Source organism: Pristis pectinata, chromosome 18 (assembly GCF_009764475.1).
Source record: "Pristis pectinata isolate sPriPec2 chromosome 18, sPriPec2.1.pri, whole genome shotgun sequence".
Classification (NCBI taxonomy): Eukaryota; Metazoa; Chordata; class Chondrichthyes; order Rhinopristiformes; family Pristidae; genus Pristis; species Pristis pectinata.
The window spans coordinates 13228269-13300357 of record NC_067422.1 but is presented as its reverse complement, the minus strand read 5'-3'; the positions used below and the strand labels follow the sequence as shown (position 1 = coordinate 13300357).

The 72089-nt window shown below is 40.0% G+C and overlaps 1 protein-coding gene and 1 long non-coding RNA gene across 3 annotated transcripts; one reads left to right on the top strand and one right to left on the bottom strand.

Moving 5' to 3' along the window:
• Positions 1–36577: 36577 nt before the first annotated feature.
• sox9a (SRY-box transcription factor 9a) lies at positions 36578–41031 on the bottom strand. Its single transcript, XM_052032717.1, has 3 exons — positions 40435–41031; positions 39211–39464; positions 36578–39015 (listed from the first exon to the last, which is right to left on the bottom strand). Exons 1-3 carry the CDS (start codon positions 40869–40871, stop codon positions 38282–38284), a joined length of 1425 nt encoding a protein of 474 aa, XP_051888677.1. The 5' UTR covers positions 40872–41031; the 3' UTR covers positions 36578–38281.
• A 2596-nt stretch (positions 41032–43627) lies between these two features.
• Positions 43628–49678, top strand: LOC127579970 (uncharacterized). Of its 2 annotated transcripts, none has more exons than XR_007957751.1 (4): positions 43628–43759; positions 44292–44427; positions 47320–47505; positions 48182–49678. It is a non-coding gene; the product is annotated as an uncharacterized LOC127579970 (long non-coding RNA). The 2 variants fall into 2 exon arrangements; XR_007957750.1 differs by having other exon boundaries at positions 44292–44437.
• Positions 49679–72089: the final 22411 nt, after the last annotated feature.

Genomic DNA, 72089 nt, shown 5'->3' with positions numbered 1-72089 from the left:
TTTTTCACTGTACCCCGGTACATGTGACAACAATAAACAAATTTACCAATTTACGGTATGTATCTGTATTCACATCAGAAGTCACTAAAAGCATTGCAACAATAGGAGAAGATCTAGGAGTGAACAGCAGGGTTGGAATCTGAAACAATCGTTATCATTGTGCAAAAGGTGCTGGGACTGAAGACTGACAAGTACCTTGGACTGGATGACTGAGATCCTCGGATCTTAACAAAAGTGGCTGTGGAGAGAATGGTTGGAGAGGTCCCAAAGCATTGGATAACCACAAGCATGACACCCCTATTCCAGAAAGGAGGAAGATCGAAAGATGGAGACTATCAGCTAGTTAGCCTAACACCTCTCCTTAGGAAAGTACTGTCATTCATTATTGAGAAAGTAACAGCAACATTTTTAGACAATTCAGTGGAGTCAACATGGTTTTATGAAAGGAAAATTATGTGATGAATTTATTAGAGCCCTTTAAAGATTGGCACCTGCAGAGCGGATGAAGTGAATCTGTAGAGATAAGTGGATTTGGATTTGCAAAATGTACCCAATAAGGTGTCACATAACAGGTCACTGTACAAGTTAAGAGTTCATGGAGGTGGGGGCAATATATCTGTATTGACAGAAGATTGACGAACTGGCAGAAAACAGAGAGTTAGGATAAATGGGTCATTTTCAGTTTGACAAACTGAAACCAGTGGGGTGCCAGAGATCAGGGCTGGGAGCTCAGCTATTTACAATCTACAATAATGACTTAGATGAAGGGAACAAATGTATTGTAATCAAATTTGCTGATGACACAAAGATGGGTGGGAAAGCAAATTGAGAGGAGGACATAAAATGCCAGCAAAGGGGTAACAGATGGGTTACCAGGCTGCGGAAAGCAATGACAGATGGACTATAATGTGGGGAAATGTGAGGTTATCAATTTGGTCAGAAGATTAGCAAAACTGAATGTTGTTTAAATGGAGACAGACTGCAGAATATTGCTGCTGAAACACAGATGATTAGCTTGCTGGTACATAAGGTTTAAATGGGCACCTTGGTTGGCAAGGACAAGTTGTGCCAATGGTCCTGTTTCTGTGCTGAATTAGTCTATGATTCTATGACTCTCAGGTGGCAAGTGGAACATTGGCCTTTATTGCAAAGGAGTGGAATATAAAAGTAGGAAACATTATCAGACGTTGGTGAGACCACGATGAACAATTCTGGTCCCTTTCAAGGAGGAACATACACATATTGAAGATAATTCAGGAAAGGTTTACTCAGTTGTTCCCTGGCACAAAGAAGATGCCTCCAGGAGAATGATTGAGCAGATTGGGCCAGGACTTATTAACATTTAGCAGAATAAGAATTAAAACGTATAACATTCTGAAGGGGCTCGCTGGAGTAAATACTGAGGGGATGTTTCCTCATGTAGAATTAGTGGGCATAGTTTCAAAATAATAGGCCATTTAAGACAGAGATGTGGAAGAATTTCTTCTCTTACAAGGTCAAAGGTCTCCGGAACTCCCCCAAGAGCTATGGAGGCCAAGGCACTGAATATATTCAAGGATTGTGAGAACAGGCAGAAGAGTGCATGAGAAACCAATGATCAAATCAACCACGACCTTATCAAATGGCATAGTAAGTGCAAGAGGCGCCATGGCCTAATCCTGCTTCTATTTCTTATGCTGCTATGTCCTTCCTATCCACTTTATCAAGACATCATAATATCTCAATTCTTCACACACTTTTCAAGTAAATCTCCTCCCAGCCTTCTACTTAGAATTCCGGTCTACTTTGCATTCATTGATGGGATGTGGATGTCACTGGCAACGTCAGTATTTATTAGCCATACTGAATTATCCTCGAAAAGGTGGTGTTGACCCCTTTCCTGGAAGTACTGGAGTCCTCCCGGTGAAGATTATCCTCTGTGTTGTTGAGATGGGAGCTCCAGGATTTAGACCCAGTGACATTAAAGGAACGGTGATATATTTTCATCACCATTCCTTTCCTCACTTCTAAAATTCTCCACTCTTGGCAACATCCAAATTTACTTCTTCTGTGCTCTTACCATCTCAATATGTTTCTGTGGTTTACCCAAACTACACACATGTAAGCAAAAGTTCACAAATCTCTTCCCTTTTCCTTAACTGTATTCAGATGTAGCCATTTCTCTTCTGATTAGCTAGTCCAAACTGCATTGCTCCTCAGATCAGGAGTTTAGGTGATATTGTAAAATGCAAGGAACTTGTCAGCTGATGAAGTTTTGCTACTCTTATGATTATTTGCAGCATATTGTGCCAACTATCACTATTTTCTCTTGTTTCCAATTCCCTTCCATGGACTTGACCCCACTCTATGTTAGCAACCTCTCCCAGCCCTCTTCCTTCCATTGAAGTTCTGCTAATCTGATACTTTCCCTGATTCACTGCTGGCAGCCAACCTTACTGCCATTGCCCCTTTGCTCTCTGGAACTCAGTCCCTGGTCACCGTCAGAGTACTTCTTCCTCTGATTTTCAGAAATCTTCTCAAACCCTCATTTTCACCTCCTTTACGCTGACCGCCCCACCTTATTACTTCTTCCATTTTCCCTCATCCTCTTTACTTGGCAGGCACCAATTATTCTCGCAGCAGCAGCATACTTTGAGAAGTCTTCTTGTTCATGAGGGGTGCCACAGAATTTCTAGAGACACAGGAGATTCTGCAGATGCTGGAAATCTGGAGCAACACACAAACTGGAGGAACTCAGCAGATCAGGAAGCATCTATGGAGGGAAATGGACAGTCAACATTTCGGGTCGAAACCCACTTGTTTCTTCAACAATTTACTGAGTGGCTCGTATCTTCCCTGCTGTTTATTAAAATCGCTCGGTGTTGACAAATCTGGTAAAAATGAAGGGAGATACATTTCTTCACAACATTCTTAATTATTGACAACATGTATGAATAAGTAATATTCATTATCCATACAAACTGACTGCACTAACATTACACTATATTTTGGCAATACTATCCAACATGACTATATGGTTGAGGCTGTGAAGAGATGTTCAGTATTTGAACGGTTAAGTATTGACCTCTCTTTTTCCTTCATCTACTTGGATGACCATGTATAGAATTAAATTTTTATACTTTCCTCCATCGATTACTTTTTCCATTTTCAATAGGAGGAAAAAGCCACCAGCGCTTTCATAATTGTCAAGCTGAAGGCTGAGCTCTGGACGTTACAACCATTTTAATGACATTTGCTGATCTCTCAGCTTCACTTGAGCTTCATTTCCATGGCTACTGTGACACAGGGGTTCATGCAGTTCATTTGTCACCAATTGTCACCATTTGTTCTGCCTTGTATGTTCACTGAGTTGTGTCACAATGATGCAAGTCAAGTAAGAGAGGCTTTCTAACAAGCCAGACTTCCCTGCAGAGAGGAAGCTGGAAGCATTTGGTATAAGCTGGCATTTGTAACTTATTCATCCTCAATCTGGACAGTCTAGTGAGAAGAAAGTGAAGTGGTTACCTCAGAGCGCTTCATAATAAACAAGAAATCCACAACTATTTGGCTGCCACACTGACTAAGATTCCTGAAATACCCTCCTTGTGCACCTCTGACCCTTTACCACCTATCCCTAATTCACACCACCCATTAAAATCTAATCTTTGGCCAAGCTTTTGGTCACTTCTCCTAAAGTTTTCCTTCTTCAATCCAATAAGGCATCCATGAAGTATTTGGGGTAATTTCCATGTTAACAATAAAGATTGGTCTGTTGTTAAAATGCTTCTCCGTGTTATCATAATTTGTACATTAATATACATTTAATCTTGAAATCTTTTTTCATCACATCTCTCAGGGCATAAACGGTGTGCTTGGATGGTCAGGTTCATGTCATGTGCAGTATTAGGTCTACAGCTTTGTCAGGCTGGAGATCTGCTGGCATCTAATCATGACCCCAAGCAGAAGGGAACATGATTTGGAAGTAGGCAGGAATGAAGAATCTTCTTGTATCAGAGCTGAACTTTTTTTTTATTGAGCTGTCACTAGACCACATGTAGGCCTGGTTTTCATGAACACAATAATTTGGAGGGGACCTCAACAGATATTGTCTTTATTTGAAAGGATGCAGTTTGTTCAGAGGTTCTTTACTTTTGCATGTATTCACTTTCCTCCAATCCATTGAAAGCTCAGGAATCCAGGACCCGATACCCAAATGTGCTGTCAGCATTTGTCTTGGTAGGTAGCTATTCTACACTGACTAGCAGAAAACATAGCTTGTTCACCTACTTCTGGTATCTTTGTGCGAACTTTTGCAAAGACCATCACCAGATAAACCTTAGGAGACAGTTCCTCTCTTCAGGACCAGTCCTTCCCTTTGGACCAAATCTCTCCTTTATGTGCAGCAATACGTATAGGATTAGGTATTGACCATGTCACCCTCAGACAAAGCATTAGCTGAACCACTTCCTTACTTTTCATTGATGATTTGCAAAAGACAACACAGATTGTTTACAGTTTCCTGCAAGTGGTTGACAGAATGAAAATCTCTATTCTGAACGACAGTAGCAACCACAGAATATGAGACCACATTTGCTGTGAAATTCTCTCATGATTTCTGTTGTACTATTGGCAGAAACTCCAGTTACACGAAGTTACGTCTGAACAGGAGAAGCCCCAAGATAATTTGAGCAAGTGTCTCCTACTTAATGTAACTGTATTGGCATTCATTTTATAACACCTTCATTACATTGGAATAAACACCATGGTAAATTCAAAACAACATCACTCATCTGCACAGTGATACTATGAATTTCAGGTAAGAGTGAGTTGGTGAAAAATGCTAACAAATTGTATTCATGTAATGATAGTCTCATCAGAAAGTAACTGAGTGGTTTGTTGGGAAGTGAAGAATTTGAAAAACAAATGAGAACAAATTGTACCATTAAAAATAACAGAAATGAGAATTTTTTTAAATAGGACCTTGAAGACAGGAAGTTTTGAAGTAAGAGAGCAGAGGTGACAGAGCATAGGGTTGCAGGTGGAAATAAGAGGGAACTGCTGAAGGTCAGCCGAAGAGGATATAGATCAACGCCAAAGAATCCGAAGAATACAGATGGAGTTCAACCCAGGAAAGTGTGAAGTAATACACTTCAGAAGATCAAATCTGAAGGCAGAATACAAGGTTAATGGCAGGACTCTTAGCAGTGTGGAGGAACAGAGGGATCTTGGGGTTCACGTCCATATATCCCTCAAGGTTTCCGCGCGGGTCGAAAGGGTTGTTAAGAAGGCATATGGTGTGTTGGCCTTCAGCAGTCGGGCTATTGAGTTCAAGAGCCATGAGATAATGTTGCAGCTCTATAGGACTCTGGTCAGACCACACTTGGAGCATTGTGTTCATTTCTGGTCGCCTCATTATAGGAAGGATGTGGAAGCTTTAGAGAGGGTGCAGAGGAGATTTACCAGGATGTTGCCTGGATTGGAGAGCATGTCTTATGAGGATAGGTTGAGTGAGCTAGGGCTTTTCTCTTTGGAGAGAACGAGGATGAGAGGGTGACTTGATTGAAGTGTACAAGATGATACAAGGCATAGATTGAGTGGAAAGTCAGAGACTTTTTCCCAGGGCAAAAATGGCTAACGCGAGAGGGCATAATTTTAAGGTGATTGGAGGAAGGTATAAGGGGGATGTCAGAGGTAAGTTTTTAACACAGAGAGTGGTGGGTGCGTGGAATGCACTGCCGGCAGAGGTTGTGGGGGCAGATACATTAGGGACATTTAAGAGACTCTTAGATAGCCACATGAAACGTCGAGAAATAGAAGGCTATGTGGGAGGGAAGGGTTAGATTGATCTTGAAGCAGGATAAAACATCGGCGCAGCATTGTGGGCCAAAGAGCCTGTACTGTGCTGTAATATTCTATGTTCTATAAACCTGAGGATGTGGGAGCAGGCATGGGACCAAAGATGGCTTTTCAATGGAGGGAGAGGTACCATCACATTGACTTTGAGGGGAACAAGGTAGCCTTCGGGTAATGGGAATTAAGAGCTTTGAGTGGGTAAGAATATGGCATTCTGAAGGAAATGCACGAACTTCCCAAAGATCATCCCAGGAAATTTGAATCATGGGACAACTTGCACTTGGATTATTTAATTCTTTTTGAATTCACAGCTGCAAAAAGTGTTTCAGATTCTGTGTGGAATCACTTGGTCAAAACAAATCTACAACATAACCACTATAGATTCTTATTCTGGTTGGAATGAATCAAATGTTGCAATGTCTTAAGTTTTTTTGAAAACCAGAAGTTGTCTAGGAGATACTTTATGAGGGCAAATGGATGGAAAATCTCCAAGAGTGAAATGGATCAGAAACCAAAGTGATGCAGGGTCTTGATCCGAAACATTGACCACCCCTTTGCCTCCATAGATGCCACTGATCCACTGAGTTCCACAAGCAGTTTGTTTTTTGAACCAAAGTGATCTATTGTTTGAAGGATACATGATTAAAACTTGGGGCTACACTCATTTTAGAATACTTTTCAGGCTGAAAATGGGCAGCTACATTTCTCCAATCAGGAGCCCAAAAGGTTCATGCAAGATTAGTCCTCCGGCGTCATCAGTAACAAATGAACAATTCACCAAATGGATGAATTTCAGGCCACACATTTCTCAGAGTGAAACTGATTCAGCTCCTACTGTGCTAACACAATTTCCTGAGGTATTGGCAGATACCTAGTTATCTGCTTGCATTCTCAGCAGAACAGTTATTCACTGATCATTTGGGTGAAAAGCTCTTTTGAAGGAAACAATGATAACAAATTGTGATTAAAGATATAAAAGTAAAGCAGAGAAAACAACCAGTCATTGTTTTTTTGTAACTGATGCCGTTACCTTCTCACTGCAAGTTAGATGTGCACTTGGTATTTATTTTAAAAGTTGGGGTTCCCTGCTACTGGTTAGAAAATCAAATTTCTGTACATCTGTTGTAAAATTCATGCCATGCACCTCGTTCAGTGAGATTTAATTTAATTCACGGAGTTCTCCTTTGCTAACTTATTCTAGCCGAGATATTGGGTAAGTCAAAGAGACATTTTGAAAGGATAGCAAAATGATGAAATAGATTTTTTCCCCCAAAATAGAGCATTGAAAAATAACTGAATTTAGAGTTTGGGAGTCAGACCAAACTTGTGGCACTCTCCCCACTCCCACCCTTCCCTGCTTGCCGCTCCCATCTGAAAGACATACAGCCCTCTTTAAAGACGAAACAAATGAAAGTGATGGACAAGGGACATTACCACTGGGTTACAAATGTATTTCAAAGAAACAGGCATGAAAAGCCTGACCAGAACCAGGGGTGACAATCACAGCATTCCTTCAGGCAAAGGCCCAGTGTGATGAGCCTAGTTGTAAAATAAAATCAATATCAAATGTCTCTGGGAGACAATTTTTGTGGGCTGGCAATGGATTCTGAAGAAAAACTAACAGCAGTCCTTAAATTAAAAAAATTAACACTCCTCTTTGACAGACTCACAGCTTAAAGCATAGCTTGTGTGCTTTTTTATGAAGAATATAACTTTATACTTTACTATGTGAAATATATTGGGAGGTAGGGCAAAAGCCAGACAAATAAACTTTACTGCAGAAGTTTAACATGGAAAGAGAAAAAAATTCAAAATGTCATCTTGAAAGAAGCTAAAAAATGCTAACCTTGTCAGGGATAACTGTTGGATCCTGAAATGCTCCTTGAGGATTAAAGAGATTAGGTTACAGAGTTTCAAAAAGCAAACTCAAATTGAATTTTCATTTATATTCCCTGGCCCCTTTTACAACCTGGTTGCAGTGTCTTACATTCCGAAGTTAAAAATGTCTCTTTAGGTTCCATTATTTATTGCACATTTCATTCTATTTTTAAAAGGTGATCTATAAACTTTATGTTTATTCCATCTTTTACTGTTTGATATGTTTCCTTCATTTGTACTTTGTTTCTTGGAAAAAGAAAATATTGCATTCAAATAATTCCTTTTGTGTCCCTTTCGGGATGTTATAAGACATGCTACAGCCAAGGAAATGCTTCTAATGTATAGTTGCTGCTGTAATGTAGGAAATACGATAGCCAATTTTCACACAGTAAGATCCCACAAATAGCAATCTGATAATGACCAGATAATCTGTTTATTTGAAATATCAATTAAAGGATATAATTCCATTTCCCTTCCCCAAATTCCAGTTCACATGGTTCAATGTTGAGTCAAAACAGAACTTGCACACTTTATGTAATGCATAAATGAAACCATTTGCTAAGTTAACATCCCCCCACACATTTTATCTTATTCTCTCTTATCTATTCAATTTCACTTTTCAACCTGTTCAGTTTTGTTGTGTTTTATTTCTGTATTACTGAAGTAGTGGTTTAGTTTTAGGCCCTTTGCTGCCACATCAGATTAAGAAACAGTTTTGTGCCTTCCAGATGCCAGCACTGCAATACCACACCGTAATAATTTTTAATATGCAGCCTATACAACGTACCCCAGGGAATAACAGAATGCACCAGCTCCATGGAGCTTCACATCACAGAGCTGCTGATTAGCACTTAATCTTCACCACAGGTGTTCGGCTGGGCAGCCAGGCTGTCGAACTAGTCCCAAATTACTGTCATAAATCATTCACCTACTACAGAAAATACTACTCAAGATGAAATGTATTTCCACACTCGTAACTGGTAGCCAGGGAGCATCATTTGTCCTGGTCTGATTAGTGATAATTTGCACAGTCAAGTTGACTCAAACTATAACAGCTGGTAGAAAGGTCAGAGGTGGCAAGAGGTTCAATTAGATCACTGCTTCTTGATCCAAAGACCTTGGCTACCAGTGACTTCTTCAGCTATCATTGTGTTCACGTTTACCTCCCAGATGCCATTACTTCACTTGAATGCCTTTTACATCCAAATTCAGAGCATAGCTAAAACCTAATCACCCATTTTATGACCACAAAAATATATAACTCACCCTCGCTGTAAAACAGCTTCAACGTTTTCAAGTAAGCTTACAAATTATTTTTAAGTATTAAAGTTTTTTACATATTCCAGGTTGAAAAAAAACATTAAATATGAAAATCTTATTGTCTAAAATAGAGATTAATTTTGAAAAGCGAGTGTACAAACAAAAACTAATACAAGGGTGTAAAAAGGAAGTCTCAATTGCTGTTTGCTCTGCAAAAGTGTTTTAGGAGGGTATCAAAATAAGTGGAATCCTTGAAATAATCGGTAACAAAGTTAATTATCATAACAAGTGCTATTATTTTGTGTGATCATTGTCATTTACCATACCGCTGAAATCCCACACAACTTGATAATTATGAACCATCTATCAGATAAGAAGAAACTCATGACTGCATTTCTGATTTGTTAGGTTATATTCTGCTATGGATCTACTGAGTGTAAGTTCCAATTGAAAATGCAGATTTGAGCTTTAGGGGCACAAATTTGCCAAGGAAATGGCCACTACTCATAATTTTCAGATAATATATATAAAACATCATTCATGTATTAAAACCCATTTTAATTATTGGTAATGTACCATACAATTTATCCAATTAATTGGCAAAAGATTACAAATGAAGCTTTCCACTTCAGCTTAAACGAGTGAGGGAAAGCTCTGGCAAATGAAGTTTGATGTGGCAAAATGTGAAATTTTCCATTTGGGCAGGAAAATCTTAAAACAAAAGCATATTGTTGAAACGGTGAGAATTTGTGGAGCTCTGAGATACAGAGGGATCTCTGTGTGTGACTTCATGATTTGCAAAAGGATAAGGAATTAGGAAAGTTGACCGTTCATTGATGAGGGAACTGTGTTATGCAGATATATAGGACATTGGTGAGAAAACATCTTAAGTACTGCACACTATATTGATCTTCTTATTTAAAGCACTCAAAACAGATCAGAGAAGGTTAACCAGACAAATACCTGAAACAGATAGATTGTCTCATGAGTAAATATTAAACAGGCCACTGTCCACTGGAGATTAGAAGAGTCAGAGCAAAGTTGATTAAGTCATATAAGATCCCAGGGAGTTTTAACAGAGTGGATACGGAGAGCATATTTTCTCTTGTGGGAGAATCTAAAACAAGGGATCATTGCTTAAGAATAAGAGGTCACCTATTTAAGTCAGGGATGAGGTGAATTTTTTTCTCTCAGAGGAACATGCGTCTTTGGAACTCTTCCTCAAAGGAGAGTAGAAGCAGTGTTTTTGAATGTTTATTAACGCAGATGTAGATAAATTCTTCATCAGCATAGGGATGAAAGATTACTGAAGATAGGTAGAAATGCAGAGATGAGGTTATGATCTTAATAAAAGGGAGAGGAAGTTTGAGGGGCCTAATTCGTATGTTCAAGTATACATTCTAGGTAAAACAGTTAATAACTCCATTAACTGGTTGATATATTTCCTTATTCACTGTATCTTTTTTTGTATTCTTGCCTTGAATCTATATTGAATGGAATGATTTCAAAAGTATTTTTCAAATGGAACATTTTCCCTCATTTCAGAATTTTTATTGTAGCAATGTTTGACACACATGATTATCCAATTCTTGTAGCTGGCTTTGTTAACACAGGAGCGCTAGACCATGAGTTGGCTACTCAGGCCTTCAAACCTACTATAATATTCTATAATTTTACTCCAGTTCCATTTTCCTGCCTTTTCTCCATATCCTCAGATACCCTTCCCAAACCTTCAATCTCAATTTCATATATTTCGGTTGATGAACCAACCACATTTATCATCTTGAATTTCCTTCTTATAAGATTATAATTCTGAAATAAAGGGAAGTGTTCCATTTGAAAAATACTTTAGAAATCATTTCTTTCAATACAGATTCAAGGCAAGAATAAAAAAAAGAGATGCTTAATAGTAAATAAGGAACTAAATCAACCAGCTAGGGGAGTAATTAACTGTTTAACTGCTAAGATCATTCCCTTTGTTCTGTGTTCCAACAGCAGAAAAAAAAGAGGTTTTCTACCCCAATGAACCTTTCTACAATTAGCTGCTCACCAACCTCGTAAACTTAAAGGAATATAAATACCATTCGGCCAATCTGTTCACATAATTTAAATGTCTGTCATTTTTCCAGCTGCACCATACAACCACCAAGACTAATATGACTGGGTCAATCAAAGCTCGTTACAACTGAAGAACTACTTCCTCACTTCTGGATTTCAACCTGCTTTAAAGAAAATATCCAAAATATTGTTTCTTCTACCTGGACATTAGATTTCAGTGATATCGTTACGGACACAGCTGCACATACTTGTTTCTCCATGGTTCCTTACCTTTTCCAGAAGGCAAATATCCCAATTCATTTATCGATTCTACATTGTTGGTCTTACACAGTGAACCCTATATGCCATTTTTTCCACTCACTTTGATTCACAACCAGTACTCTCAGGTTTGTCATTTACTTCAAATGATGACCTCTGATTAGATAAGACCTACTTGTTCCATTTTCCACATTGCCCCATCCATAGCTATAATTGATGCTGACCCACTGTTAAAATGGGCAGAGATCTGAACCATGTAGCCATTTGTGGTGCATAATGTATCAGCATAGGACATGTCCACCTAAAACAGGTACCAATTTCATTCAAACATTAGACAACCTGCCATCGTTTGAATCTGTCTAAAAGACAAGGAGGAAGTTCCATCTTATTTTAAAACCACAATCAGTAAATTCTGAACAAGAAGGTCAAGTTTAAAGCTGGTATCTTAACCAATAACTATGTTACTGAACATACCTAATATATCCAAAAACAATGTCCAATGTTTGCATAGATAAGCTTCTTGTTCATCAATATATGAATACTAAAGGAATTTTCCATTTTTATTTTACATATTGCAAAAATTAATATTGTTTTATGTCTTACAACAGTTCTGATAAAAGTAAGATAAATATATACAACATTTATAAGTGTGATTCATTCATAGTTGAACAATTAACTCTTCATATGCTGATTTTTATTCTTGTTGAATTCTCAGTTCTCAGTTCAATATCTTCTACAACACACCAGAATAAGGGCAATCATTTTGACCAATTTTATTCAGCAAACATACATTCACTGGCACCTTATATATTTTATGCTGCATACACAGACATATGCATGGAGCTGAAGTATTAGGAGCTACTTGGGGCTGAACATGTCAGGCAATGAGCTGGAGGTAGCTGGGGTGGGTGGCTCAGAAAACAAAGTCTATATCCTCAGAAAACTGAATCTGTTTAAAAGCTGAGTAAAAAAGAAACTACCACAACTCCTCCCAGTAAAAGCAGGGCCATTTCTCCAGTAAGTACAGTGATTGGAGGATAGTTGTGTATAAATTATTTGCATCAGATCATTCTCAGTAACTTCAGCAAAGTGCTCACATAGCTTGATTGACAGGAGCATTATGCAATCACCTCCACTTTGATTGGTAGTATTGTTATATCTGCAGCACTTATGTTCATACTTAAGAAAGGCTGGGGTCTTTTCAACATGGTTTCACTGTAGTGCTCAAGTAAAGCGATTATACCCCTGTGGCTACTGGTGTTTCCCAAAATGCATGTTAACAAGTGAAATGAAGGCTTTTAGCAGCAACAATACTGGATTTGATCTGCAGATAAATTCAGTGACAGAGAGTGTAATTTATGTCACAGCTACTATGTTGTGCTTATACTGCAGGTATAAAAAGCATCTGTGACTGTAATCTTACCAAACAATATCTTGCTTTGGGTCAGTGTACGATGCGATGAAAATGGTTGAGAGAACAGCAACCAAGTTTTTGATTTGTGTGTTGATGATTCCAAGAAAAGGGAAATGTTCCCTTTTATTGCCATGAACATAAGAACACAAGAGATTAAGAACAGGAGTAGGCCATCAGATCCTTCAAGCCTGTCCCACCATTTAATATGATCATAGCTGATCTATGCTGGCCTCAACTCCTGTGCAATTTCTCCAAACCTCTTTATTCCTCAGTCTATCAAGTATGTCTCTACCTCCACTTTAAATACTTCTAATGATCCAGTTTCCACCACCCACCAGGGCAGAGAATTCCAGAGCTTCATCACCTTCTTCAAGAAGAAATTTCTACACACCTCAGTATTAAATGACTGCCCCTTTTCGTATACTTACGTCCCCTTGTTTGAGACTCCCTCACTAGTACAACATCCTGACATCCACATTTCAGATCACAAGCCGCTTTGGACCTTAAATGCTTGAATAAGGTCACCCCTCATCCTTCTAAACTTCAAGGAATACAGCCCCAAACTGTTTAGTCTCTCAGTAGAAATTCGTGTTTTGAACAAAAGATTTTGACCTTCCTGTATTGGAAAAAAAACACTGCAAGGAATCAATTTATAACCTCATTGTAAGGTGAATACAAACTTATAATTTTTACTCCGTTTCATCTTGCAATCCCAGTGCAGCTGATTAACAAAACCTAGAAGGCATTACTCATAAACCTTCCAGTAATTTCAAAGACAGGAAAGTAATTTATTTTACCAAGGTGAAAAGAAAGGGACTGCAATCCTGTAGTAATGGAAAGGTTACATTGAATTGGATTGACAACCTGGCTGAGTATAGAACAGAGACTCTTGGGACACACAGATAAAATAAAATTGACAGAACACCCAAGTTAAGATGCACATTTAAAATCCTTGAGATGTGCTAAGGGGGAAATGTGACCATGTCATTTCTGAAATAGAATAAGAGCTACAACAGCAGGATACAATTAATGATTAGGAAAGTAGATTGTTACAATATGGGTTGGTTAATTCTAAACTCTGTTAGTATGATTCTTTCAGTATGTACAGCTAACATGCACATCAGTCCTGCCTCACTTAACTCTTTCATTTCCTTTCCTCCATTATCCATTTGGTCACTGATCACTTGCTCCCAGCAACGGAAATAGCTGGGCTTCCATCAACGAATACTCATATCAAATGTATGGCAGCAGCAACACAGTGTTAACATGAAAATCAAACTCCTATTCACTAATCTACATCTAAAAAGGGAGCATTCCTCATAATAGAGTGGTAATATGCAGAAAACTAGCATTAGATATCACAATATGATGAGCTTTTAAACCCTCCATAACAAAAAAAAATTCTATTTTTGGAGTTTTATAAACAGATTGTTTCTGCACATAATTGGTAAAGCAATGGCGTAAAATCTAGGCTCCTGGAAAAGATACAGCAAGGAATGTTTGGCAGGAATGACACCATACCAATAGCACTACCTGATTTGCTTCAGTTGAAATCAGTGAGAAGAAAAATCAGTAGACTTTGTGTTACCTTTCGGTTGATTTTCCTTTTTGTGATCTGTCCCAACAGTGTTTAAAGCTTATGGATTAAATCCTGAATATCTACCCAGTTATTCCAGCAAGTGTTCTTGAGGAAGAACCTCAGAGATATCTCTAATGTCCTGACTAATGTTTATTTCTGAATCAGATTTCTTAACAGAGATTATCCAGTCATTATTACATTGCTGTTTATGGGAGCATGCTGTGCAAAACTAACTGCTGAGATTCCTGCATTACAACAGCGATTTCACTTCAAAAATACTTCTTTGGCTGCAAAGTGTTCTGGGATGCCCTGAAAGGGATCTAAAAGTTGCTGCATAAATCCAGTTCTCTCTGATGTGCCATTTCACTATTCATTCCTATATTAATAGTGCTGCCACTTGTGAACTGATGTAATCCAGCAAAAAAATTACTGAGAATACTGTTCCATGTTTGTTCACTGCACCTGCTCTGACTCAGACAGAATTAGGATCTTTCCATATGGGGAATTCCAGGACCAACCTTTCTGCTACTATTGCATTGCATAATAGCTTATTTTCTGTGGTTGTCCAATAATTTACTAACAAATATTTTTAGGATGGAATTGTGCAGTATTCCTGGTTTGTTTTGCTATGTCTTGCTTGGCATTAAACCACGAGATCTGTGCCTGAAATGTCCAACCAGCTGGGGTGGAATAACTTTATAATTTTTTTATTGCAATAAAATACAGGGCTATCTTTTTCACAAAATCCCAGTTTGAAATGTCTTCCAGTATGACGGGATCATTCACAGTTGTTGCTTTTTATACTGCAGACTCTCATACACCCAGCAGCTGAACACTTCCTTTACCATTATTCCATCCAGCTGTGTATTTTCTACTTAATATCTGAATCCATGATGCCATTGCACAGCCAGCAGCTCTCAAACAGCTGAATCATTAGCCACTTTTTGAGGGCTCGTGCCAAAATATGAGCAATACATTGTAAAAGGAAAGACTCAGTCCTGTCTGAGAAGCTGTAGAGTATTTTTGGACAGTAGCTGGTACACATTTAATGGGATTTGGGTGTATGGTCTCCATCTTAGCTGCTTGCTGAGAGGAAGGGGTTTAGGGCGAAAGCTTGAAAGCTTGGCTCCCACTCGCAGAGGTTAAGCCAAGATTTCAATCATTTAAAACCATCTCTTTTTAATGCTTTCAATGTGTTACAAGCCTACATCATTAATTTTATTGTGTATTGCTGTGTTTTTAACAGGAAGGTGTGTAAATCTTTACCAATGTGAGATGTGTTTTTCATAAATAGTCAAAGCTGAGGAAAATATTAACATAACTATTTTCAAACTGCTCTTTCTGACTAAATAAATACACATGCTTGAAACATTTTATCTTAAATAGCTTTTGAAAGCCATGCATCAACAAACACAATTTTTATATGGTTTCCATAAAACTGATGCTGCCAAGGAACAGGTTGAGCCTGTGATGTATTGAAGAACCATCTATACAAAAAGGGAACAGCATTTTCCATTGAGGATGAAGATGGCAGGTACCACATTAAAATCACATGAAAAAGGGCACAATCCTCCCCACCACCAAGGACATCTTCAAGAGGCGGTGCCTCAAGAAGGCGGCAACCATCACGAAGGACCCTCACCATCCAGGACATGCCCTCTTCTTATTACTACCATCAGGGAGGAGGTACAGGAGCCTGAAGACTGCATTATTTATTTATTTTTGTAATTTATGGTAATGTTATGTCTTTGCACTGTATTGCTGCCAAAAAACAACAAATTTCACATCATATATCAGTGATAATAAGTCTGAATCTGATTCTGGAATTTGTGTTTTGAGAATCTTTGAGTGTTTATAATAATCTGGAATCTTTGAGTGTTTATAATAATCTGAGATGAGGAAATTCTACTGTGTTTCACTGTTGAAATTGTTGGTTATTTTTTGGGTGTTATTGGTCATCTGTGTGCAGATATCTGTAAGTCAGATTCCGTTGTATGATGGCATTGGCATGAATGATCTGATACCTCAGATATTGACCTCAATTTAGTTGTGCTTGGATCATGTTTCATGGATAGCAGTAATGTCTAGTGAGACTCCTAACAGAGGATGCACATCGAATTTGATTTGATAGGCAGCTGATTTATTTTCGACAGCAGTTTACATCACATTTATAATGCCGCAACAGGAAATTGCCTCCAAGATTAAAGTATTTTTTCAGATTTTGTTGTGAAAAGTAACCTTATAGCTTTATCAGACTCTTTCCTTTAGACAGAACAGGCACTATATTAAGTGTTGTCTAATGTTAAGGAGTTACCAAGAGTGATATATATGATTGAATATTTTGAGACCAAATGACAACATAAAGAGCTGCATGTATTTTTAAGAATCAAATGTAAAAAATCATTAGCTTGCAATTATTGAAAATATCAAATTTTATCATTCAACCTTGCATTTCTGATCCTTTACCAATATTTGGGAGAGTTAACTCCACAGAATTGAGCTTCGTAGAGAACCATCTGCAATCCTAGTCTCAGCCAGCCATACATTAAGATATAATGTTTCAAGCATGTTCACACACGCAAGTCTTAGTTGAGTTGAAAGTCTAGTACCGGTGCATCTGATGCCCTCTCCCACTGCTCAATGATCATTGAACTCAGTGGTGGAGAAGTGACTTGTCAAGAAGAGGGGCCAAATGCCCTTCACGTCCTGTCCCCTGCTTTATGCAGGGAGGTCTAGTTTACTGGAGGTGACCCCATTCACTTGAAGAGGTTTTTCAACCGTGTGAATAAAAGTAAGTAGCTTATTTCTTTTACACTGTTTTACTTTATTTTTTTAATATTATTTGGTGTCAGTACAAAATGTTTTTAATTATTTTCACTTGTTTATTTTTAATTGATAAAACAATTGTGACAGTTTTTAATTGTCTCTGACTATCAGAGACATTTAATGACAGTTCCAAAAATGTTTGATGTCTGATGCACTCTCAAAGGGTGTCAGGTCTTTCTGGGGTGGTCCAACAGCCAAGGACTGCTTGATGTTCAGAGCCCATTCTACTTCATGGGATGTGTCTGCTTCATGGGATGTGTCTTTAGTAGAGGGTCAGCTCTGCCAACTCTCTATAGCTAGAATAGGTGGGGACTCTGGGTGGTAAGTTTGGGTAGCAGGTCAGATCCAGGAAGATTCAGCCCCATACTGTCATGGACCACTCTCACTCAACAATCTGAGGAACACAGCTAACTGAAGGTAAAGCCTTCATTTGTGTAAAGCTGTGTGAAATCACTTATGCACGGAAGGTAATCGACATGCTTTTCCAATTTCACAACCGACAATATTTGTGTTTGACCACTCTACATTCCATGGGAGACGCTCCATGGTCCCAACAGTACCAATGCTATTATGCCATCTATAATAAAAATGTATGTTGGTGTCTTTGGCACTACAGAACTATCCAGCAGTGGGGGCCAAAACCAAAATGGTTGATGTTGAGCTGTGCAATGTCCTTATACTAGACCTTTCACAGATCCAGTGAATTTATAGATCTGTACCTTCCTTCCTTCTCCCTCACCATAACCTGGAAAATATTCCAATCTGTGGGTAAGAGGTTAGGATCATATTCCAAGAATCCATGAAAATTGGCGGTTTCCCTCAGTAGGAGGTGTTGTCCCTTTCCTCCACTTGTTTAAATGAGATCATGCATTCATATGGGAGGAGAAATTCTCCTGATTGCTAATTAAGCAAAGTTATAAACATGCTTCTAAAATGCATTTACAAATTTATAAGAGTTTGAAATCCATAAGAAGTCTTCTGCCAATCTGGAGAAATCAGCAGTGAGCCTTTTTGGTCCAAACTGCTGTAACATCAAACTGAGAAGACAGATGTTTCCATTGCAGAAAATTTCACCAAAATATCTGCACGAAGGGAAAGAAGTGTCAGCTCCTACTGGGAAATAAATAATGACAAATTATGTTCATATCAATGTTATGATCATCTTGGAGTCAGTCCAAAACTGTAATTGGTGCAGGAAAATTAATATTGCACTTAATAAAAGAGCTAATACTGATAATAACATCATCTTTGTTTGGAACAATGAAATAGTGCTGAGTGAATTGCAAAACTGACATCTTCCACAATTGATTGTATGGCTATGGGTTCTCTTCTGCATTGCTGCACATGCTTAGTTTACTGTCCTAACTGTTCTGATGAGGCCAGGTGTGGAGCCCATTGAGGCTCTGATGTATGCTCTAATTATGCAATATAATGTGCAATATAATACATGCATAGAATTCTACTAAAATTCTGGTCCTTTGAAGTCAGTGGAATCAAATTTCTTAAGCAGTGTTCAACATGCATATGCTGTGAGTTTGGCATATGCAACAGAGGATGAGTTTCCATCCCACTCCCCCTCACCCACCAGATGTTTGCAGTGAAATGAGAGGAAGAGATCAACCATGAGACATCCTGTACGCAAGTCAGCATTAGTGTAGCCCAGGCAGTGGATCACTTCACTATCCTTTGAAACATGGCATGCAGAGATCCAAAGAAGAAGAAGAAATGTCTTAAAAAGAAGTCTTAGTTAAAAGAAAATGTAATTGGCAAAGACTCCAGTATGTATACTTAAAGAGAAGTATTCAGTGTGGAAACTGGAGGTCAATTTATGGCAAAGCCTTGTAATCTTGAAGCTTATTAATTAGTTACTGCTACTTTATAAAAATGAAGTGCATCATTTTTCTATCAAGATTTCCCCATCTACATCATCATATAAAAAAAATGTTATCCCATTTTACTGAACTATCTTGGTAATATTTTAAACTTGTCAAGTATTCAATTGCTATAACAAACATCCAGAATTGGACTCTTGTGGCCTGACATTTCCGATGCTGATTCACTGCGTGAGTAGATCAGGAAGTAATCAAAAACTGTTCCACAGATTGCATTAAAAGCCCCATCCTTTTCCTCAAAATTACTGTACACACTCCAAATAGCCTCAGTTTTAGCCCTACTTCCATTGCTCAAGGCTGTAATTCCTCACAGTAGTTTATTATAGTATCTTCCAATCTAAAATTATCCTCATTTTGTTTCTCTGAACAAAGATTGTACAAGTTTCTAGCTCTAAACCTTGATCAATTTACAAAATAAACACACCATCTGATCGTATCGGTTGACTCTGGCATAGATTGCAACTGATAATGATTGCACCTTGACTAATTCCAACATTGGGACATTCCACAAAAAAAAGATTCAACGTTATTTTAGTTCCAAAATAACCAGTGGCAGAAATGGAAAACATTGCCCTGCCATCTGCCTTTAAATTAAGGGGCTGCTGTAAACTAAGCATTTCTGTAGAAAATTAGTCCGTCTGGCTAATAGTAATGGTGCCTCACACACTTTAGAATAAAACAGGCACAAAGAGCTGAATCATGTCACTAATTTATTTCATGCTAGCCCGTTGGAGTTTATAAGTGCCTTCTTCCATTCATTATGATGGTCTCCAGAGCTGATACATTACACTTATTTTCCAAATAGTTGTCCCAATTTTTTTCATCCCTTGGCCATGGACTGGCATAGATCGTGCAGCTGACAGGGAGATATGAGGCCCTGTATTCCTCTCAACACTGCCACTTTCACTCATTACTTGGTATGAAGCTACTCATGCAACATTCACAGTGTTGGGTCACAGAGGGAAAACAGCCAGTTGGGTGATTCACCAGAGGGCTGTAGGCACCTGTGAATCAGACTCCAATATGACTCAGAAGTAGAAAAAGATTTTTTAAGTTCTCTGCTGATCATCCATCCCCTGTGTAACTTATTGGCATTGTAAAGCCTTTTCAAACTATTCACAGTTCTGTGGTGGGACTGATCCTAGATGTGTTCTATTTCTAATTACAGTTGTTTCTATTCAGATCAATACACATTGATAACTTCATAGATTATAGGGGTGGAGGGGTAGAACTATTAAATGTATTGCAGCTGTCTCAATGGGGTAGTGTAAAGAGTTAATAGGCTGTCATAACCCACAGAAGGTTGCAATCAAGAGTCTTGATGGCATGGATTTAGGTCGTTGCAGAGGGCAGTACTACTGTTGTTGCTGTGCCCTCTTGTCTCATCAGTTAGTCTCTGAACCATGCAATGCAAGCACGTTAAAAACCCAATCAGTAATATGAAGTGACCTAATCCGGTCTCTGAAGGCGGTGTTGATTAATATTTCCTGTGTGCCAGCAGACTGGGAGTTTCCATTTGATACTGGTCACTGTTCAAAACCCATGGGGAGAGGAGGTCACTGCAGCAAGATCAACTCTTGAGTTAATGTTTAATCAAAACTCTCACAAAACACCAACTCATCCAGACTCATTACAGGTTTCTTAAACCAGTCCAAAAATTCTGTGGTGAGCAAACCAATGGGAAGAGATATAAGAAGTTTAATTTCCAAATCTTTTTGTTTCTATAAGTTATTTAATGAATTTGTTGTGATTGAAATAACTGCAATATGGGAGACTTCATTGTCAAGTATAGTAAGCCTTAGTTAATTGATGAAGTTAAGTAAGCCTTAGTTAATTGACTAACCTGATGTGTGAACAGTTTCTTTTTTTGTGTGGTTTTCAGTGAAGGACAAAAAACAATTTCAGTTCAAGTAGAATATTGCTTTGAAAGTTGTCATGCCTCATTTCCGCAGAACTGTACACTTATGCTAAACTGAGTGAGTAAACAGAACTCCCAATTCTGTCCCAAATTTAAACTGTTACACTGTTTTTCCCTAACAATTCCATGGCAAAGTTAAAAACTTGGCTGAGCTTCATTTTCCTCTATGCAATAAAAATAAAAAATGAAATTGCAAACTTACCTCAAAAAACTCATGTTAGTCCAGTCTGGATTTGAACCATCATATGTCATTTCAAGATTTGAACAGGTCCTTAACATCCAAGTTTCCTGCGGTAGGGAAAGCAACAACTCTTAACCTGATACTGAAGTAGGTTGATACATGTCACTGTCAACTAATGGGAGACGACACCATGGAGGAGCTCTGCTGTTGTTTTACGCTGGTTAAATATTATTGAGTTATACATATGCAATTATGACAGTTTTATTTACCATTATTGATGTACATATTTCAACAGGAGAAACATTTTTCTGAAAATAGTGCTATAATTCTCATGAGGTTCATGTTGCAAAGCTAGTTTATGATGCAGATCCACTCTGGTGATAGTGTAAAACTCACACCCATATGGAATCATAACATTTTGATGTGCAGAAAGATGCAATTTGGCCCATCGTTCCTGAATGAGCTAACTATCTGATGCCAAATTCCCTGCTGTTTCCCAACATTTGAAATCTTTGCTTTTCAAACGTTTATTTACTTTTATTTTTTAAATTATATGTTTATTTTAAAACCATAGACAATTTTAATGGACAAAATTGATGTTTCTGGTGGGATATTTCATGTCCTAACATTGTCCAACATCTCCCTTCATATATTTGGTGTTGGTCTTCATTTATGCCTTCAAATGACTTACTTGCAGACAGTGGAAATAGTTATTTCCCCTGCTTACCTGGAAATAATATGTTCATTCAGTGGGACTGGACAGTTGGCTCTTAGAAAACGTTGTGGACAACACCAGAATTACATTATCCCTAGGCTAGAAGGTTTGACAGGATTGATATGTCAAGGTACAAAGATTTAGGCATCTATGACAATGAAAATCTTTCAAAAGTGTACCCCAAGCTTCAGATATTTCCTCTGCCCCCCCGTGAATGTTCATTTGAAAAAGGCACATTTGATTTTACGGTACTTTTAGTTAATGTTTCCTTTTTATAATATCTGTGCAAGCAGCAACAGCCTGAAAATGCCACGTAACAAGGCCAATTAGACGTTGTACAAAAACATATATTTAACATATTTGTTCTGGCGTGAGATTTTCCCATTACCCATTGTCTGTGCGTCACTCCCCTTCTGCTGCCTTTGGTTTATATAGCTGTAGCATTTTAAAAACATTACCAATAATTGGTAGGTCACTAGTAGATGCCGTGGGCCTTGATTTTCTTTTAAAATGGCTGAGCACAAGCATTGGAATAAAGGCAGAATGCATTGAACCAATGTGGACCTGATTAGTGTAATTTAGCTATGTTTATGGAAGTTATGTAACCACAATCATTTGCTGTCTACAGGCTTTGCATGACTTCTAATCACTGCATTTCACTTTTTAATTGAATGTTCCCTGTTCATTGATATATTTTACCTAGGTTACATACTCAGCTGTAATTATAAGCAATTGTACAATACACGATCCTGGTCTGACTGATTTCTGCCATTTTAGATGGACCAGCCATATAAATACTTTTCTCCTCGTGCAGTTGTTCAGGATCAAAGGTGACTTGCATCCACTCTAGTTCTGAGGGTTCTGAGGCCAATGTAAGAACTGCAGTGAGGCAGGAGGTACTTGATGGTGTGCGTGGGGTGGTTAACTTGTGAGGTTGTGCGTTCCTTCCACTGTTTATGGAGGGCTGCACTCTGCCCCTGACACATACACTTGTAGTGCTCAGTATCACCATGAACGTTCCTTCTCCATTTTAAGTGGTGAGGAGGTTGCAATTTTTCATGGAGATTTTGAGCATGTTCTCCAATTTTTTTCACCTCTGACCACCTGGTGATCTTTTCTCATCACAGAGCTCCATTGAGTCTTCCTTTTACAAGAGCCTGGTGTCGGGCATGTGATTGATGTGACCTGCCTAACGGAGACAAATGACTGTATCTGGGGTCTCAGTGCTGGGGATATTGGCTTGGCTGCAGAAGCAGGAAGGGACCTTGTATCCTACAGTGAGGAACTCTCCTCTTGATACCCAAAGCCTTTCTAGCATCTACAAGGCACAAGTCAGGAGTTTGGTGGAATACTCTTCACTCTCCTGGATGAATGAAGCTCCAACGATTCTCAAGAAGCTGAGTGCTTTCTTGGACAGAACAGCTTGCTTGATTAATATCCTATCCACCGCCCTCAACATACATTCCCTCCACCACAGGTACTCAGAAGATGCAGTCTACAAAATGCACTGTATTTGTTCACATAAGCTATTCTAACATCACCTTCCTAATCTGCAATGCCTACCACCAAGAAGGGCAAGGGCAGCATGTACTTACGAACACCATCCTGTGCAGGTTCCCTTCCAAGTCAAGTTCTATCCTGACTCTGAAATATATTGCTCATCCTTCGATCATCCTGGGTATAAATTCTGGAAGTCCCACCCCAATAGCACTGTGGGAATACTGTCATCAGAATGAATGCAGCACTTCAAGAAGATGGTTCACCACCACCTTCTCAAGGGCAATTAGAGATAGGCAAAAAATGCTGGCTTTGCTAGTAACGCCCAGATCCCAAAGAATTAATACGTGAAAACATACTGCAGAAATCAAACTCTGAAAGGGTCAATTTCATTAATATAATTAGCTTATGGAACACTTGAAATGAACCACACTAATTTCTCTTTTCATTCATTAATTTCCTCTCAGTCCATTCTGAAAACACTGTGGTCCACGCCAGAGGCTTGCATCATCAGCTTTAGTGTCATTCTGCTGTTTTCTAATTCAGGAGGGAAATTCAGTTGGGAAAGTGAGTCAGTACCTCTTGCTTCTGCTTGGTGTTTCTCTGACACTTCAGCAGACAACTGAACTCATCAAACTAGCTGCAATGGCATAATTAAGAGCCTTTTATTGAGAGTCAGCTACCTCGTGTATGGCCGAAATATTGTCAGGTGCCCTCATGATGCTGATGGTGTTCACTGGGAAAAACAAATCTCTGATCAAGGTCACCTGTGCATTTTTTGCTGCATCCCACTTGAGAGAGATTTCTTCTTTCAGTCACCCTCCCCATTCTCCACTTGAGTTATAGGAAGTGAAAATAAATCATGCAGTAAAAATTATTTATAACTGTACCCATCTTCTAACTTTACCACACTTGACCTGGAGGGGTTGGGATGGAGTGTGGGGCATTTGCCAGTTTGAAAACTGAGCATGTATTCCTATTTTTAAAGAAAGACTACTTTATTGCCTTCTCCATAATGTGTGACACTGTCCGTATGACATGCAAATAGGCAAATGCCCTGCACTATTGTTTCTAACATCCTTAATACATTTCTGATGAAGTTCTCTGGAGCCTCTTTTTAGCAGCTATTGTCTGATGAGCACCACTTCTAATAATAATTCTTAGCAGCCCTACTAAGACATATTCTGTTCTGTTTTTGGCGTAGTATATTAGTGGGCTGATTTGCACAAATGGCCTTGATATTCACCGGGACAGGTTACATCTGTAGGCACTGGAGAAACCTGCAATGATGTGAGATTTTATTTCCACAGTTTTTGTGTCCCATTGGGTCTCCAAATCAGCCTGATTGAAAGGTTTGGCTTCCTGTTGCTATGGAGCAAGTCTAATGCACAAATCTGGGGGTTGAAAGGGAGTGGTGGGCAGGATGGCTGATCCTTGATTCTGTGGGTGGTCGAAACCTAAGGTGGGTTTCTTATGGGTGAGGGTCAACTAATGCTGTGGAGAACTTTCACTCCTCTGGCTCACAAGGATAATGCTTACTCTGCTTAATCTGCATCCTGAAGATGTTTTTGGCCTATGGCAGCTGCCAGGTTTGCCTGAGAAACCCAGCAGCCCATATGACAACCTGCCAATCAGGTTAAATTATCACCTGTCAGCCTCATTAACATATTTAAAACATCAGCCTGCTTCCTGGGACCAGATTGGCTGAAGACCCTTGTCATGCCTCAGTGAAACTTGGAACTTGGTGAGTTGGAGCTGATCACAGTTTCCCACAGAACTTGACCTAGACCACTTTCTGTGGTTTGCTTATTGCGACATCGGAACAAAAGCTTTCTCCTGGACTGGATTCAATGATCCGTTGATAATGTGCAGCTCTGTCAGTTTTCCTGAATTTAAATCCTCTTTCACTGCGAAACCCATGTGCTCCTGGTCAATAAAATTCTTGCTAGTGTGTTATTGCACTACAGTTCCTCAGTGTCACCAAGTACCTAATTTGGGAATTTCCAAGAAAATTTAATTCACTTGACTGAGTGTTTATCAATCAATGAGCAGAGGCTTTAACTATTTGTGTGTTGCATAGAGCAATGCTTGAGGATTTAATAGGTTAACAAGTCAACTTTACCCCAGTACTTGACCGAAATCATTTTCTGTGATCTTCATAAAGAGGATCTGAACAAAACCTTTCTCCAGGAGTGGATGCAGTGATCCATTGATAATGAACTGCTCTGTCATTTGGCTGAAAGTACTTTACCTAATATTTTCATTTTAGTAAATAATTTTACTGCCAGTTCAGGATTATTCCCTGGCAGACAGTAATGACCAGTTCCTTGAATTGAATTTTCATGAAAAAAAACCTAAATTACATTAATATAATCACTTAATGGTAATGAAATATAGGTAGGGTGACTTCCGGCATGATCTTGTGTTGCCAGTGAATTCTTCCTTGGTTGTTTTAATGCTGCATGATTCAGGGCTGCTGTAGTTAATTACAGGACCACAACTGTGGTGTTGTGATTGCCAGCCTGTGGGTGTGTTACCATGGTAATTTCCCTATTGGTCAGCATTCCCACAAACTGCAATCAATATGCAAAGCAAGGCCTTCACCCTGATTGCATTTATTCAGACAAATAACCTAATAATGTTGATTTTCCCCCTTTTCTTCATTTTACTTTAGATAAAAATCTTAAGAATATGATCTGGTCTCCTTTTAATGGCTGCCTTGAGGCTGAAATACTGCACTTTCCTGTACACCACCTATTATTAATGCATACACATTTACGAAGGGAGATTAGAATCTGGGAAGGGAGTCTCTATTTATCTAAGTTTTACAGCACAGGGCAGTTCCAGACCTCATACCAGCTGTGGGCATTAAGCAATGGAAATCAAAAATCCTTTTAAAGATGAAAGGAGTTAGTTTAATATGGGTTGCTTGCCGTTTATCTTACCTTAACATTCCACTGTGTTTTGGACTGTATCCAACCAACCCTTAGAACATTTATCTTCCATCCTGACTTTCAATTAACAAATGCTCCAAACTTAAAACTGACCAAATGGTTTTCCACATGTTTTATTGCAAAGTACTTTAAAGTTAGTTTTTTTTAATTAAAGTGCTGCAACTATTTAATCTTGCTAATACTTTTGTGGTGTTTAGATGCAAGTGATTAAGGAGTTAATACCTCCTGTCTCGTTAACCTTCAAAATCCTTTTAGTGCCTCCGTTTCACATTGTAGATAAGGTGCATTTAAAAGTGAATTCCTTTTTATGGGACAATATTCCTTTGCAATAGAGATTTATCGCTAGAGTTGTTAACACTTTATTACCTGTCATTTAACTCTTTGTGAATTCAATCAGAGTACCAAGTGAATACTTTATTGTTGGAGCTGTATTCGTCAAATGACATTTTAGTCTGAGGCAAGGTCAAAATTATGACAAATACAATACTTTGACCACTATTTCAAAAGGAGATATTCCAGTGTTTGGATCCAAATTCTTAGTACATAAACAATGACACCAAAATCAAATTAACTCAATATTCATTTCAATTCACTGCTATCTGTAGATGTTGCATGAGTGACACAGCAAAGTCCACAATACGACGGGTGATGCCACTTCAGATTTATTCAATGTGTATGAATGGTTCTGATACTTTCGAGAGCTGGTGGATCATGGAGCTTAGTGAGATTAGGCATAGAGGCACAGGTATCACTTTGGGCACGACAGTAATGTTCACCTGTTCCACTTAACAGAAGGGTTTTCCCTGTCCCCTGGACCCAATCACGTCCAGTACAGGCACAAGATTTCAGTTTCAAGATAACAATCATACCGTTTTTTCCACAAAGGTCCATGCTGCTTACCAAATCTTGGGAAATATTGTTGACGCTCTGCTCTCCACATTTCTTCCACCCAGTAAAATTGGTAAATTGGTTTATTATCGTCAGATGTTCTGAGGTACAGTGAAAAACTTTGTTTTTCATGCCATCCATACAGATCATTTCATCATGTCAGTACATCAAGGTAGTACAAAGGAAAAGCAATAACAGAATCCAGAATAAAGTGTAACAGTTACAGAGAAAGTGCAGTGCAGGCAAACAATAAGGTACAAGTCATAACGAGGTAGACTGTAAGATCAAGAGTTCATCTCATCAAGCAAGGGGACCATTCAATAGTCTTATAACAGCGGGATAGAAGCTGTCCTTGAGCCTGGTGGTACGTGCTTTCAGGCTTTTGTATCTTCTGCCCGATGGGAGGGGGGAGAAGAGAGAATGTCTGAGGTAGGAGGGGTCTTAGATTATATTGACTGCTTTACCAAGGCAGCGAGAAATATAGACAGAGTCCATGGAGGGGAGGCTGGTTTCCGTGATGTGCTGAACTGTGTCCACAACTTTCTGCAGTTTCTTGTGGTCTTGGGCGGAGCAGTTGCCATACCAAGCCGTGACGTATCCAGATAGGATGCTTTCTATGGTGCATCGATAAAAATCGGTGAGGGTCAAAGGGAACATGCCAAGTTTCTTTAGCCTCCTGAGGAAGTAGGGGTGCTGGTGAGCTTTCTTGGCCATGGCATCTACGTGGTTGGACCAGGACAGAATATTGGTGGTGTTCACTCCTAGGAACTTATAGCTTTCAACCCTCTCGACCTCAGCACTGTTGACGTAAATAAGACCCTTCCTGACGTCAATGACCAGCTCTTTTGTTTTGCTGACATTGAGGGAAAGGTTTCTGTCATGACACCACGTCACTAAGCTCTCTATTTCCTTCCTGTACTCTGACTCATTGCTGTTTGAGATTTGGCCCACTACGGTGGTGTCATCTGCAAACTTGTAGATGGAGTTAGAGCAGAATCTGTCCAGGTAGTCATGACTGTATAGGGAGTAGATAGGGGGCTGAGGATGCAGCCTTGTGGGGCACCAGTGTTGAGGATAATTGTGGAGGAGATGTTGCTGCTTATCCTTACTGATTGCAGTCTGTTGGTCAGGAAGTCAAGGATCCAGTTGCAAAGGGAGGTATTGAGTCCCAGGTCTCGGAGTTTGGTGATGAGTTTGCTTGGAATTGTAGTATTGAAGGCGGAGCTGTAGTCAATAAACAATAGTCTAATGTAGGTGCCTTTACTGCCCAGATGCTCCAGAGAAGAGTGTGGGGCCAGGGAGATGGCGTCCACCGTGGACCTGTTTTGCCAGCTGGTGAATTGCGGTGGGTCGAGGTTGTTTGGGAGGCTGGAGTTGGTGTGTGCCATGACCAGCCTCTCGAAGCACTTCATGATGGTAGATGTCGGAGCCACTGGGCGGTAGTCATTAAGGCATGTTACCTTATTCTTCTTAGGTACTGTGATGATAATGGTCTTCTTAAAGTGGGTGGGAACTCAGATTGAAGGAGGGAGAGGTTAAAAATGTCTGCAAATACCCCTGCCAGCTGATCTGCGCAGGATCTGAGGACACGGCTGGGGTCACCATCTGGGCCAGGTGCTTTCCGTTGGTTCACATTGGAAGACTGTTCTAATGTCTGCAACAGCGACTGTGGGTTCACTGAAGGCTGTTGGGGGTGGAGGGGGAGGGGGTGATGGCATTCCATTCCTCTCTGTTCAAAACATGCATAGAATGTGTTAATCTCATCAGGAAGGGATGCACTGTTTTTGACGATGCTGCCCGGCTTCGTGTTGTAGCCCGCTTCTTGACTCTTCTTGTAACTCTTCTTGAAACAGGCGTGCAAAGGCTCCATCCCTCATGAGGCATATTGGAGAAAGCCAGCTACAGTGATGGACCAACACCACCCTTTGGAATTTTCAGGGCCATGATATTGTGTTATTTGAATGTGCTTTACCTTTTGAATGGTAATTCAACCTCCCAAAAAATGACAAGATCTTCTCTGAATTGAGAATCTCTCAAGCTTTTCCATTTTGAAAATTGTGATTGGACTTTCTGATATCAAGCCACAATGGAAAACAAGTTTTTGAAGATGGCACTTAGAACCAAGGCATGCGGCCTCAGGATGAGTGGATGGAAATATGGAGGAAATTCTTTATTCAGAGGACTGGGAAGCTTTGGAATTACTCCAGAAAGCTGTGGTTTCAGGGTCATTAATTATATTCAAGGCTGATATAGATTTTATGATCTTAGGGAATTCAAGGGATATGGCGATCAGGCAAGAAATTGGAGCTGAGGCAAAATCAGATCAGCATGATCACAGCGAATGCAGAACAGGCTCAGGATGCTGCCTGACCTACGACTGACTTTGCTTTGTGGACTAGACTTCATCACAACAATGCCAGGCTCTGTACCTATATTTACATTTACCCAAAGCATATAGGTGGTTCCACATCAACATTGGGGTGCTTTAAGTGCATTGAACTCAGAAGGTAAGTAATTTACCTGGATGTGGAGACAAGAGGAACAAGCGTCTGTGGACTTCAGATCTCTCAACTTCGAATCACAGATTCCAGCCCCTCAAACAATGGAATTGGACCTGGCCCTGACACCTATACAACGTGTGCAGTCCTGAGGCGAGGTTTTGACCTGAAATGTTGACAATTCCTTTCCTCCTACAGATGCTGCTCAACTTATTGAGTTCTTCCAGCAGATTGTTTGTTGCACCTATATAATCCACCCACCTGACGTCACGACATGGTAACTACAATTATAGTTTTGATATTGGTATTGGTTTATTATTGTCACTTGTACCGAGGTACAGTGAAAAACTTGTCTTGCATACCGATCGTTAAGGTCAATTCATTACACAGTGCAGTTACATTGAGTTAGTACAGAGTGCATTGAGGTAGTACAGGTAAAAACAACGACAGCGCAGGGTAAAGTGTCACAGCTGCAGAGAAAGTGCAGTGCAATAAGGTGCAAGGTCACAACAAGGTAGATCGTGAGGTCAGAGTCCATCTCATCGTATACCAAAAAAATACTTTGCATTCTTTCATTCACGAACAGGGGGATCATTGCACTGTACTAGATACATTGGCAGTCAGACTTAGGGACACACTTTCTCTCTGACCTCCATTTGGTTTACAGTAAATACATTTCACCCCCTGCTTATATTCCTTTGCTTCTTGAACAGGGTAGAAGGCAACTCATATTGAGTCAGAAGTTAAGGAGGAGAGGTTTCTGCAAAGGTAATAAAGGTGGTTAATGGGGTTGTGGCCAAGCTGGCAGGAACTGGTGCTCTGGCTGGGAGAAGAGCAGTTGTGCCTGAAGTAAGCAATGCAAGCAATGATGGGTATGGAAGTGCAGTGGTTTGGTTACAGAACTGGTGGCCAGAGTTCCAGATCATTAATTTGGAAACATGTGTTTGAATCCCATCACAACAGCTGAGGAACTTAAACTCAAGTAATTAAATAAAAATGAAATTAAGAAAAGCCTGAGTGATAGTAACCAGGAAACTACTAGTTTGTTGTAAAAACCCATTTGGTTCTCTTATGTCTTTAGGTAAAGAAATTTACCATCCTCACTTGGTCATCTTGTGTGTGGCTCCAGACCCAACGATATGGTTGAAGGTGATTATAAAATATAAGATATTTATTTATTAGTCACATGTACATCAAGACACGCAGTGAAATGAGTCTTTTTGCGTTACTGAGAATGTGCTGGGGGCAGCCCGCAAGTATCGCCACTCTTCCGGTGCCAACATAGCATGCCCACAGCTCCTAACCTGTACGTCTTTTTGGAATGTGGGAGGAAACCGGAGGACACGGAGGAAACCCATGCAGACATGGGGAGAATGTACAAACTCCTTACAGACAGCGGAATGGACAGTAAGTGTTGGCATTGGCATATTCTGCAAAGGATAATATAAAAAATAAGTACAAGTAATGCAGGAATGCTGGAGTTTGGAGCACTCATTGTGGTTCTGTCAATACCTTGATAAATTCTGGTGATCAATTTTGCTAATGGTTTGAGTCCCAGATGTCAGTTCTATGTCTATCTTTGCACTGTAGGCATAGAATTAGCACCTGGGACTCCTGATGAACTGAGCTGCATGGCTGGAAAAAGGAGATTATTGCAGTCAATCGTACAAAATGCTGACATTTAGTGGACACCCCAACTTCTGCAACTAACAATAACAGGCCAGAGGGCCCATATAAAGAAAAAGCTCAGGCTTCACCCATTGTCATGGATTTCTGATGGAAAACATTCTGACATTCCAAACACAGAACATAAATGTTGTTCTTCTATGTCCCTACCTTGCTGCAAATATCAATTTTCATCTTTGTCTCTCACCATCGCTGGGTCTAAATCCTGGAACATCCTGTCCTGGGAGTAACCTTAAAGAACAGCAGAGGGTCAAGGTGGCTCACCATCATCTTCTCAGGTGTAATTAGGGCTAGACAATAAATGTGGGCCTTGTCAGCGATGCTCACATTCTGTAAAAATTAATAATATTATTTTTCTGGTAATAAATGTGGTGTTATTGTTATGTTTGTACTTTCCAATTTTAAGGACACTATCTCTGTATCCTTTTTTTGGCAATACCTGGTTTTGAGCGTGCCCTGTATCTCAGGTGTGAAAATAAACAAAGCGGACATTGTTTAAATTATGCTCAGCAGTGAGTCTGCATAATTAATCACAGATACAAAGGCCAAACTCTTGCAAATTACAGTACATGTTCAGAGTATTGGGTTAAAAGATCTAAAAAAAAAGATTTGACCTGATTTGGTTGCTCCATTGTATCCTGTTTCCTCCTGTTCCCTGTCAATCTTCTTGGATATGAGACTTGCCATTTCCTCACAGACGTTCCTACTTACCTTGCATAATTTGTTGCTATTTTCTGACTAAAGGATCTGATCTGATCAACTGCGAGAAGTTTGTACTTAAACAATAACCAGGAATTGTGACAGGAAATGTGCCATTACAGGGACATTTACCATGTGTGGCATTTTGAAAATTCTATAAATAGCATCATGTTACATAAATGGAAATGTACATCTTACCAAATGGTAAGAATTTACAGTTTTGCTATTCAAAGTAAAGACATTTGCAAGATAGGATTCATACTGCAACCTGAATCCATCCTTTCTATCTTTTCTGTTTTGGATCTCCCTTTCAAAAGTTTGTTATTTTGGGGATTCTGCAATGAATCTGTTGTGGTGCCATTAGAAGTTATTGCAAAATTGGATGAGGGAATGTGGGAAGTGGAGCTGCTTAGCCTTGGCTATGTGAAGCAGGACTCGGTTCTCCTGTTTTTCCAGTGCTAGTCCAGTTATTGCAATGATTTTCAGATTCATAAGAAAATGGTTTCTCATCACCCTCTGAAACAAAATACCCATCAAGTGTTAAGCCTGCATCTTAATATAACTCAACATAACTATTACGTCCCACTTTTAATTTTTTTGTTCTGTTTGCTGATTTTGCCACAGGCTTTCACAGTAACCTTGGCTCATACAAACTATTTGTTCTCTGGTGATCAGATATATCTTGTTACAAGATCTGCAATTAATTAATTTGTACCTGTCTGTTACGTTTATGTTATTCACAGAGTGTAAATGTCAGCATAGGGTCTGAGACAATAATATTTCAATATAAGATCTTGATGGGTCTTGCATTTGGCTACTGTCTATTTTCTTGAAAACTAAGATCAAAGATTGGTATTAACATTTGCAGTAAATCATATATTTAACATTTTGTGGACTAGGTAGGAATGTTGTGACAAATGAAATAAATGAAAGACAATATATAGTCGTGTTGATGGATATGTAGAATAATTGTGTGATTTAAAGTAAATAAAAATAAAGTCCTCAAAAGGTTCATGTGCAAATGTAATGAGGTTCCATTTGAGTAACCTTAACCTCTAATTATTTTGATAATTGGTGAAGTTTCTCTTGCATTATTAGCCCATGGCGTAGTTTTGAAAGACTGTGGAATTTCCTAACACCCTCTCCCTCACCGCCCCCCCCCCCACCCCCCGCTTGTGGGAACAACAAGAAAACAAGCAAATCTGCACATAATGCATTGTTTCAGTCTTGTAATTTGCTTTGTTTCTGCTCAGTGTACCCTTGCCAGAGACACACCTTGTTCTGACCCAACATAGTAGTGGCTGCCTAAGGTCTGTGCAGGTGAGCAGGCATAACACATGCTCAGTGCATCAGCAGGCAGGAAAGATGACAGCCCATATCAAGGCTACCATTAGCCATCAGTTAGACATCAGACACACAAGCTAGTTTAATATTTATTTTAATAAAATTTGAAGTGCACCACCTTGGGAAAGAGGCCTGATGCTTTTTACCTGATTGCAGTCATAATTAATACAGATCAAAAATTAAAATGTTTCCACAGAGTAACTGTATTTTGTTGTTATGCATTTCATTGGGCAGGCATGGTAGTGGGTGAGCAGGCACATTAGTGTGTGGACAGGCACAATAGTGTATGACCTGGCATGGTAGTGTGTGGGCAGGCACGGTAGTGTGTGGACAGGCACGGTAGTGTGTGGGCAGGCATGGTAGTGTAGTGGTTAGCATAACGTTTTACAGCGCCAGCTACCCTGGTTCAATTCTGGCTGCTGTCTGTAAGGAGTTTGTACGTTCTCCCCGTGTCTGCGTGGGTTTCCTCCGGGTGCTCCAGTTTCCTCCCACATTCCAAAGACATACAGGTTAGAAAGTTGTGGGCATGCTATGTTGGCGCCGGAAGTGTGGCGACACTTGTGGGCTGCCCCCAGAACACACTACGCAAAAAGATGCATTTCACTGTGCGTTTTGATGTACATGTGACTAATAAAGAAATCTTATGTCCAGAGGTATTCAATTAGCTCTTTGATAGTTCTAAAATTTAAATGGCATTTCTTGCAATGAGAGTGACATCACCAAAAATGTGGACAAATGTAGCTCTTTACTATGAATCTCAGTTTGGCATGCAGTGCACGGTAAATGTTTTGTCTACCAGCTGACATAGTCCTTAACGCAGTGAAACTGTTGTACACACACACACACACACACACACACACACACGCGTGCGCACGCGCCCTAGCTACCTCCTAGGTTTTATAGATACTATATTGGTTAAAAAGGAACAGAACTCCTGTCTTTCAAATGCCAGATGATGACCTTTCTTGGATCTCCCATAAGCTCCACGCAGTTTGTACTGACACAGGGTTGGAATGATGGCCTATGCACTCAAGAAAGTTGAGATATACTGACCTCTACATATCCCTCCCCATCGCCACTTGATGGATTCAAACAGGCCCTAAAATGAGAATTTGTTTTAAACAATCCCTGGATTGACCATGGCTCTCAAGGGTTTAGTTTGGCAGCAGCTAAGTTAGATGCAACCTGCTTCCACTACAAGTGGTACAATATTTCACCATTGGACGTTATCCTTCACAATCACTGGAATCATATCTCGCGGAAATTAGGGGGTGCTATTACGCGTAAAGCAAAAAGGACCAAACATATAAGATGTGCTTGTGAGAGCAGAAGGATTTGCTAATTACATTATATGTGATATCAATGGTGCACCACTCGAACCAAGTTAGGACAAATAACCATTAACACATGTCAAGAGCAACACCACTGCCTGTAGAAAAAGCAAAACTGAAATAGTTCTGGTTATTATCGCAAGCCTAGCTTGTGCTACCTAAAATACATCAAACAGATCTGTTGGTAAATGAAAATCCCAACATAAAAGTTGAAAATTAGCTCTTTCAGAATCTGTATAAATAAACATGAGCAGTTTCTGCTCTTCATTCAAGATTACTTAATTTAAATAATTTGATAGTTAATGCTTGAGGACGAAGTTCCCAATTTGCTGATGTTTACATTCATCACAAAAAAGACTACTTTATATAGATACTATGTATACTATTTGCATCTTATGCCAGCTCTCTTGCTGCATGTAAGAACATGGTGCTGCATTGAAAAACTCCATGACAACCAAGTTACTGAACTTATACTCTGGCTTTTATCAACCAGAATAGTAAAAGGTTGCCCAGTATGCTACCAGCAAATGAGAAAGGAAAAGATTGGAATCCATAGGATACCAATTCAGTATTTTATATTCTAACAATTTTGTATCATGAAATACCATAAGACGAATAATGTGTAATTTGCTGCACTGAATTGCCCACATATGGGAGCAGAGAGCAGCGATGTTTGTTAAAAGCAAGTGTGCAGGAAGATATAGAAAACATGTCATTTTGTTTAGTTTCTCCATTGCCATCTTTGCCTACAATGTCTCCTCCTGTTATTGGGAGAATAAAGCTACACACAGTATAATGCATGCTGCTGGCAGTGCCTCTTGCAGTACTGCCAAGAATAAGTTCCCTTCTGTAAAGTAGTCTGACATTTTTCTCTTTGCTCCTCCTCCGTCAAGAAAGAGTGCTTCAACACCCACAGCTTGCTCCATCTAGCAGCCTAACAGAGAACTGGCAAATCTCACAAAGTAGGGGAATCTATGTTTGCATTCAAGATGGGGGCGTTAGTCAAAGTCTTGGCATCTAGATAGCTGATGCTGCAACTAACTGGCCACATAGTATATTTTTGTTAAACAATACAGGAATATTTAGTATTCCATATATGACAGAAATATTTAGTATTCCATATACAACACTCTGCAAGTTAAAGCCATTTCAAAAGCACTTTGTTTCAGCCTCAGCATTAATTAGTTTAATTGTTTGAGTGAAAATAATCTAACTGGACATTCAAAATTATTGGTTTTAACTATGTTTTCGAAAGTAAGACTGTAAAGTAAAACTTAAAAATTAAACGTGTTGTATTCATGCCTTTTTTTTGGTTTTACAGACAATTGTGTGACTAAGGGTGAGCCACCAGATTTTGCATAACAACAGACCACCCAAAGGGATGTGTGGGGCCAAGTACTGTCACATGGGCTGCCTAGCATATTAATGAGCACATTTACTGGGAAAAACTGCCCAGAGAAACAGCCAGTGAATAGATTATGCAGTGTGCATGATTTTGTTTTATGATTCAGATAGTTTAATGGGCTATCCCATTGTGTTTGAGCAAATGGTCAAATTAGACAGGCATCATCCAAATCAAAGGAGTTTTCTACTGGAAGCAAAAGTTTTTCATCCATGTTTTTGCAGATGTTAGGAGAACAACACTGAACAGAGGTATTTTGTCATTACATATCCTTATGGTCATCAAAAGAAAAGGATAACAGAATCACGCGGGGAAGACAAGAATATAGTTTAAAATTTGAATGCCAGTGAATGGGAATAATTCAACAGGGTGTGTATCACATTGATATAAAGCTACTTTAATATGTTGAATCTGTTCAGTAATGTGCCTTCTTTGTGTAACAAGGAGATCATGAACATATTATATTTTAATACATTTCTTTTTTATTGCAAACAATAATGTACAAAAGGTAAGTTTCTTTAAAGACAGGTCTTTTCAAACTCACCTAAAGGCAAAATATCTGATTTGATAGTTTTAAGTTACAGAAATACTTTAATGTCCAACTTTTATACAGAAATAAGAGTTTCAGCCATATTACAGAGTAACTGATTTCTGTACTACTGAATCCCTATGACACTTTTCCATTAAAACTGTTAACAAATATATATATTTTTGAATGCCTGTTGTCTTTTTTAAAAAGCGATCTGTTCAACCATGCCACAGCTTAATGAAAATAGATTGAAAACTTTAAAGAGATTTTTGTAAATGTCAGGTAAAAAAAGTTATAAAAGGTGTTTTCATTTTTCTAGTTAGCAAAAAGTAGTAGCTGAAGCAATTCGCAAATGCTGTAAACTACATTTGCAATCTCCATATTCTTTGAAAATGATCTTCCAGTCTTTACACATTTCTGATCAGCTTAATAAAGTTGAGTTCTTCCATTTTAGCATCCACACAACTGTACAGAAAAGAACTAAGTACAAGATGTAAAAAAAAGCACTTTAATAAGAAACTTTACAAGATAAATAATGTTTACAGTTTTTAAACCATGTTTTGGGAGTTCACTTACAGCTCTTCCCTGCTGAGTACTAAAACAGCAATGGACACCCCAGGACATGGGTATAAATCCTTTCCATAAGATAGTAACTAGTATTCATCATGTTGTCCGATTCAAATTTTGCAGCACCAGTGAGGATTTGACAGTATTTAGACTTTAAAAGCTGTGGAAGTTGTTATGCTGCATGTGTGTGCAACATGTACTGTACTCAGAGGGTTAAAGACATTTCCTGTATTTTTATGCACAAGTTCTCATGCAGGAAGCTGGATGTCAGCTGCAGACTCACTACCTAATGCTTGGATGATGTGGTTCTCAGCGTAGGAATGCTCAGAAACTCAATCCACCTCAATATCTATTCCATCTCATAACACAGCGTATGACACCATGTGTGGGGAGGCCTGGTGAAACTATCAGTACCTCTATTGTAAAAAGAAATTGCCATTCCTGCTTCAAATTGGTACAAACATTCACCTATCCCTTCCTCTTGTTATATTCTGGCATTGATCTGTGATCACTTTTTTACTGGAACTGCAGGAACATATTTTTTTCAAAAAGGACATTGTAAATAGAGTGAAAAAAGATACTATTTCATAAAAAAATAGGCCTTATGGCAATAGCAAATGCAAACTGTTAAGTATTCTACCAAAAGTGGTTTGGCATTTGATCTTTCAAAATAAGAGGTTTTATTCGCTAAAATATGTATAAATCCCCACTCTGCAAATGGCAATGACTCATACACAGTACATACTAAATTCAAAAAAATTAAAGAAAATTATCCTCACAGAGGAGTTCAATACTACAAAATAATAAGTCCAAACACAGGAAATGACCAAACCAGCTGACTTGATTGCTCAGACTTGTTCATTCAATGACTTGCCTTAACTTTCAGTCATGCTATGTTGAACATTTTTTGTTTTAAAAGTCAGTTCAGTCACCAGTACTGAATGGACACAGCAAAGCACTTTGTGGTAGGACACTTTGGCCACTTCTCACAGCAGTTCATGTTAGTGCAGGGAGCACCTCTCTGTGGGTCCCCATCAACCACCTTTTATGCACTCAAGTCTAGACCAGTGGGTCATTAAGGTCTGGTCAGCTGTGTGTACACTGGTTGCTCCCAGTGCTGCGGACTGTGGGTTTGGGGGATGGACGGGACTCCTGTGGTGTCTGCAATGGGCGTGTACATGGGGCGCTGGGATGGGTTCATGTAGGTGAAGGTGGAGAAGAGGCCCGTGGTCTGCCCCGCAGCATGGCTGTAGTAGGAGTTGGTGTTCTGGTGGTCTGGATAGTCGTACTGGGTGCGAGGAATGGACGGGTAGGATGAGCTGTAGTGCTGCATGTTGAAGGAGCCGTAACTGATCTGCTGTGGCGAATGCTGCTGCTCGTTGTAGTGGCTGGGGCTGAGCTGCTCCGTCTTGATGTGCGTCCTCTGCTGCTGTCCCTGCTCGCCGGCCAGGCTACTCATGGAGTGCTGCTTGGACAACCAGGGGTGAGCTGCCTGGGTGGCCGAGGTGCTGCTGATGCCGTAACTGCCGGTGTAGCTGGTCTGAGCGCCTGGCCCGTGCCCGGCGTGGGTGACTGGAACTCCCGGGTGCCCGTTGGGTGGGAGGTACTGGTCAAACTCATTGACGTCGAAAGTCTCCATGTTGGACATGACTTCGCTGCTAAGTTCTCCAATGTCCACATTGCTGAAATCAATGTGAGGCTGTCTGCCTCCTTCCTGCAGGGGGCGACCCTCACGCTTCAGGTCAGGTTTGCCGGGCTGAATCTCAGTCTTGGGCGTGGTGGGCGGTGTTGGTGGACCCTGGGATTGTCCTGAAAGTCAAAGGGAAAGCACAAGCCCTTTTTATTATGTCCAGCTTGCCACCCACAGTCACAAGGGCAGCATTGAAAACATCGCTTAATATTTCTCTTCAAAAAAATTCCCAAATGTGCTTTGAACTTCTGACTTTATGTTCTTGCTGCCTTCGTTTCCCCCCTCCCCTCACTGCCCTTTCTCCTTTGACTCACCTGAGTGTTCCCCAGGGGAATGCACGTCGCTCAAACTGGAGGCGGAGTGTGGCGAGTCCGCCTGCAGAGCTTTGAAAAGGGCGTTGGGGGTGATGTGGGTCTGCTCGGTTCCCTCCTCGTTCTCCCCCTGGCCGTTCTTCACCGATTTCCTCCGCCTGGGCTGGTATTTGTAGTCGGGGTGATCCTTCTTATGCTGAACCCGGAGCCGTTCGGCTTCCTCGACGAAAGGGCGCTTTTCACCTTCGTTGAGTAATCTGCAGAAAACCAAGAGAGCCACAGGGTTAACAGTGTGCGCTCACCTCAACGGGAGTTCAAAACCTCTGCTTCAGCCGTGCGTTGGCGGGCACGCATTAGTTGCAACTCATCGATCAGGAGTTTGCACAGAACTTTGGGGGGGGGGGGGAGAGAACTTTATACAGAACCTTTAACTTTACACCATTGGATTTGGCTCCAGAGTTCAGGCGGATCCGCGGCTTTCTGCCGGGACAGGTTCAAAGTGTTTTGGAGTTGGGGGGGGGGGGGGGGAAGAGGGTTTAATGGACTGTGAAGAAATCTGATCGGATCGATTTTTGACAAGTCTCCCTTCAATTACGCGCGCCGAGGCAGGTTGAACTGGGACAGAATCTCAAGCGAAGGACGTTCCCTCCCTCCCCCCCCAGTCCCACACCCCTCGCTCTCTCTGAAACCAACCAAACTTGTTTTGACTTCCAACCCTCCCCGCAGCAGACAGGCACAAACTTTCACCGCGCAACAACTTTCATTTCTGCACGGTGCGCCGCAGAAATCAATTCAGGCAGGGCGCCGTCCGCGGGAAACCTGCACTGTCGCAAATCAGTCTCCCGTGGCTGGAACGGAATGGTCGGCTTTTGCATTCTGCGGATAATCCTTCATAATTCGACGCGATAAAATTCACTCGTTTAAAGTCATTTTTATGTGCAATAGGCGCAGCCGATTACATAAGGCAGAGTAAAGCGCGCAAAATAATGTTGGTCAGGAAAATCTTCGTTTACCTGATATTGCGCCATGTAATTATTTTTTTAAAATCTCAAAAATTCCCCCCATAATCAAATAATTAATGCACGTTATTTAGAAAGGGCCTGTGGGTGTGTATCATTATTTAAACGGGTGCAGAATAATTATAACGAATATCCCGCACTTTAACAATTCCACTGCCAAACTTTAATTCGGATTATTTTGTTAAACGCGCGAGTTGGAGCCACTCACCTCCAGAGTTTGCCGAGCGTTTTGCTCAGCTCTGCATTGTGTAGATGAGGGTACTGATCTGCCAGCTTCCTACGCGCTGCCTGAGCCCAGACCATGAAGGCATTCATGGGTCGCTTGACATGAGGTTTGTTCTTAGATGAGCCATTGACACGGACTGGCATGGGCACCAGGGTCCAGTCGTATCCTTTCAGCACCTGAGTCACGGCTTCCCGGATACACGCCGGGAACTTATCGTCTTCCTCTTTCTTGGAGTCCAGACTCTGAGTGCACAGATCGTCCTGGTCGCCGTGGCTGGGCTTGGTATCCTCGGCGTCCGATCCCGTGCCAGATCCGCACGGGGAGCCGGTCGACTCCTCAGACATAGTCGGGCTGGGCGCGTCTGAGAGAGCTTTCTCGTGTTCCTCTGTCATTTTCAGGAAGGGATTGAGGAGATTCATGCAAAAAAAGGAGAGAGGCGACTGCACTAAGCAACTGGGAGGAAATAAAATAGCAAGGAGGAAGCTTGCTCAACTTTTTCTCCTTCCCTCTGTGGGAAGAAAGAAACTCTGCAATCCGCTCGGAGCTGTAACCAACTCTGTTGCTGAAACTCAGGCAGTCTTCTGAGTATATTGGACTTGCTAGATAAAGGGGCACACACTCGCCTTCACCAATCGGAGGAAAGCGCTGGGAGGTTTCCGGCTGTGCAATTGGTGTAAAGTTTAAGTGACAGGTGGGGGGAGGAGTCTGAGGAAGTCTCGGGACTCAGCTGGGAAACCGAAGATCGATCCAAATCCACGCTGCAGTTTTTTTTTTGACGTGATGTAATTAGATCAGGCAACAGATACCGGTAGTTTCAGCAGCAGTGTTGTGCTTTTGGCTATTATTGTTGTTCGTATATTATATATTAAGATAGCCTGTTCCATTCGAGAACCCGTATTATTTTGTAAACAGGAAATAGTTGAGCGAATTGTCCTCTGCTCCTGGGGCGAAGTTGCTGAAGTTTATTTAAGGGAGTTTGCACTGTAGTTTTGAGATAGGCGTCTTTCCCCACTTGATGCCGAAATTTCTTTGCAGTCTCAGTTTAAAATGGGTTGGTTCGGGGTGTCAAATGTGGACTGCATTCCCCCGCGAAAGCGCCATACGCCACGATCTAATCAAATTCCTTCAGTACCCATAAATCAGGTGATGTCCTTGCTTGCTGTGGCAATGGCCAGCCCAAGCGATTAGTTGGCTCTGCGTTGTAGGTGCGTTTCATCTGTGCAGGATTAATGAAATACTGGATATAAGGTGAATAGCGAGACTCTCGGCTCGCTCACTACGCGCTGCGACCCTGGCGCTCTAAGTAGTAGCGTGATATTGGTGTGAGAAGGACAGGGTCAGTAAATTTCAAATCGCCATATTCCTAGCTGATAAAACTTAAATGGCCATCATTCAGTGCGGAGAACCGGCGGCTCAATCCCGATATCTGGAGTTTATTTTAGAATGTAAAGCAGGGCATTGGAAATGCACAATCAAGCAGATTAAAATTTAAACCACAAACAGAATTAGATAGTTATCAGTAAATGCATGATGCCTTGTTCTCTGTATGAAGCAATTATTTAACATTTGGCATGACAACACGCCTTATCAGCGTGTGCTCTTGGTAGTATATGGAGGTTCCGATTATGGATGCGGGTTTCACTAACGTGTGTGCATGCCAGTGCGAAAAAATAACCAGAAAGGCAGTTGAAGTCATTCACTGAGTTTGTAAAAAAAAGTCCCATTCGATTCTTATCCCAGTTGCGCGTATGCATCTCAACCCTGCTAAAATGTCTGATTTACACGTTTCGTTGCAAAATGCCACAGGTTGTGCCGATGAAACAGCCTGAAGCAAGTGCAAGATCGGTAACAAAAGACAAGTTTCTTAGAGCGAAGTATAACGATGTGGCCAATAGATTTTCATATTCGGAAACCACGTTCTGTTCAGTGGGGACGCAGTTATGCTTTGACCTATGAGCCTGTCTTGGGGAGCCGATGGGTGCACGTTTGACTTGTGAAGAATCCAAATACTTTTATGATTTTGGGGAATCCTTCCGTCACGGTTTAATGGAAAATAATCCAAGCTTTCTTTGCCAGCGCTGGCCTTTGGCTGGTGAAAGCTTCATTAGGAATCTGTCGTCTTTTCCTCCACGTATTTTTTGGACTCACAAGGAACTCGCATCTTGATACAATGCTCCATCAATTGAACTTAATAATAATTAAATGTCTGAACAGCCCAAGAAAAAGTTAATAAAACTTCTTGCAATCATTACATTTCAAAGCACTTGTAATTATATCACTTTCGATATGTTTTAAGCCATATATACAATATAGAGTTAATGCAGACACGAAAAAAAAGTCCTGATTAACACGGCTGCTAGAATGCTTTTCCTTGGGATTTTAATTGCATTTTTCACGGAGCTAAATAAATTAGCCACTTTAATGAGAGTTGTTATTATTCAAGACACGTTAATAATGACTTTAATGGGCCTTTGGATGCTGTGACTGAACGCCTTCCCGGCAACAACTTTTTTTTTGCTTTTCGTGATAAGAATAGTTTAACGAGTTAAATTATTCAAGAAATGCATCCGGCGCAGTTTGGCTCTCGGAAGTTCTTGTCAATAGCTTTTCTCTTTTAAAGAAAAAAAATCATCGAAACTCGTAAACGTTCTTGCATCGCTTTTATTTTCCAGTAGGAATGGATTTCAGTCCGATTTTGGACTATGTGAAATGCCAATTGGATAATCCAATGTTCTTTGAACGATGGCAAAAAAAAATCTATTAAAATCTCTCAAAATCGCCTTTCAGGGATTAAGCATCGTTGCAACGTTAATATGTTCATTTCTGATCATATATGATTTGCAAAAGTAGAACTTCACAAGAAATGTCATTGTATAATGTTTATTTCGAAGGATCTGTGAAAAAAATAAAATTATTGTGACCCGTTTTATATTTACCAGCCAGAGTTTTGTCAGAACGAATTTGTTGGATTGCCGAGCGCGACTAGAAATCCCTGCCCCTTCAAAATAGGAACAATGTAAAATCGCCTTAATTATCTCGTTGATGACTGTTGTATATCTCTGTTAAAGATAACGGCTTGTCAACAAAACGCACCAATGCAGAACGTTTGGTGGTGGTAATACTTTATTGGAACCAGAGGTGGCGCCACGGCCCCAAAAACTTGACAAAATCTCCCCGCACAGTGAGCGAGAAAGGCTGGTTTGTGACTGTGTCAACCACTGACCCATCAAGAATCACAACATGAGGAACTCACCTCCCCCAAGATATGCTTCATTCGTTTGCTGGACTGGTTCTTAAAACAAAAAACGTGAGCACACTTTTTTTTGGTGCAGGGTCTTTTCATTTTTATGGTTGAGCGAGAACATCTCTGAAAAACCTAAAATGGGGGGGGGGGGGGGGGAAGGCACGAAAAAGACCCTCATTTTCTTTTTATCTCCACGGGAAACATGTAGTTTGACTTTTTTTTGTAAAGTGGTGTGCGGTGGGGATGGGGGTAATCACGTATCTAAAAAAATGTATACTTTCTCCGGCATGAGAAGAAAGTTGAAATTATAAGCATTGAAACGTCCGTCCTGCGTGCAAAGAACTGAACCCAGCTGCACACAACTGCCCTGGATTTAGTCGAGAAGTTATGATTTAATTTCAAGTCACAGAAATACAATGTTCCGAAATGCTTTGCAGTGCACTCGTGGTTATAGTTCGTTAAAAAATTCACGTCAGAAATTTATTGGACTGATAAAAAGTTAGCACGCTTCTGACAAACCAACATATTTTATTTTTATTGCAAGAACGGTTTAAAAATAAATATAAATCAACACTTAAATATATTTACATTTCAGAATATGCAACAAAATAGTATGAAACATCGCGCTAAAACTGAGATACTAACAATGTTCTGACGGATCGAAGCTGGTTTCACAGAAGGCAACTATGTCCCTTGCATATAAGTCAATGGAAGTCAGTTCTATGTTATATGTAAGTCTGGGTAGGTACAACTGTTGTACGCCTGAGCAATCTTGCAAGAATTTGAATTAATCCAGTTTGCTTTTTAACTAATATAAAATAATCATAGATGATGTTTTAAAGTAGAGGGAAAACGTTTTCTTCGTGTTGCCGAATGGTTTACTTTTAAGGGGTTAATTTAAAAAAAACTTAGATAACATGGACTAAAGATCACAAGGATGCTTATCTAAAATTAAATTGGCCACAAAGCTCTGATTCGGTGAATAGCATTTGCACTGTTGCAGTTAGAATATTCTATTTCACCTTCCTTGTCTCCGTTCAAGGTTTTTTTTTTGCCTAAAATTGCTCCGAAGTGGATTTATCAGTTTTTGAAATTATTACAAATTCTTTACAGGCGCGTTTTAACGTCTATTTTCCAATAAATCTCCTCGCAGTTTTACTTTTGTTATCCGTGTATAACACATGTTTTCTGAGCCAAGATCGGAAGATTTACAGAAGTTCCAAATCGGTGGTACCCCTTTTCGAACGGATGCTGTCAATTTTGCGAATTCGCCATCAATCAGATTGTGTTTTTATTGAATGAAAGGATGGGAGCACTAATTATATCACTCCAGAAATTCTCCAGCCCTCTATACTTCGTGTAAAGTGTGCCGAATGCTTGCTGGAAATGCACGCACCCATCACCTTCATCGCTATAACTCTGATAGGACGGTGGCGAGTGATGGGCAAATAACAGTTCGAGAGATAACCAGTGTTTTATCGTGCCATATTTCAAGAAATGCACGCAGATAATTAGCAATTCCATTATCTTCTTTTATAATTCAACATAAACGAAATAAATGCATTTGGTGCCAAATTGACATTCCATCCAGGAATTTCACCCAAAGATACCATTAGCTCCAACTTTGTGCAGAGGTCGGTGATTTTAAAGCGCTGTTGTCTGAACGATTCTTGCACGGTTGTTTTAAGCTTGATAAGCACAGTTAAAGTCCATATGGTGTGGTTTAATCTAAAATGAAACAAGACTGCAACATCCCAATAATAAAGTGTGCAATAAAGCGCGAGATTTAGTGGACAGTTTGCAAATGACTGGGAGGCTCATAATTAAGAGGTTTACAACCATATAGGCGCGATGCAATGTTGTGCACTGTTAATGCAATTGATGGACAATATTGTCAGTTCATTGCCACAAGGCCAAAATCAACTTTATTCTTGTAGGGTCATGTCAAATTCGTTGAAGACGAAGACGGCATTTGGTAAAAAAAAGGTTACATAAACGCGCATGGACAGGATCATATGTTTTTACAAATAGCGATTGTCAAAATGTAAACCTTGATTGGTGCCGTCAGCGAAGAGGAAGCCTGCCCCATTGGAAGGATCAGGACCGATATTCAGTTTTGTGGAGTTCACTGTGGGAGAGGCTGGGCCGCTTCCTGCGCATGCTCAGAGCGACAAGACACCTTTGCCAGCCACTCTATTTGATGGTAAACGGTTGGGAGATTTGAAGAGATTGTATGTGTTTTATGAGTCAGGCACAGTAAGGGTATTTGACATGTGCTTTGATGCAAAACACAGTGCTGTAAACTGCGCGACATTTGCATCCAGAAAACCCTCCCCAATTCAATTCGGTTTACTTTACATTTTGTTTGAGGTATTCAACATGAATGTTAAATATCCTTCTGAAACCCCAGGCCTTTTGCTTACAGAACAACATTTTCCCTGCTTTATGGTTTCAAAAGCAACTGCTACCAAATCCATAGTGATTTTATCTTATCACCTTGTAATTACTCCGAGTGTTAGGTCTTAAATATAGTTAGGGGGTATTGGTCAACAAGGAGCAGATTTCTTTTCCTGCTCGGCGGTTACGTCACCTCAGCTTTTATAATATCCGATATAAGTATAACTGGACAAGGTTAAGTGCTGGCGTTTGTTTGATTTGGCTGTACTTGGAATTCTTAGCAAGATAGAACTCAGTCCAAACATATCAACAAAATAGTTCTATTTTAAGTTAATTATTACATTTTACATGGCAGTACATTTAAACAAATTCAAAGGAGAAATATTGTCAATTGTTGGGCTGTAGGTGTTCATTATTTAAAAAAAAATAATAGTGTACAGAGCCACCTGAAACGGCGTGGTGGTATCACCTTGTGGGTTTTGAATACTGTCCAGTCACTGTTAATACTCTTACAATGGGATCATTGTTATGAGGTAGGTTTCAATCAGTGATATCGTATTAAACGGAGAGAACCAAACAGAAACTAGCTTTGAGTTTAGCATGCAGTCCAAAGGTCACAGAGAGAGAGAGAGAGAGAGAGAAACTCAGTAGATTAAGACAGAAAAGTCGTCGTTTGGGAGAGCTGCTAAAATTAAAACGATTTCTAAAATGAATCTAATTCACACATGAAACATCAGACAACAAGCTTCGCACAAATAATACAGGTTGAAAAGGTATTATTTAAGTGGGGGGAAAATCTATTTTGCTGTCTAATCTGCAGCCAAGAGTTGAACCTACCGTGCTGTACATAATGAGAATAAAGATGCAGATTCATTTACATTCGCGTTTTAGCTGCTTTGCTCTATGTTTGAAGATGCAGTATTAAACTGAGGCAAAAAAAATTACATTTGACATCAGAATTACTTCAGACTATTGCGCAATAGGTTCAGATACAAGGAGCAAATGTATAGACAAATCAAAAGAGCAAATTTTTTTGGAGGTTGTTGTATTTGTCACTTCTATCACTGGTTTATAATCACATCAAGATGTTTTTCAAACTGTTCGGGACGGGAAAACTTTCGTTCGAGTTTTTGATACTCCATGCTGAGTAAACATTCCTCCTACCCGCCAAATCTAGGCAGAACGTTCATTCCTTCATAAGGTTCTGTCATTCTGTTTTGTTTAAGGTGATCACGAGCCGTGGGCGTAAGAACAGCGTATGTTTTCGGCTAAATATAAACTACCTGTGATATGGACCAGGGTGTAAGTCTCCTCTCGAATCACGTCCTGGTAATCAGATAAACCAATGATATCTCAAAGCAAAATCAATGCTTCCCTGCTACAAATGACACGAATTTAGAATACTTGCATCGGTAATCCACTTTAACATTGTGTGTTCTGTTTTATAAAAGCACGCATTCGCCATTTGCACAAAGTTACCGCAAAACTGTTATGTAGTCGGGGTATTTATTTTGTTTCGTAAAGTTGTGGAAATATAACTCCTGGGTGTAATATGGGCAGCGCGTATGGTGCAGGTACCTGAAGTAATTGAAGGCTTCTAAATTGTAATCGCTTACAGATGCTGCTGGGCAGATTCATTTCAAAGCACGCGCCCCGTGTTTTGCAGGGGAAATTTTGTCTTCTGTTGCTTGTAACCATGTTTATTTACGTTATGTCAGCACTCCTGCTGAAATGAACCTGAAATTCTATATGGCAACACCCGTTTAAAACGAAACAGGGGCTTTACAAAATACGTACAAACGATTTTATTTCTTATTTCGGTCCCCTCGAGCTGCAAGTTTATTTGTATGTTCGCTGTTTGTTCATGAGCTCCATTTGTTGCTCATTTATAAAATTAATGAAAACAGCTGTTTTTTCTTCTTCCTCGTTCAATTGCGCGTCCTCCCTAGCCACTAAGGTCAACATTATGGTTCAAAGTTCTCACAATTAAAAAAAATGTCAATAAAGCGTGGGAGGTTATTTTATAGCGTAATCTCTTTCATGTTCCACTTATTTGTAAGGAATGATTCATCCCTTTGAATTCAGCAGACGCTAACATGCACAGAGGACGCACATCGCCATTCGTTTGGAACCTCTTTCGTTTTTGGCTCAAGTTGGACGTGAAATAAACTTTTGGAAACATTAGTTCAATGTCCTACGGAGTCACGGAGAATCTCGAAGTCGTTTGCAACAGCGTTAAAGAGGCACAACAGGGCAACATGAAGTTCATGACTTGATTTTATTGTGCTATCTGTTGCTTTATTTTACTTATCCTGGACTAATGAGGAACATCCTGAAAATGATCTGTGGCGGAGGAAAAAACAAGTTCGAAACTTACAAGCGAGGGGAAGATCAAAATGACTTAGGGACAAATATTCACAAGGCGGTTTGATTTTTAGATCCCGGTGGAATCACGTACATCGCGGGGTTTATCTTGAACGCCAATAAACAGTGCTTTCTAAGCGAGTCAAATGCAAACAGTGATATTATTTACTGTACGGTGTTGCACAGAATTAAACAAGGAAAAAGCAGAGGCAATTTACTTCACCATCTCTCACCACCCCCGTCCCGCCCAACTATCACTGTTAAGAGTTTAAACTCTGCGAATAGGTGTTCCGAGCGGACCCCCCGGCACAACGCTTGCAAAGGTTGAACAATTCATTAGCTGCAATATGTCACATGCTCTGGAGCGCCAGCTTTCGGGTTGCATTTGAAATTATAAATCACACCAGACAGCAATAGACCAGAAACCCGCCAGCGGGTGAAGGAACCAATCATCAACGCCAAATTGAAGCGTCTTTAATCTGCAATTCAAGAAAGGTGGAACAAAGTTGCATAAAATAATTAATTCAGGAAAACAATGAAAAGGTGGTAGAGGGGTGAGAAGAGGCACATATGATTTGCAAACTGCCTGAGTAATCACCAATGCTCTCCCATTATCAGGTGTATCGTGGTTTAATATTGCCCAGTCCTTCTGCTCTGGGGATGGGAGGATCGGTTATGATGGTGGGGTTGCGCATGCGTTAGTAACACCCACGTGACGATTAGGTGGCAAGGAGGGAGTCCTGGTTGGAACAGAAGACAAAGGGAAAGGTAAGGCAGGAAGATAAACATGCTGCCTTCTGAACCAAGCCTACCTTCCAGACTCCTGATAATAATATTAATGTGCACACAATGGCGCTAATTTGTATTCTGGCTGAGTGCCATTATTGAATTGTCAGTCAATTAAGGATTAATGGGAAAATACAAGTCCAGGAGGTAAAATTTGTTGGTGTTCAGGATACAACAGATAGGTCACTGCCACGGTTTAGGAATAACAACTAGTTGATTTAAAAAAAAAGTGACATCTTAGACACAACTCCAGGATTGTACACCTTGCCACTGTCAATTATAAATGTGGTTTTCATGGGTTCCTTAATATTAAGTGTAATATTAGCAATATTTCAATATTCTTTATACTGGCAACTTTTGTAGTCCATTGTCAGTTATCAATTCCATTAGACTATTATATATTCCAAATCTTATAACTATTTTCCTGTTTCTTGTTTATTCATTGTGGTAGATAATAAAATTTTAAAAAAATCAATAATGAAGCTGTGTGATTAATGGTAGTAACTGGTTAGCACTGGTACAGAAGCAGCCAGGTGTGGAAATTTGGAATATTATACCATTACAGTAGGTGGTTCAGTGTTTTAACAAGGCAATTTGGACACTGCAGAATTCACATCACAACAAAGTCATATTTTGACAGATCTTGGAATGATTAATGTTTAGACTATAAATTTATTTCATTGGGAATTTGAAATAAAATTTACTATTCGCAACTACCGACCTTCACAAACACAAGGATTTCCCAAAATGGAGCCTTTTCACATTGGAAGCAATGTTCTGGTGGAGTGAATTGAACATCCTTTCGAGCACCCTTCAGTCTTCATAATCAACAGACTGGAAATAATGCAGGGAATGTGGGAATTAAGCCTGAAATTCATACTTGGTGAGTATTTCATGTAGGCTTCAGGATTTAATGTTTTATGCAGATAAACTAAATTATACTTTTTTTTAAGCAGAATGCATTGGATGTTGCAAATAAAAACTCAGCTAAAATATGCACTGAGGTTGTAAAATAGAAAGAGAAGTTCTCTGGAAGCTTGTATGTTTGAGAAAATTAAGGTTAAAATTGTACAACCTGTGTTGATTACTGTTGAAAGGGAGACATTGGCTTTTTGGTTATGTACAAGCTCATAAAGATGCTGTGTGAAGAAGGCAAAAAAAAACAAAAAACAATGTGGAAAATAGAATTCCATGTGGAAATTGCATCAACATTAAGGAACTCCTTAATTACTCAGTTGCTGGAAGTGCAATGAGTTTTGTTTCATTTAGCATGCCAACCTTGTCAGGCAATATCTTGTAAATTCCTGAGACACATTCTAACTTGGCCTGTGTGTCTAGGTCTTGAGATGTGATTAAGCCCAATTTTAATTGTAGTTTAGCATTGTGCACTTGGATGTTAAGTACTGGGAGACTGAAAATGTGAATCTCAAGACTATCAAAGCATATGATTTCTTTGCATAGTTAGAATAATTAGGGTCTCATAACACTTAAATGTAAGCAGTGATTTCTGTATCGCAGTTTTAACCTTACTACACCCTTGATGGTTGAGCACACATTTGATTCCCCTGCACCTCAAAGAAGAGAGGGTAGAATTTCTGTGATGTGGTATCATATTTGAGGAGTGGGAGTTGCTGAACAGTTTTGTATCAGGTGTTACAACATAGAAATATTTAACTCGAGAAGCTGGGCTCTCTAAACTTCAGTGTACTTACCCTGACAGCCCATGAAATGCTAATTAACTCCTGCATAATCTGGAACGCTGGTGGAGTTCTTCATATTTACATAAACTTAAATTTTCTTTCCACATTGTAAATTCTTAGGCAGATATTGCACTGTGAGTAAAATGGCTGTATAGGTATTTCTAGGTCCATCAGAGCACCTGGATTGGATTTGAATGCCTGAAGGAGTCAGAGTAGAATTTGTTGCCCAATAGTTGACTTTGTTTAATTCCTCCGGGGGTTATGTGATTGCAAGGCTTGGAAGTATAGAAATATCTAATTGTGATGTGATTGACCCGGTCTTTCCCATCCAAAGTTTTTCCATTAGTATTATTGTAAGTCCATATTGTGATGCTGTGGAATTTAATGATGCTCATTCCTTGTGATAGAATTTAAATTGTTTCATTTTTATGTGACTGGTGTTCAAAGGATTAATCCATCACAATAAAATAACACCAAGATCACCTTCAATAATTTTGATATTTTCAAATTCAAGCATTTTAACTTCAAATATCACAGATTAACTTTCAGAAAACTTTTATGGAATAAGTTATCCGATAAAGAATCCTATTTTACAGTCGCAATAAATCTTGGTTATGGAACTCTTCACGATGAAGTAATGTTCAGGGCTAGATGTGCCCAGTGAGTCTCACTTAAAGACAACTTTCTTCCCAGGAGCACAAGAATTATTACTCACCATGGTCAGAATGATTATTCACTGTGGTATATTTATCTGCCCCATCAAATCTATCGTAAAGAAAGTGGAGTTGCAGTACACCTAATTTGGTATATACTACACCCCTAATACAGTACTTCATTGCTAACATCATTAGTTTATACAATTTCATTCAAACATTCAAAATATATTTCAGGTTTCAATGTAGAAACCATTAAATGCTTGGAGATGTTGGCTGAGAAATATTATTAATTTGTTAAACCAGGGCAGTTATATTGCAACCAAATGTGATAGATCTCTTACTGCTGTGGTAGTTCATTTTATTTGGAATTGTTAAGAGCAGAGAGAAAGAGAAATGCTCTCAAGCTGAAACAAACAGAAAATACTTGCAGTGCATTGCTGCCCAGTCTGTCAAGTGCAAACCCTTAAGTGAGTGACCACTTGTATGTTTGTGGTATTTTCTTTTTCATTTGTATTCAGAAACTGCGGTTGTACCTCTGAGGGCCTGAAAGAGAAAAGTCAGTGCTTGAGGTTTGCAAATTGCTCCACCTGTGAGTTCTGGAGCAGTCTTTGCTGCCTGAGCTCACAGGACGGGGGGTCGAGGCAAATATCACAAGGCCAACAAAAACAAAACCCACCAAGCCAACCTCCAGCTGGATCCTGGAAAAAAAAATTTGTACAGCAACATTGCAAAATCCATTTTGGATTCAGCAAGAAAATGAACAACAAACTGGGACCTAGGCATTTGAGGAATTACTGGATCTTCAAGTGTCAGAAGATGATAATTCTTAGTGCTTCATGTTTTCATTTAAAAAAAAGAACTTGCACCTGGATACAATCTACCATCTTTTTTTTCCCAAAATTCAGTGCAGTCGTACAACCAGAATACGTGCCAGGAAAGATTACAATTTTCACATGAGAATCTGCGCTGTATATAACCCTGTCACAATATTGTTGCCCCTACTAATGAATTGTGCCATTTTTACTTGTACAATAACAAGAGAATCTGTTTTCAGCAGGTGGCTTCCCTTTTGGTGATTTGGAGAAATTACCTAACTCTGTCTGAATAGCAGGAAGTCATGAGATTTTTCCCTCGTAGGTTTTGTTGTATTGCATAAAAGAAAATCTATTTAATCTTTGCTGGAGAAACAAAGGACTGCAGGTGCTGGAATCCAGATGAAAAACAGTACGATGCTGGAGGAACTCAGCAGACCAGGCAGCATCCATGGAGAAAAGAAGGCGGTCAACATTTCGGGTCAGGACCCTTCTTCAGGGCAATCTTTGCTAATATGACAGATATTCTCTATGTTTCAGCTACTAATATAGAACATGGAACATAGAGAAGTACAGCAAAGGAACAGGCCTTTCGGTCCATCATGTCTGTGCTGACCATGATGCCAATTGAAACTAATCCCACCTGCCTGCACATGGCCTGTATCCCTCTGTTTTCTGCCTTTTTGTGTGCCTCTTAAGTGTTGCTATCCTATCTGCCTCTACCACCACCTCGGCAGCACATTCGAGGCACCTACCACGCTCTGTGTAAAAAAAAAAACAAAAACTTGCAAATCTCCTTTAAACTTTCTCCCTCACCCTAAAACATGTACCCTCTAGTATTTGACATTTCCACCCCGGGAAAAAGACTCTGGCTGTCTACCCTATGCCTCTCATAATTTTATCTGCTTCTATCTGGTTGCCCCTCACCCTCCAAGGCTCCAGAGAAAACAATCCCAAGTTTTTCCAACCTCTCTTTATGGTTGAAATGCTCCAATCCATGCAAAATCTTGGTGAACCTCTTCTGCACCCTCTCCCAAGCCTTCACATCCTTCCTATGGTGTAGCAACCAGAACTGCACACAGTATTCCACATGTGGCCTAACCAGAGTTTAATACAACTGCAACATGACTTCCCAATTTTTATACTTCATGCCCCAACCAATGAAGTATTCCTTCTTTACTGCCCTTGCCACTTTCTGGGAGCTTTAGCATTTCACCCAAAGATCTCTTAGTACATCAATGTTCTGAGGGCCCTGCAATTTACTGCACACTTTCCTCTTGCATTTGACCTCCCAAAATGCATCACCTCACTTTTGTCTGGATTAAACTCCACCTGCCATTTCTCCACCCAAATTTCCAACTGATCTATATCCTCAAAGTCGAGTTTATCGTCACATGCACAAGTACATGTATGCACAGGTGCAATGAGAAACTTACTTACAGGAGCAGCATCACAGGCACATAGCATCATTTAAGCAGCATTCACAAGAAAAACAGAAATTAAACAAACTATACACAGTTTTAAAAAGAAAGAACACAATTAGAACAAAAAAAAACGAAGTCCATTTTAGTGCAAAGTGATCAAAGTGGCCATGGTGTTGCTAAACTGTAGTGATTAGAGTTGTGCCAGTTGGTTCAAGAACTGAATGGTTGAAGGGAAGTAGCTGTTCCTGAACCTGTGATCGGGCTTCTGTACCTCCTGCCCGATGGTAGCTGCGAGAAGATAGCATAGCCCGGATGGTGGGGATCTTTGATGATGGATGGTTGCCTTCTTGAGGCAGCGCGTCCTGTAGATACTACCGATGGTGGTGAGGGATGTGTCCGTGATGTATTGGGTAGAGTCCGCTGCTCTCTGCAGCTTCTTACATCCTTGCTGTATCCTTTGACAACCTTTCTTGCTATCCACAACTTCACTAATTTTTGTGTCATCTGCAAACTTACTAATCAGACCATCTACGTTCTCAACCAAATCATTAATATGTATTATGAACAACAGAGGCCCCAGCACTAATCCTTGCGGAACACCACTGGTCACAGACTTCCAGTCAGAAAAATACCCCTCTACCACAGTCTTCTATGGCCAAGCCAATATTGGCTCTAATTAACCAACTCACCACGGATCCCATGTGACTTAATCTTCTGGACCAGCCTACCATGAGAGACTGGTCAAATGGTTTACTGAGGTCCATGTAGACAATCCTTATCTACTAGTCTGCCCTCATCAATCATCTTCCATCACTTCCTCAAAAAAAACTGAGATGTGGCCTCTGCACAAAGCCGTGCTGACTATGCTTTTCCAAGTGTGAGTAAATCCTGTCCCTAAGAATCTTCAATAATTTCTCTATCACCGATGTAAGGCTCAAACAATTTCCTGGTTTGTCCCCATTACCCTTCTTAAACAAAGGAACAAATTGGCTATTCTCCAGTGTTCTGCTGCTTGCCAAGTGGCCAGAGAGGATACAAAGATCTCTGTCAAGGCCCCTGTCATCTCCTCACTTTTTGCCCTCAGTATCCTGGAATAGGTCCCATCAGGCCTGGAGATTTCCACCTTAATGTTTTTCAACACACTCAATACCTCCTCCTTCTTAATATTGACGTGTCCTAGAATATCAACATGCCCCTCCCTAAGCTCATCATCATGCATGTCCTCTGTGGTGAATATTGATGTGAAGTACTCATTGTGGATCTCACCCACTTCCTCTGGCTGTACACATAAATTCCCTCCCTTGTCCTTGAGTGGACTTACTCTTTCCCTAGCTGCCCTATTGCTCCTAATGTACATAACATACTCTGGTATGTTATCTCATCATCCAATGAGGCAAAATTATACAAATTGGACAGGAGGAAAAGATCAGCCAGTCTGTCACTTACTTCAAAGCACAATCATTGATGTGTGAGCTAAAAGGTCAATTTAATTCTGACTCAAGATTAAGAGCCGACAATATGGTTTGTAGGAAAGTAGCATCACCATGGATGACAATTCCAAAATTGATCAATGTCCTAAAATAACATTTTGATTAGCTTACAGCTTTCCATTGACAAATTTGTTTTCAGATAACTTAGACAACTTCGATACAACTTGAGGCAATGCAAGAGATTTTCATCGAGAAGTGCTCATGTTCTCTTCTGAAACAGCTAACACCGTGTATTCAGTTGAAGACAGTGGCAGGAATGAATGGTATTATTGCTGCCAGTTATGAACACCCAACTTATAGACAGCCCTACGTAAGAACGAGCTCCCATAATATTATTAGGTTCAGAAGTCTGACATACAATCATTCCTACGGTTGGCAAAGCTAGTTTCTTCTCGCTCTCTCTCGCTCTCCTTTCAGTAATTGTTCTTTCTTATCGGTCCTATGTGCTTCTAATGCTTTTCATTACAATACTGTGGAGATATGGTTACCATATCAAGTGATTTTTTTTTCTGTATTTTCCTACTTGTGGATAAAATCAACTTCTGTAAAAGCGGAACTCGTTCATTACCCAGGGAAGGTCTGTAGTCTCAATGGTCTCTTCTGATGCCTCATGTTGGTTTATCATTTATGGCAGTTGGTGAAATATCTTTGCAACAAGGAATATGTTGAAGGATGAATAGAGGAAATGAGGGTAAAGTGAAGACTTATCATTCATTTTCAAAGAAAATATTTTAAGTATTGATGGAAGCACTTCTCTGATCAGCTCAGGCCCAGCTGCTTAGTTCCCTTTAGTGGATCTGTCAGTTCTGGTTGTGACAAATACTGCATTTTCATCTTTTTAGAAAAAGATTTTATGTTAATTGCATTTATGATAGTTCCATACTTGGAGCTTCTACAGTGGGAAATGTAACAAAACAAATGTCATTTTTTTGCTTTGTAAATGTTTTTTATCTGGATACTCAATATATCACTGGACTTAATCCATTGATTACACCAGCAATGCACAGTAACAGTACCTCTATCCTAATTAATGAAGTGCGTGTTAATGATTTTTGACCTCCCACCTAGTGTCTTGGAGTAATTGAGTACTTAGTGTATTGAACTTCCTCTCTGTACTGCAGCTGCAATGTTCCATCTCTAACTTGTTTGCTTTAGCCAACAGCTCTACAATTGGGCTGTTTGTAGCTGATGCTCTGATTTGTTTGGGGGCTGGGAATTGCTATTTGCTGATTTGTCTTCCCTGAGCTTTGGGAACTCGGGAATGGTTTGGGGCTTGGGTTTGACTGGAATGAAAAGTATTTCTCGCAGGAGGAGAACAAGAAGGAAATTTTCTTCTCCTTGGGAGATGGAGAAATTTACCAAAACAATTAACATTCTATTAAGATTTTGTTTCTCCTTTTGAAGTGCACAAAGCAGTTATTGAATAGGTAACTTGAACTGAATGTTAGCTATAAGACAACTGATTTCAACTTGCAAGAGCTGAAAATATTTCAGACATGCAACTCCAGTGGCATATATGTTGACCATCAGTTTAAACCTGAATTGCAGCTGATGTTTCGACATGTCTGTAGCACTGTGAGAATACACTAGCTGATGGGTAGACCATGGATAAGGGGAAATCGTGAGGAGCTTCGCTCCGAGTCTGCAGAAGCACACTTCCTGTTTCCTAACTATGGAGCAGAATGATTGCTTGTTTCCCATTACACTGCAGCACCCTTTTCCAAAGTACTCCCATGCCCCTGGAGTTTTTTTCCTCTTCTGTCAATAAACCATCCTATTTTATTACACAAATGTAAAGTGTTTCAGGATGATTGAGGATAAGACACAATATAAATAAGATTCTACTCTTCATGGAGCAAGTCAGTTTCAGGAAAGGGGGAATAAAATGGCAAAATATGGATTTGCTGTCGTGTTTAAAGTAAACCCCTTTGCATCTCTTTCCACTACAGAGTTTGCAATAATAGTTCAAAGAATGTTTTCCAGTAAAATGTTTTGAATTACTAATGTTTCCAGAGCAGAGGGTGTGACTTGGGCTCGGGCAATGCAACTGATAGGACAAGAGAGTGGAGTTATTTTTTGCTCTGTGAGACCAGCTGAGGGCTTGAGCCTGGCTCACTGACAGTCCCACTCCGGGACCCACCTCGCGGTCAGTCCCGGACCCACCTCACTGACACTCCCGCTCCCAGACCCAGACCCACCTCGCTCCCACTCCCAGACTCAGACCTACCTCACTGACAGTCCCAAACCAAAGCCCAGCTCACCGCCAGCTTCAGTCCAGCAGCCTGTTCCTGGGTCACCTTTCAGCCCAGATTTTTTTCTTGCATTTTCTCATGGATATAATGCAACACAACATTCTTGGTAAACATTGCCCTAGATTAACTTGCTTTATGTTTAGAATGCCCCAGTCCATAGCTAAATGGTTAGATGAAGTCAAGTGGGCTAAAATCACTGTTGATGTTGGTGGTTGTGCAGAATTTTGGAATAGTCATACTCAAGAGCAAAGGTCCCTGAGTAAGTATACGACAGAAAGTTCAAATACTTCCCATGATAGCCCTATAAATTATTTAACTAGGAGGTTACTTCTGAGATAAGGATTACTACCCTTCAGCTTCCACTGCTCCTTCTCCTCATTTTCAACACCCCAAAGGAAATCACAGCAGTGATTTTATTTGTGCTTCCTCTGCCATATTTGTGTTATCTTTTGCCTTCAGTAGTACTGCTGTTTACAATGGTGGGAAAGCAAAGAGCTATGAATAATCTTCAAGTATTTGGAATATACAAAATTGTGTAATTTAGGACTGTAAGTGGGAGATAAGTACAGAATCATTTGGTTTCTACTTGTTGCAGTGAATAGGTATCAGTTGCAAAGTGTTTGAATACCATTGGGTTGGAATATCAGGTCATTACTGCTATTATGGCCCAGGAAAACTATTCCTGGAAAGGTAATACAATAGAACAGTGATAGCAAAATGGCTTTTTGCTGTCAGAGCGAGAAAGGAGTTCTTTTTATATAGAATCCTGATCCCCTCTATATTGATTTCCCATGCTCTTTTTTTGATGAAGGCTTCAACCTTCGGGATTTTATTCTCCAATGCCAGTTTAGTCTTTCATCTGTCCCTGAAGGACTCTTCAGTTTCTAAATTCATGAACAGGACATGGATAATTAGGTCATCTATGATGTCTGAAACTATGGCTTGGGATTTCAGTCTGTTTCTGCATAAAACTTCTGTTTTCCTTTTGAAACTGTACCTATTGTCAACTTCATGCCACTCGCTATAACAAAAACATTGTACAGTTGAACTGACTTTGGCTGATGAAATACAAATAAAATCACTGCCGTGATTTCCTTTGTGTTTGAAAATGAGGGAAAGAGGTTGTGGAAGCTGAAGGATACTAATCCTTATCTCAGAATTAACCTCTTAGCTAAATAATAGGTATGGATATCATGGGGAGCATTTGAACTTTCTGTCATATATTTACTCAGGGACTTTTGCTTTTGAGCAGGTTATCAAAGGGAAAGTTGGCAGATTGTGAGGAAATGGACTAATCCTGATAATTGCGGAAGTAATGATAAATCTTCCAACATTGGGATACCAACCATTGGGTGGTTGCCATTTGGGGTACGGAATTGATGTGCACAAAAGTGCCATAACCCACATAAGAATCTTTTATTGTCTGGTGAACAAAGAGATTACTTCACCAAAGCTCCTTGCTGGGGAGGATGACTGAAAGAATCCTGGATCAGAGGCACAACTGTGCAGGAATGCTGATGTATCTATGAACCATTGTGGGACTTTTAAAATTGCTGTAGATGCTCTTTAAAAGCAAGTTATTAATCTTAAAATATCCTTTGTGCTTAGGAAGTGAAACAGGGTTACAAGACACCAACTCTGGCCATGTTGGTTGCAGTTCTGAATAACTAATTTTATCAACTTCCATGAACAGAATCAATTGCAAAGTCTTTCAATGTGAATTAATGCATTTTTTTAATGATCCATTGGTTTTTCAGGACCTGAGCATCGCTGGTAAGGGCAACATTTATTGCCCATGTTGAATTACCCTTGAGAAGGCAGTGGTGAGGTTTCTTTTTGAACTGCTGCAGTCCTTCTGGTGAAAATACTTCCACAGCACTATTGGGTAGAGAGTTCCCAGTGCAAATGAAGGACTGGTGAGATATTTTCGAGTCAGCATGATGTGGTGACTTGTGGAGGCAGGTGGAATACACGGGGTAGTTTTTCTGTGCACCCCATGGCTTTGTCCTTCTTGTTGGTGAAGGTCATGGATTCGGGAGATACTGTTGGAGTAGCCTAGGCGAGTAAATGTGGTGCAGTTTGTAGATGGTTCACGCTGCAATCACTGTGTGCTAATGTGGAGTGAATGAATAATTAGGGTGGAGGATGGGCTGCTTTGTCCTGCAGGGTGTCAAGCCTCTTGAGTTGTTGGAGTTACATTCATCCATGCAACTGGAGAGTATTCCATCATGTTCCTGATTTCTGCCTTGTAAATGTTGGGAAAACTCTGGATTGTCAGGAGGTGCAGGACACTCAACTGCTTACCTGCACCCAGAGGCATAGTATTTATCTGGTTGGTCTAATTGAGATTCTGGTCAATATTGATCTCTATGATATTGATGGTGGGGGACTTGATGCTGGTAATGCCATTAAATGTCTTGATGAGGTGGTTAAAATCTCTCTTGTTGGAAGTGGTCTTTGCCTGGCACTTTTGTGGTACGAATATTAGTTGGTACCTATCAGCGTGTGTAGGTCTTACTGCATGCAGGTATATTCTGATTGATTTATTTTTTTTCTTTGTGGGTCTTGAACCTTTGACATTCTCTATTTTAGAGAACTGTGGAGGATGAGTCACTGAATCTATCCAAGACTGGCAGAAAGAGGTTTTTCAACTACAGGGTATGGGGAAGAGATAGGCACAAGGAGCTGAGCCAAGATCAGCTCAGCTGCGCTCTTACTAAATGGTGGAGGAGGCTTGAGTCTACCCCTCTTGTTATGTTCTGAGTTTCTCTGACTAAGTGAAGGAATGTTTCCAGGTGAAGGCTGAGGATGTTATCATAACCCCATGGCTTTTATCAGCAGGTAGCTCACAGTTCCACTTTGGCATATTCCTGTTGTATGTTGCCTGCAGTAAAGCCATACTTTCATGGTCATTAGACTGTTTTCAATACACTGTTGTGTATTTTTGGTGGTGGTGGATATTTTTAAAATAATCCTTTGTTATGATTGCAAACAGTTTCTGTCATTTTTTTTATGAGACTCAATAAATGTCCTGTTGCTTTAAAAATTCCTTTGCAAAAAATTCTCATTTTGGTTTCCTGAAAGTGTGACTTTCTTGTAATGTTGGGTGAGTATACTATTTGCCTTAATGCCAAGAGAAGTCCAGGCCAACTTGCAGGGAACTTCCATTTATTATGGCAGCAAAGTAGCAAAATAGACAATAATTGGCCATTGACAACTACACCCCCTTGAGTGGAAATCCAGCCTTTTCTGCATTCCCATCTTCCCTGATTCCTTTCCTCTGGGTCAGTCTTTGCATAATGTGAGGAGCATATGTATAGCTTAATTTCTCAAGTGGACTTCTTTGCTTTGGCAGTATTTCTACTCTCCTCTTCTGTTACCCTGTCATTGTATCATAATACCGACCCTCTTTATTTTTTTATGGAAATATACTTTATTCATAATATACAGAAATACAATTGGGGATTGGCTTTATCTACATTCACTGTATCAAGCAATCCAAATATTATACGAATGCGTCAGTGAAATATCTGAGAGGCTGTTGCATTGAGCCCAGCCCTTCGGTGTCCAGTGGCAGCGGAACCCCAGACTGCAGTCTTTCCCCATCTTTGCAGTGACTGCACAGAGCTTCAGTGAATCCTTCAGCATGTACTTCTGCGCCTTGGATTGTGCCAGTCACCAGTGTCAGGCTGTGGACATCTCCCTACACTGGAAGACCAACAGGTTTTTAACAGACCAAAGTACACCTTCCACCGACGTGATGATCTTCCAGCAGCAACCAATGTTTATCTTAGTGTGCATCCCTGGGAATAGCCCATAAAATCCTGCAGTCAATGAAAATGGGGGGTTGGGGGGGGTCCTGCAGATTTTGGAAATCTGAAATTAAAACAGAAAGTGCGAGAAGCAGTCCCAGACTGGAAACGTTGACTGTTTCTCATTTTCACAGATGCAACATGACTTCCTGAATGTTTCCAGCATTTTATCTTTTTATTCCATAAGAACCTGCCTTATGCAGCTTCTTGGGGTGAACCTCGACAAAGATCACTGCATCCCTTTCCAGACTTTTTTCTGGCAAACGCACAGTCCACAATAAGTGAATGATCTGCAGCAGAGCCACCTTGAGGCTAGTGTGTGGGGGAATCGAAACTCTGGCTGTGCATCAAGGATCTCATGGAGGGCTCTTCTCACTACTAGCCAAATGAGTCTTGGTGCTTGTTTGAGAATTCTGGTGATGAAGCGTTCTGTGACAGTTTGCTTGAGGAACCGTCCCACAAGACCCACTATCACCTTCTTTCACAGGGCCTTCAGGGCATTCTGTGTAGACCACTACCTATTGACTCGTGTTTTTCTGCAGAAGCTTTTTTTTAATAAGGGACAGGTGGTCCAGTTGAATGGAATGTTCTGTGGTCGAGTCCAGGCCCATTCTTTGCAACACCAGAACTAGATGATATGTTATAAGCTTGATGCATTTCTCCCCATCCCACCACCCCTTACTCTGGAGACCTGTACATCACGTTCCTTTGGATACTAGTCATTGTGGATCTCTAGGTGAAATGGAAGGTGGCTTGGGTGATTGCTGCAGTGTAGGAGTGGAATATGGGCCACACCTGTACCATCTACAGTAACACCAAGAGCACCTTGCACCTGATCACTGTGTTCCTTCCTGCTGTTGAGAGAGAGCCACCACCCACAGTGCCAACCTCTGCTCATCTTGGCCATTCTCTCCCGCAAGTTCTTGCCGCATACCCTGGCTCCTCTGAGCCATGTCCCCAACACCTTCAGGTAACTGGATTTGATGGTGAAAGGAACAAAGAATCTGTCAGACCGGTTGCCAACAAACATGTCCTTGCTTTTTGCTGCATTTGACTCTGGTTCCGGAGACCAGTTCAAGCTGGTCACAGCCGCTCATTAATCTGCAGATCAACAGTGGGTCCGAGCAGAAGATGCAGTGTCATCCATGTACAGGGAGGCTCTGACCTGAATACCCTGCTGCCTGTGATCGTCGCTCGTCCTGTGCCCACATCACTTCTGATGAATTTGACAAAAGGCTCAACACAACACAGAAACAAGATAGAAGAGAGAAGTCAGCCTTGCCTGACTCCATACCTGATGGGGAAGCTTTCCATATCCCACCCATCTGTGCAGTTCAACCAATAATACAGATCCTCTCTAATGCCATCCCTACCCCTGGCAAGCTCACATCCTCCATGGGACCAGTCTTGGCCCAAGGCTTTGCTTCTTTTTTTTCATGCTCTCCTTTATTATCCCATTGACTGCAAGCATTCCTGATCCTGCTATCCTCTTCTAATCTTTCCCTCTGAAGGTGTTGATTGTGCCACTGATACAATGTTCTCAATACCTCCCCACCTCCACAGTCCCCCATCCCCCCCACTTGAATCCCACTTTCACACAGCTCCAGACCCAAGCTTGGTCAAATACATCATTGAGGTTTCTCGTTACCAGAACAACCACACACCACTCATCTGTACCCACTGGCCTTTCTGTGGCATTTGGATGCAGCTGCCAGAGGCTGCATTTAGTGAAAACGACCCTGGACCCTTCATGACCTACAAGATAAAGATGTCACTTTACTGACGTGAATATGGAGCGTGGAAAAAGCAGGAGTTCACTGGAAGAATCCGATCAACTCCCTTCACCACCCAGCTTTGATTTTTATCTTGTCTCCATTCTGATCCAATTTGCTGCCTATCTTAACTCACATACTGATCATTCATCCAGATCACAACCCCAGACTCTAGTCCTGACCCCTGGCCCTTGCCCTGGGCTCTCTTACCTGTCTTACCTGGGGGTCTTTGAGGTGCCAGTAGGGTCCTCATTTTGCACTTTTATTCTGGGCACGCCCTTTGCCAGCCCCATTCTCGTTGGGTCTCATCATTCAGGTGCAGGGCATGTATCTCATGCCTACTAAGTTGCCAATAACCAAACCCCTAGGCCGATCACATTGCTTTCCCCCTTGACAGTGTGCTTCTTGCAAAATGCAACTCAGTCAAAGCTTGACTGGTTTGCCTCTCATCCTGCACTGAGTGCCCCATTTCTCCAACTGCTGTTGTGTTGTGCCATGCTTCAATGGCTCTCTGTTCTAAATGCGTCACATTCAAAATGTCCATTTACAAACCCTCACCCCTTCCTACCAGCTTTGTGCCTCCTGCTTATTTCTGCAACATAACTTGCTAGCCATTTTGGCCCTGCACTCTGCGACATGCTCTTTGCACCTCTGTGCATTGCTGCCTCTCGCCATCCAAAATTCGATTTGAAAGCTTGATACTTGACTTTATCTTCCAGTCCTGCTTTTAAATTTCTTCCTGCTCCTCAACATCTGGTTAATCCCCCTGCTCTAAAATCTTTGGAAGGTTTTATTTTATTAGAAGCATTAGATAAGTACAAATTTTGATGCTTTAATTTAATAACTATTCTCAGCTGTTTTATTCACTGCATTCTCAAATTTCAGTGGTGCATATAAATGCTTGGAGAGAGGACTGGTTACACAGTATGGCAAAGAAGGTCTTCTGTTATATATGGCAAGGTGGTATGTTATAATTCACTGGTAAGAAGAATTTTTTTATTTAATTAATTAAGTTTATGGTAACAAGATTGTGTCTTTCCCTTGGGTTATATACTAAATTTGAACCTAAACAAATGTGCATTCTGCTTTTTGAGTGATTTATTCAAACATGGGAATTTTTTACAGAAATCTGACATTGATTTGTATACATCAATGGCCCGTGCCTGGAGGCTTTGAGTTTTTGAATGTAGTTTGGTTTAATTTTATTCTTAATGTCCCTTTTTCTTCAGGTTATAAGTTTATGTAAAATTGTTTTTTGAATTAATTCATGGACAACCTGATAGAAGTATGTCTAATTTGTTGCTTGTTTTGAGTAGCTGATGCCAAGCAGTTTGGTTCCATGGAGAATTTAAACATAATCAAGTGACTGTTGATTAACACAGAATTCAGTTCATTTCATCTCCTTTTTCAGTTGGCAGGAGTGATTATTAAAACAGAGTAAACGTACCCGGTAGCCTTCCTGTCTCCAAAATATCGCTGAAATTGTATTAATAGGTTTGTGTGGAATGCACATTTTTTTTGTGGGACCTTAAAATGAGTTTATGCTGTTAACCTTTGTCAAGATGAAGAAGCATAGGAGACGATAGATTATTTGCAGATATTCATTATTTCATAATTTAGTCTGATAGTAAATGACACCTGAAGTCTGAAGATTTAACTGATATTGCAGTGTTTGTTTATTTAAAAAGATACATTTAGCTTTATTGCTCCAAACTCAGTTTGTTGTTTGCTGAATTATTTGTAAAGATTTGATCACTTCTCTTGGATAGAGCAAGGTATAGAGGGTTATGGAAATAACGCAGGCAAGTGGGATTAGTGTGATTCGGCATGATGGTCGGCAGAGAAACGGTGGGCCAAAGAGCCTCTTTCTGTGCTGTACGACTCTTTTGTTTCCACGTATCAGGTATTTCAGGGTGTTGCCATTTGATTACTTATGATCTATACTCACCCACAATTATATCTTTTACCCAAGCCACAGTGATATATTCAATAGGAATTGTTGTTCTGAATTTTCTCAGTGTTCTGACTGAAGATTGAATTCATAAAACTGTATTTCAAGATTAATTTATTTTCTGAAGAAAATGGGCATGTTGCACATTTGATTTTGTAAATAAGTGCTCTTTAACAAACATGAACATGATGGAATATTGTTGGACTGAAAATGGATTAACAAAAATTGATTAACTCTTCTCAGCCCTGTGTATATTTTGACATTCTTCAACATGTTTTCTATTATAGAACATCAACACTTGAATAGAAAATTGAAAAAATAGAAAACTACTTTATACCATTGTTTAGAGGAGATTTATTAAGACTACTGTGGGGATGAAAATTTAAGGAGAGTTGGAAATTTATCAGTTTGGAACCAATAATTTGTACAACCAGATTTGTACAGATATATTTGATTGATACAAGGTCTTGACGCAGGTGCTCAACCCAAAATGTTGACCATCCCTTTGCCTCCACAGATGCTGCCTGATCTTGTGAGTTCCTCCAGCAGCTTGTTTTTTGCTCCAGGTTCCAGCATCTGCAGTCTCTTGCATCTTCATATTTAGTTGGTGGTCGTATTGGTTCTTGCAGAAAAAAACCCACCAAGCATCTGTTTCCTGCAATAAGTTCTAAGCTTCTCAAATAATGAAAACTGGGAATTAGATTTGGCTGCCATTTAAGTAAAAAAGTACAGTGGGCTAGAAAATTGATTGTGTGGCATTCTTCAATTCAGTGCTTTGTGATGGAAAATGAATTTTGGAGAGAGTGAAACATGGTTTGACCATTTCCTGCACATTTGACATCACTGCAGGAATTCAGTGGTGTGCATCCCAGCGTAAATTGAGCTTACAATTTTGGAACAACTTCAGTGTCTCAGATGTATCATGTATTGTCATTCCCTATGCAAATTCCTTGTTGGAGCCTTGTGGTGGAAATGCATCCATATTGTGCCTGGATCAACCGGTATTGGTCACTCCTGCAACAACTATGTTTTTCCAGTGCAGTAGTGGACTGGAAACACCTGCGTCAACTTCAGTACCACAGTGCCATCATCCTCTCCTCTATCCAACAGCCTTAGTTCAGCCTCCAATTCAGATCAGGCCCAGAATCACCATCCACCCCTTGATTTACCAATACTCTGGAACCCTGTGCCTTAACTGCATGGCATTTCAAGGTCTGGAACATTTAATGGTCAAAGGAACCCACCTCCAGGCCTCCCTTAGGTTTCTGACTGTTGGTTTCAGTCCTAGATGGCACCTTTTCATTTTCGTATAGCACACAAGGGAAGAAGCATGATGCTGGTTCACTGAGCTTCTGGCGCAACAGCAGTGGAATAGTTGTTGGAGGTCTGTGGAGTGACCGTACAGTGTGCCTGTAACAGCACTCTACCATATTTTGGGCTTTGTTTCAGATGGGCAGTTTGGCAGTATAGTTGCCCCTGTCCCAACTTCCTCAGTGAATCGTCACAGAATTGCCACAAGAATGGCTTAAACCTCACTGATTTTAGGCGTGGTGGGAAATGAGCCACCTCTCCTGAGTGGAATGCTGTGGGTTTTGTGAAGAAGCAGTAAACTGATAGTGTTCTGGTTCTTGTTTGGCAGTAGATGTTTTGTGAGTCGTGAAATGGCATATTCTGAAATTGTGCCTCTCTGTGTTTGGCCCTGTCTGTGTGGAGCTCGCACGTTCTCCGTGTGACTGTGTGAGGTTCCCCCAGCTCCTCCGATTTCCTCTCCCATCCTGAAGATGTGCAGGTTCGTAGGTTAATTGCCCCGAATGTGTAGATGAGTGGTAGACTCTGGAAGGAATTGATGGCAATGTGTGATTAGTGTAGGATTTGTGCAAATGGGTATTTGAGCTCAGCATGGGCTCAATGGGCTGAAGGGCCTTTTTTCCTGACTTTATGACTCTTTGAAATTGCAGATAGGTTTAAAACTGGGTCTGCTAAAAACTTGTAGTTTAAAAGAAATACACTAGAGCCAGGGACTGCTTGGGTTCAAACATGGTGTTGACAGTCAATTCAGGCTTGATTTTTTGGCTGCTAGATGAAGCGTTTTATTTTGGGAGAGGGCCGAGGAGGCGGAAGCTAGTGGGAGCAGTCCTAATTCATATAAATACACCTCATGTTGATTCACTAGAGAATGGTATTGGAGCATACAGTGGAGAAGTATGTACTGCAAGCAACCATCTACATATAAAAGTAAACATTTGTGTAGTGATATGATACAATAGTGTGAGTCTGAAGGAAAAATTGAGTTAAAAATAGATTGTACTGAAAATTTCAAATACTGTAAATTGCTAAAAATGACACCATAGAATGCAGTGGCTATCATAACACATAATTTTTATTTCAACCTTCATAATGTTGGTTACTGTTTTGAAAAATGATTCTTCAGAAAAATGAAAACATCTCGGTAAATCACTCAACATGCTCTTGAGGTGTTGCAGTGTTCAACAAGACCAAGGAGGAAAGTGATGGCTATTTAATTCGAAAAATAAAGGATTAATCTCTAGCCTGTATTTTGTAATTCTTTTATAATATTTATCATTGCTGTAAATTTTCAGAAGTACTGTATGTGCTCCAGGTAAGTCAGAAATACAGTAATGTATTTAGCAAGTCAATCTATGTTTAAAACTGTATTTATTTTTATTAAAGGAAGTTAGACTATTAGCAATACGTAAGGCTTAGCAGTAGAATTTTATAAAGCAGTTGCAGAGAAGGAAAGTAACCAAATAGAAAAGTTTTTGTGGATTAATCAGTGAGGTCATTTCTTGGAAATTATTCACATTTCTTTTGTTGAATCGCTTCTTCTAAAGCCTATTTGGAGCTGATTGGTTTTTTTTTGCACCAAGCTATGAAAATTTGTCTCCCATGCTGGTAACGTTCTCAGAATTTTGAGCAAGCCAGTGGCTGGTGTTGGTGTTTGCTTGTTGGACCTGCAACTTGGCGGAGGGCTTGGGAAACTTCTCAGTTCGAGTTCAAGCTACTTTGTCAAAATTCAGAACAAACGGTGTGAGCAAACTGCTAAATCATGTCTACGGTGCTTCCATTAGAGTTAGATTCCACTCAGAAATGTTTAGCTGTGACATCTTTTGGATAAATTAGTCTAAGTATGTGCTGAAATGTCAAGTCTGGTATAACTTCTCTTTGCATGGGATCTGAAAATACAAACACACAAGTTAATTTAGTCAAATCACTTTCATTTTTCTTGCCTTAGCAGAACTTCATACTGTTTTGGTTTATTTTAAGACATAAAGTTCGCAGAAGATATTTATTCTTTTATTGGTGCTTTTATGATGAAAAATATCAATTTATATTGATCCAAGTCATTTGGTAACACTCAGTTGAACTAATTTATTTATGCTTTAATTTGTTTCAACATTGTAATTATCAGCCACTGGCTGCAATAGGATGGAAATCTGTTGTTTAGGGTGCCAGTTATACATTGAGAAATGTATACTGTCCATCACGTGTTGGCGATTCATGATTGTGTTGGAAATAATCTAATTTCTTAATAAGAACCCATGTGGTTTAAAATGCAGTGTCAGAAATAAACTGCATTGAGAACAAGACTGATTCTCTATAAGATTTTATGTTAATCTCAGATTGCCATTTAATGACTCTATTACCGAAACAATGGTTTGTGATTAAAAATTGATGAAGGACCAATCGTTAAACTCTGGATTTGGGTTGGTAAACTAACCTCTGAGCAAGTTCAAGCAACAAGTGGGATCACCTGCACTCTATGATCTTAGTTTTTGTGCTGTGCACTGGATGCAGTGAACTTTTGGTGTGGGCTACACTTTAGAAGTATCCATGGAGTCCAACAGATGTGGAGCTTATAAAGCTTTGACTGTTTATGTTACAAGAAAAATGATATTTCTGTCTATGCTGTCATGAAATTAAATATTAACTGTTAGGGAGCAGATCATTGCAGGACCAAGCACTCATCCACAATGAGTTTTGCTGGGTGGAACTACAATGAGATGTGAGAGTCATTGCAGTTTGAGTTCATTGGTTGTATGTTCTACACGGGTGTCTGTTGTGCAATATAATGTTGCAAAATAAAATCTCTGACCTTACTTCAACTCCTCACTTCTTTTGATGCCATTTTTCTTTTGTCTAGCTCAGTGAAACTGGACTTTTTTTTTCATTTTGCTTATTTTATTATAGGGAGAGCAACTTGACTAATAGCTTGCCTTCCCACACCGATACTTACCTGCTTTACATTTTTCAATACAGTGAAATATCCTTGGACATCACTTAAACTTCCATCTATATCTTGCTGATATCTCACACTAGTTCTATACCAATTCTCTTGGTCTTCCACTGCCCCCATTATCAGATCTCGTGTGAGTTCAATAACACTCATACCAAGATTAATATTATTTGCTGTTATATCCATAGTCATGCCTTTTTATTTAGCAATATAAATTATTAAAATAACGTGGACGAAGACAAGTATATTCTTTGTATGAAAGGCAGTGTGTGTAAGTCACATCTATTTTCAATTACTTGATTAAAATTATTGCAAAATTGAGAATAATTGGTGTATTGCTTGATTTATGAGCACACTTTATATGTATCCCCAATGAACACAATTTCTTAATTTGACTCCTACCACTTTAACAGAAACATTTAACATCTTTACAACTTTAAAAGTGAAACCCACGAACATGCATGTGTTGCTTAGAACATTTGCCTTTGGGAATAACTAGAGTCAGAATTCAGGTTACCTTAAACATGTTCTATTGTGGTGCAATGATAACAATGTCAAGAATAGGACAAGATACATAAAAAAAAAATTGAAATGTCCTTCACAAGTCTGTTTCCCTTGGTAGGGCTATCAAAGACAAGAAAGCATAGTTTTAAGGTGAAAGGTAAGAGATTTAAAAGGGATGTTAGGAGTAAGTTTTTTCCGCAGAGAGTGGTTGATATTTGGAATGTGCTGCTAGAGGAGGGGGTGGAATCAGATACAATTACTATGTTTAAGAGATATTTAGAAAGACAGTTAAATAGATGAGGTATAGAAGGATACAGTCCCAAGGTGGGCAAATGGCATTAATATAGATGGACAAAAAGGTCAGCATTGACATGTTGGGCCGAATGGCCTGTTTTGCGCTGTACAACTCTATGATTCTCAGTGCTTTGACATGATTCTCAGTGTCTATGGGTGACTACGTTAAAAATAAGGTCTGAATTGGGTTACAGAAGCTGAAACACTTTTTAAAATTATAGAAGTCTTGTGTAAACAGAACTAAAATGTATATTTGTCAGAATGTGCTGTTGAAGCAAAAGCACATTATACATCTATACCCCAGGATCGAACAACAAGGCTACATTTACAATAAAACAAATATAATTCTCATGGCCTGTAGTGTTCTGCACAGCTATTTTCCAGTGACTCTTCACATGATGTGTAGAGGGAAGCATTAAAAGTGAGATGTGCCCACATAGAAGACAAAACGGAGAATCAGTCAACCAACCAAACTTGTGTCGTGTGGCGGAGCAGATATTTCAAAAGCTTTATGGATGATGGGCTGAAGTAAAATAGCTACAACATATGTTCTGAGATAATGCATCAACAGGAGGTAAAACATGAGGAAAATAATGCATTGGGGAAGGAAAAACTTGAGGATTTGTAAATCACAAATATTCTACAGGGCTAACAGAATACTCTTAATCAGCATAGGTATTATCACATGAATTGTAACCCACAGGTCCAATGTTGAAGGATTATTATGTCATGCCATTATGAGGGATGACACCTGTGGTTCTATTTGTAGCATTTTTGTTTGAATCAGAAAATTGTTGGTTCAAGTCCTGCTGCAGAGACCCGAGCACAAAACCTAGGCTGACATGCCAGTGTGGCACCAACTGAGGTGATCTTTTTCAGATGAGACATTAAATTAAGGCTCCAGCAGCTCCCTCAGGTGGACGTAAAGTTGGCTGCAAGACATTAAGGCATTCTAAGGTGGTGGACGGTGCTACGTAAATGCAAGTCTTTGGGTATAAAGTTTCTGTATGTTCAGTAGTTTTTCTTTTCCCCAAAGTATACTTTGTCCTTAACATACACAATAAATGCGGTCAGTACATGTCTTCCTCTGTGATCCTTACCATCAATTCGTTTTCTTTCCATGCGTCAACATCACTTGTGTTTCCTTCCTAAGTTGTGGATAACAGGATAGACTCAGAGACCATAGATATTGCTTAAATCAGAGCAAGTACCCTCAGAAAGGTTCCCTTTTACCATGTAGCAGTCTGGTCGGAGTTGTGGAACTAACTCAAGCAACATCTACAGAGCAGCTGTATAAACTTTAAGATCAGCAAATCCGCTTCCACCCCTGCCCAACCCTGGTTTCACTAACGATCAAAAATGACATCATCTTTTGAAAGTTTCTGTTAATAATATTCTAAATCATGAAAAAAAAGAAATGTGTAAAATACTTAATCAAAGTCAATCAATTAAAAAGAAGTCTGAAAGTACTATTGCTTATATTAATGCTTCATATAAGACACAGGAGCAGAATTAGGCCATTTGGCCCATTGAGTATGCACCATCTGATCATGGCTGATTTATTTTTCCCCCTCAACCCCATTCTTCTGCCTTCTCCCCCATTAACCTTTGATGCCCTTACTAATCAAGAACCTATCAACCTCTGCTTTAAATATACCCAATGATTTGGCCTCCACAGTCCTCTGGCAATGAATTCCACAGATTCATCACCCTCTAGCTAAAGAAATTCCTCCTCATTTCTGTTCTAAAGGGACGTCCTTCTATTCTGAGGCTGTGCCCTCTGGTCCTAGACTCTCCCACTACTGGAAACATCCTCTCCACGTCCACTCTATCCAGGCCTTTCAATATTTGGTAGGTTTCAATGAGATCCTCCCTCGTCCTTCTAAACTCCATTGAGTACAGGCCCAGAGCTATCGAATGCTCC

Bases quoted from the DNA above. Each gene is read 5' to 3' on its own strand.
- sox9a (XM_052032717.1), bottom strand. From the start codon at position 40,871: ATGAATCTCCTCAATCCCTTCCTGAAAATGACAGAGGAACACGAGAAA. The intron at 39,465-40,434 runs GTGAGTGGCTCC...GGTTTTCTGCAG, and splicing joins ACGCTCGGCAAACTCTGGAG to ATTACTCAACGAAGGTGAAA. The intron at 39,016-39,210 runs GTGAGTCAAAGG...TTTGACTTTCAG, and splicing joins TTCCCCTGGGGAACACTCAG to GACAATCCCAGGGTCCACCA.